Below are 60,245 nucleotides of genomic sequence, written 5' to 3' on the forward strand. Positions count from 1 at the left end.
CCCCTCAGATTAAATGGGGATGCATGTAACTGAGGACATAGGTAAGCTCAGCTGTCCTCAAGGGTGAAAAGTGAGTGCATGCAACTCAATGAGAAAAAAAGATGACCTGTGACACTGAGAGGGGGCATCTCACCACCTATGTCCACCTCCCTGCATTTCTTTCTCCTCAGCTTTTCTCTAAGCAAGTGCAGTAGGAGACCTTATGATTACTACAGAGAAGGACAAGATCCACAGTAGGTGAGAGGTGACAGGACAGTAGATGGAGGTGGCTCCTGTTCTCAGGTGCATTTGCTGCTGGCTTTTTGGGGATGTGGGGTTCTGGGGATTACTCAACCATTGAGCCACATCCCCAGCCCTATTTTGTATTTTATTTAGAGACAGGATCTCACCAAGATGCTTAGTGCCTCGCTGTTGCTGAGGCTGCTTTCAACTGACAATCCACCTGCCTCAGCCTCCCGAGCCACTGGGTTTACAAGTGTGCACCACCGTATACCTGGCTGCTGCTGGATTTTTGTTTCTTCTCCCCATATTTAATGTTGCCCTACTTTAAGCAACATCTTAGAGTAGAAGCATGAACCAAAGTTTGAATCCATTCTTGGAAGGACCCACAGGATACTACAGGATGCTGGGATGCTCTGAGAAGTTATATTATTTTGCCTAGAGTTTAGTGTGTTCTTACTGTAGCCTATACTTCCAGGAAGAGAAAAGAATTACAGCATATTGGAGAATGATGCACAGGCCTACTGCTTTCCAGGCACTGAGTGTTGAGTGGAGCTTAAGAAACTCACAAAGTGACCAAGAATTGACTTAACCCTTCAACTGGGTCTATCTTTCTCTGTGCAAACACATACATACACACACACACACACACACACACACACACAGGCATACTTGCACTAACACACTCCCTCCTACCCATTCCCACTCTGCTATCTATCACCTCCACTTCTTACTTAATTTCCAGGGTGAATAATTAGGAGTCCCTAGTGCTCAGGTAGAGAGGGAGAGATCTATGCACAGGATAACTCATAGGCCCTAGTCTCCCCACTTTCATAGAAAGCACTGTGCTTCTTGGTCTAACTTCCCACTTCTACCCCCCCCACACAACCTCCACCCCACCCTAAGGGATAAAGCACAGAGGGGACCTAGAATCACAAAGCATGATACAAGACACCTGCTCCTAATAGGACTGAAGCCTGCCATCCTGGCTATCCATGCCTAAGCCTTGGGGCACCTAGGGAACATGTAAGAATGTGTTATATTAACAAACAAAATCATGAAACCCACCACAGGGGACACAACCACCTGAGGCACAGAGGAGTGCCTGGGGTCCTATCAGGGAGGTACCCTGAGGGCAGAGGGAATCTCTTCTAACCATCCTGACCTGAGAGGTTTTGTGGCAAGTTGTAATCACTTCCACACCCCTTCCTGGACTTAACAGCTTTGGCCCTAGATCCCTGTTCCTTTGGTTACAGGGAGTTTCTACCCAGGGAGAAGTGAAGTGCATATGAAAGAAAAGGAGGCCCAGGTTCCTGTACAGGTGGGACATGTAGCTTCCTAAGGGAATGTTAATGCTCACACCCCCAACACACACACACACACACACACACACACATATCCCCCAACCACCCTGGCACCTCCAGGAGCCAGTGGAGGACATTTGGAAAATACATGGAAAAAAGGGACCCCTACCAAGGGGTGAATCCAGAGGGAAGGAAAAAGGGGACAGCCTTGTTAAGCCCCAAATGGGCCAAACTGCAGGACATCAGCAACCCTGATGAAGGGGGGGGGGGGGCAAAGGGGGGGTGCTGTGTGTCTGGTGCTTTTTAAGCTACGAATGGAGGAGAGGAGCAACGATGGGAAGTAAGGTAAGTAGTGACTGTCATTTGTAGAACCACGGTTCCATCTAGCAGAAATGGTTTCTGAAAAGCCCATGCACAAGGGACACTTACCTGTGCCAGCAGCCTGGCACCAAGTTGGTGTGAGATGGGAATTTGAGAGCAAGGACGGTCTGGGAAGGCTAGACTTAGGCCTAGCAAAGTCTACTTGACCAGGGGTCCAAAATATAGGGAGAAGACTGCATGCCCTCGGGACCCTACCCAGGGAAAGCAGCAGGTCCAGGAGCCCTGGGACCCTGCAGGCAGCAGCGCTACACCAACCAGCCCAGGGGGCGGAGCTTCCCGCAGCGCCATTTTAGGGAGGGCCCAGGAGAAGCCGCTGGCTGCTGACTGAGCTCAGGTCTGGCCTTGGGGTCTGGGGTCTATTTGAGGAGTTGCAGGTGCCCCCGCCTGGGGTAGCCGTGACGCTGAGGCCCCTTTCCTCGTCGGGAAGACAGCAGCCTTTGGCAGCCATGGCGGGCCGCCTACTGCCAGACTGTGTACCCTGGTGGAGGAGCCAGGGTTCCCTTCGACCTCGGAAGGAGCTCTAGACAATTGCCAGCCAGGGCGTAACCGTCCACCTTCACTCTGGATGACTAATGAGTGATGGCGGTGGCTATATCAGTACCTTAACGTTTGCCCACTGCTGGGCTCTAATCACCAGAAACATATTCCGCTTGATGGCGGTATGACTCCATGAATCTCAAATATAACTCTATCCTTCCCTCCCACACTACCCCGCCCTTTGTGTCTTAAAAAAAAAAAAAAAAAGCCTAAAGCCTAGGAACAGAAATACTCATCAAGAAATGGGCCAACAAGCCCCATCCTGAACCTCCAGTTTCAGACTAACTACTGACCATGAACCAGAGAGGTGGAGACCCTGCAGGAATTATTTTCCAGCAGCTTGGCAGCCACTTGCATTTCCCCCTTTCTTGGGAGGAAAGTATTTGGTTTAACTCCTGCTGTTGCAAGAAGGCAAAGGGCAGGGACACATCCTGGGACTCACTGTGACTCCACTTCAGGATCAAATGGTAGGCTGGCTCCCACATTGCCAGATGTTTGTCTTGGTGTCCTGGGCAAAGGGCAGATAGCTGATTATCAAAGAAAAGGAAATGGGTAGATTGTGCTTCCCATCAACCAGTTGCTAACACCTCCAGGGGATAGGAAGGATCATATTTCCCAACAGGAGCAATTACCCCCTGAGTAGCTCTTTTGGGGCAGTGTGCTGAAAAGAGAGGGTGGGGGTCTATAAGAAGACAAGACTCCCCCACTCCTGGGGGCACCAGCTCTGGGTCCTGGCTTCTTTCCAGAGAAGTCTTCTGTTCTCTCTCTTAAATAAAACTTGCTTTCTATGCTTACCTCCACATTTCTCGGGTTTTTAATCATCAAGGGGGGGTGGGGGGCAACACTACTGGACAACAGTGCTACCTGGCTTATGGTTTTGCTGCAGCTCTGCAACTCTGGATTTTTTTCACCAAGACCTGGGGCTAGCCCAGCCAAAGCATCCATAAAAGACCACTGCAAACCTCTAGGTACAGGGTGAGAGATAGGAGTTACCCTGGGAGCAGGCAGCTAGCAACTTACTCCAGTCTGACTCCTGTAAAGTTGGCCTGACTTTCACCAGGGGACCTGCATTAGGCTAGGGAACTAGGCTAGGGAACTAGGGAACAGAGGCTAATGAAGAGGATTCTTTCTGTCCTTACTACATGTGGGAGAGGTTGGGGGTGGGCTGTTTACCCAGGACTACAGAATAAGCCCCCCTTTCACACCTTCTCCTCAGGCCTGGGTGATAACTTCATTTGTACTAGGAAAACAGAGTAGCTCCATAAATGACATATGTTAGAAATAATGAGGACCATAAGAAAACAAACACACGATCAAAAGTGGGTAGATCAGGCAAAGTGATTTCTGCAGAATGGTGCGCTCTCAAAGGGAATCCTGCAAGCAAGCACACCTGGGTGGGCAGTCCACTAACATTTATCCCCAATCAGGTACTGCCTCTCAATCCTGATAGGAAGAACTCAAAGGTACAATCTACTTGATTAGCTAATAATAGAATTAGGGCAGACAAAAGGGAAGTCTACAATTGAATCCAATTTAGGCTAAATAGTACATTTGGAAAATGAACCACCAGACTATTTCTCACAAATCCCGTTTTTCTTTTTTATACCTTTTGGTTTCATTTTCATTGCACCAAAAGTATTGTCATCTATCCTGGACATAAACTTTTAGAGTTGGAAATCACACCTGGTAATAAGTTTTCCCCTTTTTAGCAGTTCAGATATCCATCCCAGTGATCAGGAGCACTTGGTAATATCCTTTCCAGCTTGATTGCAGACTATCTCTTCTCCAAGTCTTGATTAAAATCAAGTTGTCAACTCCATATATGTATGATATGTCAAAATACACTCTACAGTCATGTATATCTAAAAAGAACAAATAAAAAATAAATATTAAGTCGCCAGGATGGAAGTGAGGAAATGCAAATTTGAGAAAGGAAGTCTGAGAAGCAGTTTATAATAATCAGAGGAGGTTCGGAAGACTTTCTTAAACTGAGTCAGAATAAACACATCCATCAGGCATTCCTGTATAAAGAAAAAAAAACCAACTTTCTTTATATCTTCCAGGTTTACTTACTCTTGGGAGGTCTGACATAAATGTACATCTCCAGTTACATTAAAAGAATTATTGCCCTTTATTAAATATTTGTTCTTAAGTTTTAGGTGGACACAATATCTTTATTTTACATTTATGTAGTGCTGAGGATGGAACCCAGTGCGTCGTCCATGCTAGGTGAGCACTCTACCACTGAACCACAAACCCAGCCCCATGCCCTTTCTTTTAAATGTCCATGTAGGACTGTAATTTTGGTTATATTGTCCTACCACATATTTAAAATCAAATTGGTCAAAACAGACCTTGTTTCTATCTACTGTTAAGAGTCAGCTAAGATTTCTTAAAGATCAATCTCGGGAATGTGTGCAAAGCCTCTTGATTTCTTTTGTCTTCCTCTACCAGCTGTGCCATCTCCTAGGATGGATCAGAGTCCTACTGACCATGTGTGACTTCCCCTGGAAGGATTAGAGACATTTCCCTATCCAATTACCCTCCTTTTTGCAGAATGTGCACTGGTTGGCTTCCTGTTCTCTAGGGTCCTCTCCATCTCTCTGATCCACAGATTGGGTGACTCACCAGAGTTGCAGGGCCCAGAGAGGGCCCATCATTCTCTGGGTCCTGACTGACCTTAGAGGGCAAGGCCCAAAATGTTGGCTGCTTTTTCCTTGGCCCTAGTTTTTGTTTCAGTCTTAAAGTTGGAGTCCTATTTGTGATGACTTATTTCAAAATATACTTTAAATATATACTTTTAAAATATACTTTTTAAAAACACTAACAGGAAAAAGTTATAAAGTTCTACAAGGAAAATACAAAATGAAATTAACAAAAACATTCAGTTTATATAGCAGCTTTGAACAAAGAAACATAATTTTATTTATTTATTTTTTAAAATATTTTTTTTGTTATTGGTGGACCTTTATTTTATTTCTTTGTATGTGGTACTGAGACTTAAACCTGGTGCCTCACACATGTGAGGCAAGCGCTCTTCCACTGAGCTACAACCCCAGCCCAAGAAACACAATTTTATAGTAACACTAATATAGATCTTTGGTATCTATTTTGCCTCCACAAATATCTATAAATTTCTCAACTCAATTACATGAGATGAAATGCATTCTGCTGTAGTGTATAACTAATTAGAACAAATTTTAAAAATTACTTAGACCCCTTACAAATTTTACTTTTTAAAAATCTCTTACAGGTCTGGAGATATAGCTCAGTTGACAAGAGTGCTTGCCTTGCCTGCACAAGGCCCTGGGTTCTGATCCCCAGCACCACAAAGACAAATAAACAAAAAAAAATCTCTTATAATGTTATAGTCTTTTATAATTTACAAAAACCTTTATGTAGCTTTGCATTATATCTCCAGGTTATTTTGAGATCATAGTAATGTTACAATAAAAATCCATCTTTTGAACACAACTTTAAATAAGCTTAAATTTGGCCTACTTTAGAGCCATCCTAACATTGAGTAGTGTGAGAGGCGAACTTATCTCAAGTAAGATGGGGCTCTTGACACAATAAAGATTATATCTGAAACATGGATCAAACAAAAACTAGAGCTTTTATCTTTCTTTTTGTGAAAAAATTTTAAAAGTGGCAAAATGTTTTCATGTTCCATATTGTTAATCTTTAAATTAATTAGGCTCTCCTTTTTGCCCTCCAAAAATACATTTAAATTTTCATCCCAGTGTAAAGAGAAACACAAAATTTTATATATTTTATATATTTTATTGATGACAGGTCATTTTTATCCAATTACAACATATTAAATAACATAAATAAGTCCTCAATTAAGTTTGTTATTTCTATATATGGCTGAAAGAGACTACTGATATAGACAGTTTTAGTTTGGAGAACACCAGTGTAACAGTGGTCCACTTTATGCTTTGTCCCTTGCAGCTCTGTCACTGCAACTTATTTTCAAAACAGACATTTTTCTTTCTCTTTCTCTTTCTCTCTCCCTGCTCCTCCCTAATCTCTCCCCCTCTCTAATCTCAAGGGAAACAGGATTACCTTTCTTCCCCATTTTAGGCAGATTTATCTGTCCTTGAGTACAGGCCCACCTTTAGAACAAAGTAATCCAGACTTTGGGGATGGTAAGAGAAGATCTCAGAAATGACTAATTCCCAAATTAATAAGTGAATTACAACTCCAACAGAGAACACAGAGAACACATAGAATGTAGCCTTTGAATCATCTCTTTAAAAGCTTGGGGTCCCACTGGGCATGGAAGGCTGAGGCAGGAGTATCATAAGTTTAAAGCTAGCCTCAGCAAAAGTGAGGCGCTAAGCAACTCAGTAAGACCCTGTCTCTAAATCAAATTCAAAAGGGCTGGAGATGTGGGTCAGTGGTGAGTGCCCCTGAGCTCAATCCCCAGTACCACAAAAAAAAAAAAAAAAAAAAAAAAATCCCCCTTTTCCTGCTGATGGGCAGAATCACAGCCTCTGGATAGGAGTCCTCTGTGTTTCTCCTTTGTTAGCAAAGCAATAAAACTTCCTTTTCTTTTTTCTCAAAACTATGTTCTCATTCTTGGATTGGCATCAGGGACAAAAGTGATAAGCTTTCAATAATACTATCACAGATTTTTACAGTATGACCCAGACATGAAAAAGGACTATGAAGTTGGTAACATTAGAAGCAGAATCTGGGGCTGGAGATGTGTCTCAAGCGGTAGCGCGCTCGCCTGGCATGCTTGTGGCCCGGGTTCGATTCTCAGCACCACATACCAACAAAGATGTTGTGTCCGCTGAGAACTAAAAAAAAATAAATAAATATTAAAAAAAAAAAAAAAAGAAGTAGAATCTGCCAGCCATGGTGGACACAGAAATCAAAGGTTCAGGTAGCTATTCTTCCTTCATAGGGCAGATTTACTCCCATTATCATTGTTATGGGAAACAGACCAGTTTAGATGCAGCAAGCAGCATTCACTCAAAGAGAAGAACTCCAAACTTTTATTTTATACTGGCAGGCCCAGAGAACAAACTCCAAATTCTGAGCCCTGATCCACAGTTTCTCACAACATTTATAGTTTATTTGGTGTCATCTTAGACCTGTCCTATCATTTTTGTTGTTGTTGTTGTTGTTGTTTATTTGTTTGTTTGTTTAAATTCCTAATCTAAGTGACTGAAGACCTTGTGTGGGATCTCTAACATAAAGCATGCTTACAGAAACAGATAAGAAGAAAAGTCTCTTTTTACAGGCTTCTGTTAAATCTCTAACCTTCCAGAGGAGTGTTTATATTTCAAGTATGTAGTCAGACTCCCAGAGATGGTTATTTACAATCCAAAAGGCAGGTTTGCTGAAGAAAGGAGACAGGCAGGGAGGGGAACTAACCCTTTCCCTGGGGATAACACTCTTGTAATTTCATTTTACAACTGGGTCTAGCTTTGCCATCTCATCACCACTGTTTATTTCCTTGGTCAAATTTCATATTAAAGGAAAAGATTTGTACATATGGGCTCTTTCTGTAAGAGTGGTCCACTTCACCTTTTGAACATAGCACTTCCTGCTTATTTTAAAAGGGACAAGATTTTTCTTTTTCTCTTCTCCCTTCCCCCCTCCCTAACCTGGAGGCCGAACCAATAGCTAAAGTAACCTGTCCCAGGAATTGTCCCTCCTTGCCAGGGAGTTGTTTTAAAAATTGTTAATTAATGCCTCCTGGGCTGCTGCAGGGAACAAGATTACCTTGAGTTATCTGTCCTCCACAGGAAGGAGATGTCAGATTAACAAGTAAATTTCAACACACCATCTGGACATCTGGAACACCCCCAACCCCCACCTTCTCACCCCCCCACCTTCTCACCACCCCCATATCACACCCCTCACTCCACCCCCCACCTGGAATGTAGCCTTTGGATAGCTTCTTTAAAAGTCCTGTTTTGGGCTGGGGATGTGGCTCAAGTGGTAGCGCGCTCGCCTGGCATGCGTGCGGCCCGGGTTCGATCCTCAGCACCACATACCAACAAAGATGTTGTGTCCGCCAAAAACTAAAAAATAAATATTAAAAAATTCTCAAAAAAAAAAAAAAAAGTCCTGTTTTCCCTGATGGTCAGAACCACAGCCTCTGAGACTGGAGTCCCCTGTGTTTCTCCTTTGCTAGCAAAGCAATAAACCTTTTTTGTTTTTTTTTTTTCAAAACCATGTCTTCATTATTAAAATTGACATGAATTGACATCAGCAGGGACAAGGTGATGAACCCAGCCTAATTCCACCTTAAGATTGGGAGCCATCTCATCAAAGTCATGAAAAGTTAATTTCTGTTTTACTATAAATTACTGAAATTTCTAAATTTGTTTGGAATTCCTGCCCGTGACTTGAACTCACCCATGCCTGGCTTTCCCTGCCCAGATAACAACCCTCTCTAATAACTTAGTGGTGCCTCATAAATCCTGGCTCCCCCTGACCCTCTCTGAAACTTCAGTGGCACCTCATAAATTCTGATGTTGGGATCTAAATTCCCTACCTTGAAATGTTAAGCCATGTAGATCATTAACCTACTATCTGCCTTTGTATGTTATCTGTAAGTTCTCCAGTCCCTTTGCAACTTTTTGTGCTATAAAACTATGCTCCTAGAGAGCTGGGGTACTGTTCTCTAGCCCAGGGTTTTTGGGAGTGACAGTGCTGGGCACAATTACAAGCTTGCTTTAATTTGATTTAAAATTGGAGTCGGTGGTCTTTTCTTTCTGTCTTGGTTTAACACAAGGACTGAGCTTTCAGTAACAATTCCATTGTTCTTAACCATCCCTAGCCCTAGAATTTTTATTCCCCATTTTTAGTAGTTCCCTATAATTGAATTTTCCCTTGTGTATTTAATTCCTCCCCACACACACACACACCCTGTATTCAATCCCTGTTTTGGAGGATTTCTTGCACACACTGGGGCTTTACCATATGTCCTACCCGCCTTTTGGGGGATTTATTGCATATCTTAGGTCCCTGTATGCTCAATCCCATTAATAGGGATTTCTTACATACCCCATCCAGTTTTCCTAGCCCTAGTGAAGCAAGTATTAAAGACAGGCAGTTAGTGTAGATAGGTAATTGGTTCAGATGGAGGCTGAACCCGTTGCTAAGGTAACCTGTCCCAGGAATTGTCCCTCCTTGCCAGGGAGTTGTTGTAAAAATTGTTAATTAATGCCTCCTGGGCTGCTGCCTGCATCAATCACTCCATTTGGCCCTTCCCCCTGCCTACCTGCTTCTCACCTTTTGGCCATCCCACTGGCATCCCCTGGGCCTAGTCAGGTACATTAGGAGAGAGATAAGGGGGAAGAGAGCAGGAGAACAAATAAAACCTAAAATGTATAAAAGGGGCAGGATGTTCCCACTTCTTAGGATACCAGGACACCAGCTATGGCCCCCTTCTCCCTCTGAGAGAAGTCTGTATTGCTATTTTTAAAATAAAACCTGCTTTCTACACTTGCCTTGGTGTACTTCTCCAATGTTCAAACTTCAACATTTGAGGAAACAGAACTCATCACTGATAACCAGTGGTATCACTTGGGATGGCCCAATCAGCCAAAGTAGTACTTCTTCCTCAAGCTAGAGAATAGATTTTCCTACCTCGGACTGTGCATAGTGTTTCCCTGGTTGCCTTGGTATTTGCCTGGGCCCTTTGCCTGCATTTAGTGGCCTTGCCTTCAAGGCCACTAAAACAAGTTAATGGGACATGTCTCCTCTGAGGGGGAGGGTCCCTGTGATCCCTAAGTGACATGGAGCCCCACAATGGGCACCAAAATTGTTAGATACAATAAGGTGAAGCAAGAAATCCAACACATGCTCCAAAATAGGTGGGCAAAGCAAACCTTTACTTCTGCAGAAGGATGTGCTCCCAAAGGGAATCCTGTGAGCAAGCATACCTGGGTGGGCAGTCCTCCAACATTTATCCCTAAAGAGGGGTACACAGGGGTATAACCTATGTGATTAACTAATGTTAGAATTAAGATGGGCAAAAGGGAAGTGTTGTAATTGAATCCAATTATGGCTGAATAGTAGATTTTGAAAATTAACCACCTGACTTTCTATTTCTCACACAAGTTGTTAAGGTTGGAGCAGAGAATGGTAACCTGACTTTTTCTCAGAAAACTAATGAGATGGATGTGTATGTCTATTCCTGGGGGTGGGAGATAGGTATACAAGAGCAGGAGATGATCTACATCTTAGGCTTCAGTACTCCAGTGTGTGTTTGGGTATCTGCACCACTGCAGATGCTCAAGTCTATAGGAGCATGATTGTGTGGGGGTATATCCAGGGATGTGTGTGTCTAGGTGCCTGCCTGTGTGAATGGGAGTGTTCCTGGACATGGCAGAGGTGGAGTTACTTTGAAGAGAGACATTTGTGCCCTTTTCCACAGACCAGATGCCAGAAGATAAGAATAATTCTTCCTAACTATAAAACCTGTAAAAATGATTAAGAATCCAACTAGAACCAGTCAGCATGGGCCAAGGTAACACAGAGTTGGCATGGCAATGAGAACTTGAAAGTCTGCCATCCTGCTGTCAGTCAAGTCAATAGGTAGACCTAGGTGAGAATTTCTGGGATCCCCAATAAAACTGAAATACAGGAGAGGCACATTGTCCCTCTTCTCTCTGAGAGAACCCACCGACCCTCTCCTTTAAGAGTATCCCTTTTGGGGGGCTGGGGTTGTGGCTCAGTGATAGAGCACTTGCCTAGCATGTGTGAGGCACTGGGTTTGATCCTCAGCACCACATATAATAAAAAATAAAGGTACATCCACAACTAAAATATATATATATAAAAGGAGTATCCCTTTTTCCTTTCCCTACCCCTTCAATAAACTTATCCTTGTTACTCTGAGCATCATGTCTAAAATCTTCCGACTTGATCACAAGAATTGGGATTTGAAGAGGGGGTCTTCACATTGCCTCAGTTTCCAGTTTCGCAGAAGTCCCGGCTCTGTAACACCACCTTCTCCCAAGTCCCTATCCCAAGGTTCCTATCAGAACCCAATCTCCACAAAGCAACAATTGGAAAACCACAAGTGATAGGAAGGGAAAGCCAAGGGGAGAAACAGGTGGAAAATAAAGGGAGAATTGTAGTGAAGCAGAAGGTAGGAGAGTAAACCTGATTACCTTTAGTCTCAAGTGGACAAGTGTCCCATGGAGTCGCATCCCTTGTCCTCATAGGGGAAGAGCACCACCAGCCAGGACAGCATTGTTAGCCCTCATGGGGCTACAGTGTGAACCTTGTTCAGACACAGGCCTCTTGTGCAATTATGCTGCTGCCTCCTCCTTGCAGTCCCCCAGGCTGAAGTGGGAAAATACCTCCACTTCTCACTTAATTTCCAGGGAGAATAATCAGTAGGCCCCAAAGCTGGGTTTCTGAGGGGAGATGTCTATGTAATGGGAATAACTTCTGTCCCCACAGCATCTCTAAATTGCACATGGCTTCCTGTATCCAACCTCTCACCTCCCCTCCTCCACATCCTACACCCTGCCTGAAAGGATAAAACACAGAGGGGTCCTAGAACCACTGAGTGTGATATAGGTACCTGCTTCTGGTGGCTGAATCCTTCTAGCCTGGCTACTAATGTCTGTATCCAGAGATACCATAATTCTAATAATAAGCCAATGCATTGTCCTGAGCACACCAATGGCCTTACATGTAGAACCACCTGTGAAACCCATTTCAGGGGGCCCAACCATCTGGAGCACAGAGGAGTACAGTGGGGTCCTGTGACAGAGGTAACCAGAGGCAGAGGGAGTCCCACCTCATCTCCCTGTCTGCCAAGTTCTGTGATGAGGTGTAACTATTTCAATAGCCTTTCTTGTATCTGATAGCTTTGAATCCAGTGGGTCACCCCTAGGCCACAACAGAGTTAGACCAGAGACAAAATGAAATTTATACAAACAGAAGGGTCAGGTTACTGTTCAGAGGGACATACACCTTCCCCGAGGAATGTGTGTATCCATTCTGTCTGCCTCCCATAGCCCCAGAGAACCTACAGAGGGGCATTTGAAGAAGGCTCACAGGACAGGCCATCACAGCAAAAGGGGTATTGGGTAACACACTAAGACAGGAAGTCTATTTCCTTAGGGACCCAATGAGTAAATCCAAAAGAAAGGAGAGCCTGATTTGCCTCCAAAACTGGCCAAGTGGACTTTCATGCCCTATGTTTGGTGTTTATCACTCCACAAAGGTAGAGAAATGAATGTAAGGGGGGCAGGGAAAGGCGTGACTGTCATTTGTGGAACCACAGTGCCATCTAGCGGAAACAGTTTCTGAAAACCCCAGGCAGAGGGACACTTGCTCCAGTAGTCAGGTGCCCAGGGTGGTGTGCAATGGGGATGTGAGAATGGAGTGAATGTAATCCAGTCAAGGACAACCTCCCCACCAGGGGTCCAAAGCACAGGGGGAAGCCTGCCTGCCCTCGCGACCCTACCCAGAGAAAACAGCCCTCCAGGGGCCCTAGGACCCTCCAGGCAGTAGAGCTGCACCAACCAGCACAGGGGGCGGAGCTGCCTGTGGCGCCATTTTAGGACTGGCCCAGGAGAAGCCCCTGGCCACTGACTGAGCTGGGTTCTGGCCTTGGGGTCTGGGGTCTTAGGTCAAGAGTTGCAGGTGCTCCCTGTCTCCCTGCCTGAGGTCACCACACGCTGAGGCCAGGAGGCCCCTTTCCTCGCCGGGAAGATAAGAGTCTGTGGCAGCTATGGAGGGCCGCCCACTGTCAGCCTTTTCTTCCGCCCTGATCCCTGGTGGAGGAGTCAGGGTGTCCCTTGTGCTTGGAATGAGCTGGGGCAAGTGCCAGCCAGGGCGTAACCGTCCACCTAGGTTCGCGGTGGCCATGGCGGTGGTGGATCGCGGCCCGGTCATGATTCCTGCACGGAGCTCGGCTGGACTGGGCTCTGGTGCCCAATCGGCTCCACTCATCAGAAACTCATTCCACTTGATGGCGGTAGAGCACTACACGTCTCAAAGTTGACGCCACCTGCCTCTCCACTCCACTCTGCCCCCGCCTTTTGCGTCTTAAAAAAAGCAGTCTAAAACCTCGGAATGAAAAGGAAAAAACAAGAAAGAATCACTGTACCCCAACCTGGATCTGCAAACCTACTAAAGCAACTGACCAAGAACCAAGGAGATGCAGAAGCTACAGAAATCCTGAGCCACCAGTCAGGCAGCCCTCTGTTTTCCCCCCTTTCTTGGGACCTCTCCATTTGCCTTAACTCCTGTGCTTGCAAGAAGGAAAAGGGAAGTGACACATTCTGGGGTTCACTGTGACTCCACTCCAGGATTCAAATGTCTGCTGGCTTCCAGCAGTACCAGGTGCAGGTCAGTGCTGCCTGGCTCATATTCATATATATATATATATATATATATATATATTTTTTTTTTTTTTTTTTGAAATTCCAGGTTTTGTTTATTTCGTTTTCCCCAGTGGTAACATCTCACAAAATTGCAGTTCAATATCACAGTTAAGCTACTGACATTAAAGTAGTGGAGCCAATCTGTAATCCCAGTGGCTCTGGAGGCTGAGACAGGAGGCCCCAAGCAACTTAGTGAGACCCTGTCTCCAAATAAAATGTAAAAAAAAAAATGGGGGGGGGGCTGGGTATGTGGCTCACTGGTTAAGCACCCCTGTATACAGTACCCTGTACCAAAAAGAAAAAAAAAAAAAGAATTGACGTTAATAAAATCAAGATATAAAATAAAGAACATCACCATAGAGATCCCACCAATTGCCTTTATTTATTTATTTATTTTTTAATGTTGGTGGTGGTGGTGGTGGTTGGGGTACCGGGGATTAAACTCAGGGGCACTCAACCACTGAGCCACATCCCCAGCTCTATTTTGCATTTTTCTGGCTCATATTTTTAACAAAACCCTGGTTTATTTTATTTATTTATTTTTTCACCAAGACTTGGAAATTGAGGTATTGACCACTCTGTCTTAGGGTGGTCCAGCCAATGCAACCAGGAAAGGCCAAGTACAACCTACAGCCACAGGTTGGGAGGCAGGAGCTTCCATGGGAGGAGTATCTAGCAATTCACCCCAGTCTGACTGGATAGGCTGGCCTGGCTTTCACTAGAATTCACTATGGGACCAGCAGAAGAGGCCCTCTCAAGAGAGAACTCCCTCTGTCTCTACAGCCATTAGGAGCAGTTGGAGGGTAGCTGGTTAAGCAGGACTACTGAGTACACTTCCCTTTCACTCCAGCTCCTTGAGCCTAGGTGTAGTAAGAGGAGGCCCAGAGTTGTCCCATGAGTTACATTGTTGCCAAGACTTGGTGCACAAAATGGTGGCTTGACCATTTTTCAGATACCAGCTGGGTCATGGGAGTGTGTGTGTGTGTGTGTGTGTGTGTGTGTGTGTGAGAGAGAGAGAGAGAGAGAGAGACTAGGCGAACCAGGCCCTAGATTTCTGGGCTCCTGTGCAACTTTGGGTACGTGTGCCAGTGGGGACAGTTGAGTCTATGGGAGGGTAAGTCCATATGTGAGCAAGTTTGTCCATGCATGTCTGTGCCTGTATGGGCCTGCCTAGCAGAATGTAGGAAAATGGCAGTTCGTGTGGAAAATGGCAGAGACACCATGCAGGTACAAACTGAATTCCTTACTGTTATATGCATAGGATTGGACTGGAGGCAAAGGCCACATGCACCCCCTGAAGTGGAGTGGTGAGTCCTGGCCAGACTTTGCAACTTTCCAGCTTCCACAAGAAGACTTGCAAGGAGATCAAAGCCTTGAGGTCTTTGCTGGCAGGGTGTCCAGGGTCCTCTATCATTCACATGTAACATATGGGCGGATTTTTCTTTGCAAGACAAGAGGGATGCCTCTTGTATCCTTCAACCCTGCTCAATTTCAAGACAAGGTGGAGTGTACCACATGGGCTAGGATGGTGCATCCCTCCATATCCAACAAGCACAGAATGGACACTTGCCTTTTTCCACTGAACACTGGTCTGGGCCTGGCTAGCAATAAAACACATCACCTGCAATGCTGTTGTCCATGAGATGTCCCATGAGTGTGCATGTAGGAACTTTGCAAAGACACAGTGGGAACCATGAGCTGGCTAAGTCATCAGCACATTCCAGCTGCCCAATACACCAAAGAGTGACCCTCTTAACTGCACCTGCATCTTCCACAGGGCAAGGACATGGTTATACTCAGGAATACAAGAGGGCATGAAGTGGGGACAAACTGGACACAAGGGGTACAAGATCCTCCTGGAGGGTAATCAAGGGCAGCTAGAAGGGAGGAGGGCCCTCCCTCCCCCATTCCACAAGGGTCATCGTAATTTCCACAGAAGTCATTCAATTCTATATCCGGATCCTTTCTCCCATGGCCTCTTCCTGCCAGAACCCAATCTCTACAAAGCAAGAATTGGAAAATCAGAAGTGACACAAAGGAAAAGCCTGGGGAAGAACAGGTGAAAAATGGAGAATAGTAGTGAAGCAGAAGACAGGAGAATGACCTGGAATACCTTGAGTCATAAGTGGACAGGTGGTACTCCTAGGGGCATCCAGTGGCTTCCCAGTTGAACTTTATCCATACAAGGGCCTGTTGTGCTATGATGATGGTGCCTCCTCTTCTTGAAGTTTTCCAGGCTGAAGTGGGAAAGGCAGCCAGTGGCAAGGGAGGGTACAACAGATGCAACAGGTACACAGAATGTCTGGCCCACCGAGCCTTGCTTGTGGATCACATGTGAGTGCACAGACCTGCACATCTCTACTTAAACAGGGATGTGTGTAACTGAGGCCATACACAAACTTGACTGTGCCCAAGGGTGAGAAGTGAGTGCAGCTCGATGTGAAACAAACACCTGGGACCCAGAGAGGGGGTATCCCATCACTGGTAATCAAGGTTAGTGCATTTCTCTCTCCCCAGCTTTTCTCTAAACAGGTGTGAGAGGCAGCCTTCTGATTACGACAGAACAGGACAAAGTCCGCAGTAGTTGAGAGCTGACAGAACCTTGTATAAATGTGGCTGCTGTTCTCAGGCGTGTTTGCTGCGGGCTTTTTGGTTCTTTTCCCATATATAAATGTTGCTATAGTTCCAGCAGCATCCTACAGTAAAAGCATGGACAAAAATTTGAATTCATGGGCTGGGGATGTGGCTCAAGCGGTAGCGCGCTCACCTGGAATGCATTTGGCCCGGGTTTGATCCCCAGCACCACATACAAACAAAGATGTTGTGTCCACTGAAACACTGAAAATAAATATTAAAATATTCTCTCTCTCTCTGTTTAAAAAAAAATTTTTTGAATACACACTTGGAAGTGTCTGCAGGATATGCTGGGCACTCTGATGTTTTGGGATGTCAAGCTTACTTTGATCACTACTTTCCCACTGTGACTTACACTTCCAGGAAGAGAGCAGATCCTTGGCACACTGGGGAATGATGAGCATTGAAGTTAGTTGAAGAAACTCTGAGAACAAGGTGACCAAGGTCTGTCATTCAAACCAGCCCTTCGTTCAGTTCCTACGCTTGAGCTGGCCTGTCTACACGAAAATCCTTGAACTGGTCGTCTAACTTCTCTACAGAAACACACAAGTAGTACACAGAGGTACACAGGCACACTTGCACAAAGATAACTCACCCTATTCCCACCCTCTTGCCACTTTCACTTCTCACTTAATTTACATGTTGAATAATCAGCAGTCCTCACATCTCAGGTTCAAAGGGGAGAGGACTGTTTGTTGGGGTAATTCACAGGCCTCCTGCCTACCACACTTTCACTTAAGGTACCCTGTTCCCTGTATCCAGCCTCCTATCTCCCCTTTTTACAACTTGCATCCCACCCCAGAGTTACATCACTGAGTAATCCTAGAACCTAGAAGGTGGGTAAAGGGAAGGCCTCCTAACCTCTGCCCTGCCAGGTTTTGCCACATGGTGAGCAGTCCTTGGATCTGAAAGTTTTGTTCCCAGACCCATAGCCCCCTTGGCTGCAAGGGAATTTACTACTCCAGGACAACTAAAGTGCATACAAATGGGAGGACCAGGTTCCTGTGCAGGAAGGACATGCAGCTTTCCTGGGGAATGTGTATGTCCCCTCACCCTGACCTCTACATTCTGCAGAACCTGGGGGTGGGTGGGGGAGGTGATGCATACAGGCAGGAGAGAGCAGAAGAGTTGGGGCAGGGGTGATACACACGGGGATAGATGGTCAAGTGTTCATAGGTACCCTTACTAAAAGGTGAATTCAGAGAGAGGAAGAAGGGGAGAGCCTCCTTTGCCCACAAAGTGGCTTCAAAAAGGCGAGCAGCCTGAATGAAAATGACCTTACAAAAGGAGTGAGAGGAAGCCTAGATGGGGGCAGGGAAAGGAGTAACTGTCATTTGTGGTACCACAGTGCCATCTAGCGGAAACAGTTTCTGAAAACCCCAGGCAGAAGGGACACTTGCTCCAGTAGTCAGGTGCCCAGGGTGGTCTGCAATGGGGATGTGAAAACAAGGACTAGAGTAAACATACTTGGGGAAACAAGGGTCTCCCTACCAGGGGTGCAAAGCACCTGATGGAGGGTGTGGGGAATGGTCTGAGAAGCTACAGGCAGCAGAGCTGCACCAGCCAGCCCAGGCGGTGGAGCTGCCATTTTAGGGCGCCATTTTAAGGCGCCATTTTAGGGCTGGCCCAGGAGAACCTGCTGGCTGCTGACTGAGCTGGGTTCTGGCCTTGGGGTCTGACATCTGAGGAGCTCAGGTGCCCCTGCCTCGGGTAGCCACTTTCCTGACTGAGAACATAGTAACCTGAAGGTTTTGGGGACAGGACCGTGTGGTTTATGCTAAACTGTAAACCTGTCCACTGCCTGTAGCAGCCATGGTGGGTCTTCCACTGCCAGCCTTTTCTTCCTGTGTGTTCCCTGGCAGAGGAATCAGGACGCCTTGGATGGGTCCAGGGCAAGTGCCGGCCAGAGAATAACTGTCCACATTCGGCTCCTAGTCTCCTGTATGTTGGGTGTGTGGACCCAGCTCTGCTGCCCTGGTGGACTCCAAGCTCTAGAAACATTCCGCTTGATGGTGGTATAGCTCCACAAATCTGAAATAAAATGCTCCCCCCGCCCTTTGGGTCTTAAAAAAAGAAATCTAAAGCCTGTGAAGGAGAAAGAGAAAGCAGGAAACTGGCCAATGAGCTCTACCCCTATCTCCAAACTGAAACCAGGGGGCTGGAAATCCTGAGAGAATCCCGTTCCAGCAGTCTTCCCTACCCTCTACATATACACACCCCTGTCTGAGGCAACCCTGCCTTTCCCCCTTCCTTGGGACCTCTTCATTTGCCTTAACTCCTATGCTTGCAAGAAAGGAAGGGAAAGTGACATCCTGGGGCTCACTGTGACTCCACTCCAGGATTCAAATGCCAAGCTGGCTCCCACAGTGCCAAGTGCTGGTCACAGTGCTGCCTAGCTCATGTTTTTAGAGCAACCCTGTTTTGTTTTTCCACCAAGGCCTGAGGAGGATTCAGGTGGAGGCCATACCACTTTGTATGTTGAGAGAGAAAGAGAAAGAGAGATGTGTGTGCAGGGAAGGGGGTGCCCCAGGCTCTGGGCTTCTGTGCTACAGTGTGTCTTTGGGTCTGTTCACCTGTGGAGATTGTGGAGTCTGTGGGAGGGGAAGCCAGTATGAGTACAGGTGTATCTATGGGTGTCTGTTTGTGGGTGCCTGCCTGTCTGAGTGGGAATGTTCATGTGAAAATAGCAGAAACAGTGTGCAGATGCAAACTGAATTCCATGTTGTTGTATATGCAGGATTGGAAGGAAGAAAAGGCCAGGGGGCACACTTTGAAGTGGTGCCTCCTAGCTGGGCTTTGCAATTTTCCAGCTTTCCTGGGGAGGAGACTTGAAAGAAAAATAAAGCTCTGAGGTCTTTTGCTGGCCCTGTGTGCAGGGAACTGCTTTGTTTAATAAAAGTACCATGGAAGAAATGTTTTTGGCAGGGTAGGAGGCTCTCTACTGGTGACTCTTAACCCTGCTCCATTTCAAGAAAGGGTCCAGTGTCGCAGTCAGGCTATGATGGTGCATCTTCCATAAGCAACAAGCAGAGGGGGCCAAGGTGTGAACCTTGTCCAGTTAAAGGCCAGTTGTGCCATTATGCTGCTGCCTCCTCCTTGCAGTCCCCAAGACTGAACTGGGAAAACAGGCAGACTGTGGCAAGTGAGGGAGCAGTCAAGTTGAGTGGTCCAGCCCACTGAGCCCTGGCTTGTGGAATGCCTGTATGTGAATGAGGGCGTATGGGTGCACAGACCTGCTCACCTCAGCTTAAATGAGGATGTGTGTAACTGAGGACATGGACAAGTTCAGCTATCTCCAAGTGTGAGAAGTGAATGCAGCTCAGTGTGAAAAAAATAAAAAGATGACCTGTGACATAGAGAGGGAGAATTCTATCACCTGCATGTCCACCTCCCTGCATTTCTTTCTCCATAGCTTTTCTCTATAAACAGGTGCTATAGGTGACCTTGACCTTGTGGTTACTACAGAGCAGGACAGATCCACAGTAGGACAAAGGATGGAGGTGGCTCCTGTTCACAAGTGTGTATGCTGCTGGCTTTTTGTTTCTTTTTCCACATTTAAATGTTGCTTTAGGTCCAGTAAAGTAGTAGTAGTATGCATGGACAGAAGTTTGAATTCACAATTGGTAGTGTTTTCAGGGTATTCTTGGGTGCTGCAATGTTCTGTGAAGTCAAGGTGACTTTACTCATGAATTTGTGAGTTCCCACTATTAGCTATACTTCCAGAAAGAGGAAATATTTGGCATAACGGATAATGATATACCAGGCTGCTCTTCAAGCACTGAACATTGAGAGGAGCCTAAGGAACCCTCACAACACGGTAGCCAGAGCTTAACTTCAAACAGACCATGCATAAAGGCTATACTAGTGGAGCTGTCCTGTCTGCACAGAAACCCTTCTACTGGTGGTCTAACTTCACACACACACACACACACACACACAAACAGAGATACACTTGCACCGAAACACACCCCTGCTGCTCATTCCTACCCTGCTCAATTTCAAGGCAGAGTAATCTGTAAGCTCAGAGATCTAGTTCAGAGAGAAGGTCCATGTATGGGCAGAGACCTATTGTGCCATTATGCTGCTGTCTCCTCCTTGCAGTCCCCCAGGTTGAAGTGGACAAACAGTAGGCAGTGGCAAGTGACGGGGGGCAATGGAGGGAAAAGGCAAATCAAGTGGTTATGAGGGATAACTCATAGGCCTTCTGACCCCCCACCCATGTTCACTGAAGATAACTGAGTCCCTGCAGCCATCCTCCCACCTCTACTCCCCCACAACCTCTAACCCATCTAAAGGATAAAACACAGGGGACCTAGAAACACTGAGCATGATACAGCATGATATAGGCACCTTCTCAAGTGTGAAACTGGAACCTGCTATTGGGGCTTCCCATTCCTATGACCAGGGCCATGTAGATCCTAAACATTGAGACAATGCATTCTACTGACCACACTAGTGGACTTCCAAGGAAAGTCACAAAGAAAACTCATCTCTGGAGGTGGAAGGAAATGGTGACTTACAAAATCCTCAGGGAAAAAGGGAGCTCAGAAATCTGACCTGTTGCAATCTCCCTTATCTGTCAAAATCCCCCTGCCCACTGAAAGTAAGCCCACCAAAACTAACTGACCTACTCCTCCCATGACTTGGCCCTATAAAACTCAGACCCTTCTTATAGCATGTTGCCACTTTCCCCTTGAAAATGTGCCCCTCCATTGCTTAATAAAGCACTACTGATCCGTTGAGGTCTGTCTCCTTCTCTTTCTTTTTGTATTCTCTTTCATATGCTTTCATTTGGTGCTGAAGCCCAGGTCGGGGCAGATGAACCCCCACTAAAAGTAAGTAAACCTGGAGGTTATAAAGGAAAGTTTCATAGAAGGGAATGCCTGATAATTATCAAAGGAGACTGTCAGAGTCACAAGCTTTTTTTCTGAGTCAGTTTGAGACCTAAAAATCTTCCTAACCTCCTAAATAGTCAGGCTTTATCTATGTCTCTGTGTTTGCTAATACAATTATCTAGCCCCAATATTTATTCCTAATATTGGTCTAAAAGATGTAATGTGGCACATAAAAGTCCTAACAAACTTAGGAAAGTCCTAACTAACTTAACTAAGAAAGCCCTAACTGACACAGATAAAGGGATCTCTACTTAACAGAGAGGTAATGTCAAAGGAAAAGTATTTTACAAAAATCAAATGGCATTAGACATCGTAACTACAGCTCTTGAGGATATTTGTGACATTATAAAAGCTAAATGTTGTGTATAATCATTCTATCAAATGGGCCCACTGTGCTGACTCCCACAGCCTTTTCAAGAAGATTTTCCAAGAAGCAATTTACCTGCAGTCCTGCCTGGCCTCTGTGTATATATGTCACATTCCTTAGCAAACTACTTGTTCACTGCAGAAGAAATGCAGGCCCAAAGAAGAACCCAAGTTTCCCTGAAGGAGGAGAGCTTTGTGACCAGATCCTAAAACTTTGGGAGAGAAAGCCTGTAAGAATGTATGGTTAGAAATACCAAATGTCTTCTTTGATATAATGAGAGCAACTATGAACAGAGCAGGGAGGAAGAGCAGGAAGAAAAGATTAACATTAAACAGAGACATGAGGTGGGAGGGAAAGGGAGAGAAAAGGGAAATTGCATGGTAATGGAGGGAGACCCTCATTGTTATACAAAATTACATATAAGAGGTTGTGAGGGGAATGGGAAAATAAACAAGGAGAGAAATGAATTATAGTAGATGGGGTAGAGAGAGAAGATGTGAGGTAAGGGGAGGGGGGATAGTAGGGGATAGGAAAGGTAGCAGAATACAACAATTACTAATAGGGCATTATGTAAAATTGTGGATGTGTAACCGACGTGATTCTGCAATCTGCATTTGGGGTAAAATTGGGAGTTCATAACCCACTTCAATCTAATGTATGAAATATGATATGTCAAGAGCTTTGTAATGTTGTGAACAACCAATAAAAAAAAAAAAAGAAATCCAATTAGAACTGGCCAGCATAGGCCAAGGTGACTTAGAGTTGCCATGACAGTGGGGACTTGAAAATCTTATGTCACCCTGCTGTCAGTCAAAAGTCAAGAGGTATGTTAGATCCCCCTTCATCCAGGTATTGGGAATGTCAGTCCTGACTTGCTTCAGTTCCTTTTCTGTATGAGAATGCATGGGATGGAGAAAGGCTTGAGACAATTGAAGGCAGTTGGCTGGGGCCACTCTCTGGTACTGCATGAAGGTCTCATGTCCTGAATCTAATCTGACAGCCCTTAGGGGTACCAAATATCAACCTCTGTCTCTCTGTTTCTGACTGACTTGATCCAGTGGTGGAGGGCACCTCGCTCAATAAATTTTGGATCCTTAGATAAAATCTTGGTCTGATTTGAGGTCTTTGGGAAAGAGGTAACCCATTTATCTCCAGAATATGAGCCAAGCAATCTCTTCCTCTTCAGAAATGCTTCTACCTGAGCTAGGGTTGTGGCTCAGTGGTAGGGCACTTGCCTAACATGTATGAGGACCTGGGTTTGATCCTCAGCACCACATAAAAATAAATAAATAAAATAAAGGTATTGTATCCAATTACAACTAAAAAAATAAATATTAAAAAAAGGAAATGCTTCTACACAATTCTGTCCATACTGTCTGCCTCTTAAACAGAGATTCTCAAGATAGAGCTCCCGTAGCTTTAAAATCAGACTACCTTCTCTAGACTCTCATAAGACACATTTTGTTCTGAACTCCCCTTATCTGGCAAGAAAAGGACCAGAAAATTTGTCATCATTAGTTAAAAGTTAAACTACCCCTCACCTGTCCTAGTTCAGGAGTCCAAATTATTTATTTTCTCTAGTGGAGACATCACCAAGATTACTAACAGGCTTGCCTACCACTTCAAATTGAGGAGCATAATATGAAATCATAGTCCTGTAAGTATGAGGGCCCAAAAGGACAAAGGGAGCATGTAAGAAATTTTAAGGGTACAACTAGCTGGCAAATATGCTCCCTTAAATTAAAATAGTTATCAAGAAGTTAGTATTCTCCATTCTGAGTGAGGCTCCAGCCAAAAGTCATGGAAGAAAAAACAGAAATTGCTGACCCCTAGAGGCTCAAGGATCGGGGAGATGTCCCCTACCCAAAGAGACAGTATTCTAGGCACAGGCACCCATGTTCTATTTTATTTTATTTGTCCTCAAAAGTAATAGCAGGGGTTGACCTAATCACAGTTGAGATAAAGGAGATGCCTAAAAATTTTCTGCATCCAATCTGGTCTGATTACCAACTGAGGATATTAAAAAGGATCTCTGGAGGAAACATAAATTATAGGACCACACCCTAAGAGACTAATTTTACAAAAGAAAAAATGGTTAAAATGCCCTATGTATGAAGTTTTGCCTCTCTAGTTCAAGACAGCAGCTTCTCTTACTTCTTAGCTTCTGCCAGATCTCTATCTCCCCAAGGCTTACAAAGCTTGCAGATTGCCCAAAACCAGTTTGACACCAAAAGAAAATAAAGTGTCACTTTTAAATGCAAGCCTAAATGGCTGGCTATCTTATCTACTCTTGTATTCTATCACCTGCTTTCTTAACAAGTTACTCCCTAAACACTAGAGCAGGGAGGGAAAATGGAATGATCAAGTCTGCTTTGAGAATTTTTTTTTAATATTTTTTTAGTTGTCAATGGACCTTTATGATATTTATTGATACATGGTGCTGAGAATCGAACCCATTGCCTCACAAATGCTAGGCAAATGCTCTGCAACTGAGCCACAACCCCAGCCCTACTTTGAGAATATTTACCTAAGAATTTCAGGACTTTCTCATTCTTTCAATTCTAAACTGACTATAATCTGACCCAAAAGTGCATTCTGATCTGATAAAGATGTTCTGCATGCTCCTTTACTAATTACAGCCATGATTTATTTATTTATTTATTTATTTATTTATTTATTTATTTATTAGATTCCTGGGTTTTTTTAATGCTATATTTTTGAGCTCATGTTTTTATGGTGATTTCACATTTGATCCTGTGTGCCTAAATCAATATCTTTTCTGATCAGTCTTATTTTCTCTAACTATAGAGGTTTTTACACTCTGTTTTTGTTCAGAGGCCAATTTTCAAGGGTTAGCTTTCAAACATGTTGAGAAAATTTCCTCTTACAAAAATCCTATAAAAAGCTACAAGATCTTTCTTTCTTGTCTGTTTTGTGTATTTGTGTACCCTTGTGTACTATATTGTTATGTCTACATATGTGCTTGTGTCCATATGTCATGTACATGATATGAAAATTGGCAGATATAAATGAGCACTCATGAATTAGAATTTAAATGAGAAATACATCCAAATACCTTTTTGTTCACATGACTTAAAAAGTTCAATTTAAATTAGGTAAACAGATGAGAGTAAAGATATCTTTAAATTACTAACTCACAAGTTTTTCTAGGTGGTCAGACAATTAACAGAGTATTAGTTTCCATAAAATGTCTAGAAGTATTCATTGTTTCTAGGATTTTTCTTCAATAGGGAAGAGAGAGCTAGTACTGTTTACTGTGCTAGTATCTTGGTTTTTACAGTTAAAAATGAGTAAATTAGATTTAACATAAATATCAATGGGATTAATCATAAATGTGTTTGTTAGAGGAGACGTGATTAATTTACAAAGTTAAAATGCTAAACATCGACTGATTCTTAAATTCCATAAGGTGATATATTTAAACATTAATGTGTGTTTGTAGATTGATAAATTTTAAAAAAAAGTCAAAGATTGCTTTGTTTCTGGGTCTTCACTAAAGCAAGGCTACTAAGAGTTAAAGTTCTAACAGGTGTAATTCTATATGCAAAGAATCCAAAAGTTTCAGCTGTGTTTCAATTAAAGTACTATAAATAGCATAAAATAGTTCATCTTATTAAGAGGAGTAATTGGAAAAATTCAGAAATTTCATAGAATTGTTGCAGAATGTGAATTTTAAAAGTGAACAACGGCTAGAAAAGAGATGTTCTAGGTATGGAAATATGTTTTAGTATGAAAATAGAAAGAAAAAGAAAAAGTTGTAGAATGTCTAAGTAAGCTACAGAAAGTTTGTGGAAGGTAAATTTCGATAAGTTTGTGTGTAACTAAATTGGTTATGTATAATTAGAACAATCAGTTAAAATTATTCAAGGTTTTTCCCTAAGGTCAAATATTAATGTACTGATAGAAACCAAAGTTTAATACTCTATGGATTGAACAACAAGTATTTCTTAAAACAATAATATGTTCTTATCTATCAAGATAATTTCTTCTGTCAAGTTTTATTCCTTAGAGACTAGTTTTAAAGGAATTAGGTTTTGTACAATTCTGGTTAAACAACAACTGTTATTTTATAGTAATTACACTTCATTAAAAATTCTGAACTTCATCAGTGTAATCATGGGACTGTCACTGGCTTCTTTGTCATATCCTCCAAGTATATAAGTCTTTAAAGTATAAAGTTTAGAAGAACATTTTATCAAACTGATGTTCTTCAAACTAAAGTTTAAAGTAAAGGTTTGGGATTATAAAAATTATGTTTCTTGGTTCTTAGCTATTATACAAACCAAGTATGTTTTTATTCTTGTTAATTTAATTTTGTATTTTCCTTGTAAACCTTAACTATTATCTGTTAGTGCCTTACAGAAGTATAACTTCTAATCTAACAACCTAAGTTAATTTTAGATAATAGGCCATAACCTACAGGATTATGTAAGGCTAACTTCCAGTACTAATACTGACCCCAATTAAATAGAAGGGGTAAATATCTATAAAGCTATAAACATTAAAGTTAAAAACCAGTACTCTTACTTTAAGACTGATGAAACTGGCTTACTGGATGTTTAGGACAAAAGCTTGGATGTTGTGAGCAGTAAATAAATCATTTCTTTGAACTATATAAGCCTGGACATTGAGACACTGCTTCTGGGAAATTTTCCATGCAAGAGTGCCTAGGGGAACACCCATTTGCAAGGTGACTCCTGTTGATAGGGAGAATTCCATGCTTATCCAGTTCAAAAGCCTTGAACTCAAATCCCAGCTGCCTGAAGGTAAAAAAGATAGTCATAAACTGATAAGCCCCAAACAAGGTGCTTTGTTCAACTTCATCCTGTTTACCTCAAGAAGAAGCCCTTTTCACGGTGAAGCCTGTTCACAGTGGGTCCCTTTGATGTTCATACCTATATAAATAAACACACAGACTCCCATTCATTGTTAGAGCTACCCCATCAGAGTTGGTTCACCCACTGAGTCTTGTTTTCACTTTGTCTTTCTATAATTTATAATTTTCTCAATCCGATTCACAGCCTGCATTCAGTGAACTGTTCATTCGCTGCATGGGCCATGGCAGACACTTAGAAACTAAAGTTAAGGAAATAAAAGGGCCAAAAAAAGAGAAAATAGCCAATATTTGGCTTTTGCCCTCTGAGTCAGCTTGAACCCAGGGAACAAGGAAACTTCTCTAAGGGCTTTGCAACTCTGGACCATATGACCTCCCAATCAGGGAAATCAATGAGACCCTGAAGAACAAAAAGCCAACCAGTGCACATGCTTCAAAGAGGAGGGTCATTGGAGAAGGAGACATCCCTGATGCTTCCAAAGGAAGCCACATGGTCAAGAAGACCTTAACCCATTCTGACAGATGGCACTAAAGGAGCTAAGAGGCTTCTCTCAAGTTCCCAAAAGTGGTCCCCTGAGGAAACTCAGTTAACTTTTAGCAATAAATAGGAACAAGGTCAATTTGACCAGCTCGGTTTTAAACACCTAGCAAAAAAGTTATAACTAAAGTACAACCATACTTGAGCATTTAAAAGAAAAGAGAATAGTTCTTTTGATGGAACTTAAAACGTACACTTGTATCAGCCACATAGTCCTGGTGCCCCCTAAAATTCTGAGGCATTTTCCTTTGCAAGGCTCATATTTACCCCTGTCTACCAAAAAAATTGGACTGGCCACTCTACCTTGGTCTTCTGTACTCCTCAAACTGATGTTTTACCTAACAACCAAAGTTTGCCTATCCCAATAATGGTGTGTACGAGATGCAAGGGAGCCCTTCACAGTGCTAGAGATATCTGCCAGGATGGGCACAAGAGCAGTGATATTAGAAATCTCTATTCACTACTATTTAAAAAATTGTCAGAGTTGGGCACGGTGGTGTATTCCTATAATCCCAGTGGCTTGGGAGGCTGAGACAGGAGGGTCTTGAGTTCAAAGTCAGCCTCAGCAAAAGCAAGGTGCTAAGCAACTCAATGATACCCTGTCTCTAAATAAAATACCAAGTAAGGCTAGGGATGTGGTTCAGTGGTCAAGTGCCCCTGAGTTCAATCCCCGGTACAAAAAAAAAAAAAAAAATTGTCAGTACAGGTTACTGAAAAATCCAATAGGTCACTGATTCAGTACTGACTTTACAAAATCAATTGGATTCCCTGGTATCTGTCATCCTGCAAAATCATCAGGGTCTAGATATTGAAGCCAGATTTAAAGTTAGGTAGTCAGTGTAGTTAGGTAAATCGGGTCTAATACCGAGTGAAATCTAAAATGGAGGCCATGCTGGGAATGACTCAGGGAAAACAGGACAACTCATGGAATGTTAATGAAGTCCTGAAGAGGCCCTAGGCCAAAGTCCACCTGGAAGAAGTATTAATGAATAGCCCCCAGCAGATTTGGAGATAGCCCATCACAAAGAAGTGATAATGAAGTCCTTCCTGCTCAGACCACTTCTTTGGCCCACCTGTGTCCACCCCTCGGGCCTTCCAACCTACATTCCATCACTGGAAGAACTATAAAAAGGGGAGACAACCGCACTTCCACGGATTCCACCTTCTGGGTCCCCTTCTTCCTCGGGGAGAAGTCTTTTCTTCTGTCCTTTAATAAATTTCTAATCTCTACTCTGGCCTTGCCTCGGCGTGCTTCTTTGGTGTTATTCTTCAACATCGGGGAGCAAGAACTCGTCACCGGTCAACAACGGTAACAATATCCTTACTGCAGAATGAGGTGGCCTCTGTCTCTTCCTCAGGGAAGAATGTTGCTACTCTGTTAATAAGTCAGGAATAGTAAGGGATAAGATGAGCAAGCTAAAGGAATAAGCCACTAACCTAGCAACCATTTCCTCCACCCCTGGGTGGTGGGGAGGACTCCCTACCTGGATTTAGCCCTTTTGACCCCCATCCTCCTGATTATCTTATTTCTCTCTCCTCTTCCATGTTTCACTAATCTTTTTTTTTTTTTTTGAGAGAGAGAGAGAGAGAGAGAAAAATTTTTAATATTTAGTTTTCAGTGGACACAACATCTTTATTTTAGTTTTTTATGTGGTGCTGAGGATCAAACTCAGCGCCCCGCACATGCTAGGCGAGCACACTACAGCTTGAGCCACATCCCCAGCCCATGTTTCACTAATCTTTTCAGAGGTTTCTATCAGAATGTGTCTCTGTCATCTCCAAGGCCACCACCCAAGAACATGTGAAAGCTCTGTTCTTCCTTCAGACTCCAAAACATGTCCCAGTGATGCCCCTTCTCAGCAGGAAGTAGCAGATATGATGATGTCACCCAACTCATTATACCCACTTGAGAGTCTGGAATAAAGGAAATAGAGATTTACAAAACCCTCAGGGGAAAAGGGAGCTCAGGAATCTGACCTGTAGCAATCTCCTTTAACTGCCCGAATCCCCCTGCCCATGGAAAGTAAGCCCACCAAGGATAACTAACCAACTCCTCCTATGACCTGACCCTGCTAAACCCTATAAAACTTAGACCAGGGCCTGGGGTTATGGCTCAGAGGCACAGCACTCGCCTCGCCTGTGCAAAGCCCTGGGTTTGATCCTCAGCACCACATAAAAATAAATAAATAAAGAAAGAAAGTTGTTGTGTCCGACTACAACTACAAAAAATAAATACTAAAAAAGATCATATTTCTAGCCAGTTGCCATATTCCCCTTGAAAATATGTCTCTCCATTGCTTAATAAAGCATTGTTAAGCCACTGGGGTCTGTCTCCCTTTCTTTTTCTTTTTGTATTCTTTCATTTGCTTTCAGGGTTCTAACCACCAAGGGTACAGAGGAGTTCTTGGGGTCATGTGAAGGAGAAGGCCTGAGGTGTCGGTGATAGGGGACAGATGAATGTGAATGGTGAGAGCATAAGGTTTAGGGAATAATTCAATAAAATGGGCCCATTATGCTGATCCCCACATGCTTCCTTTGCCAAGAAACAATTTAACTGAAGTCCTACCTGGCTTAAGTGGACAGGATATGTCATATTCCTTGGCAAACTACCTGCTATCTGCCAGAGAAATGCAGGCCCAAAATAATGTTCATAAGTGGAATCTAAATTACCTCAAAGGGGGAGACTTTTGTGACCCTTTTCACAGACCAGACCCCAAAACTCAGGGAGATAAGGATAATTCCTCCTAACCATAAAATCTAAGAATTTGTGGTTAAGAATCCAACTAGAACCAGTCAGCATGAGCCAAAGTGACATACAGAATTGTTATGGCAGTGGGGACTTGACAGCGTGATATCCTACCAGTCGAAAATCAAGAGATGGATGGAACTGGGTGAGATTCTGGAAACTTTTCTGGTATTTCCCCAATAAAATTGGAGTGCAGGAGAGACATACTCATTCTCTCCCTTGAGAACATTCCTTTTCCCATCCCTTCTAATAAACTGATGCCTGTTACTCTGAGCAACATGTCTGATATCTTTCTGATTTGATTGCAAGAATTGAGGTTTGAAGGAGGGGTGTCTTCAGACTGTCTCAGTTTCCCAGAAGGCCCCAGTCCTGGGAGCCCCTCCTGACCTCCCTGTATGCTAGGTTCTGTAGCATGGTGTAACCATGTCTCAGCATCCCTTCTTAGACCTGATAGCTTTGTCCCCAATTCTTTGGTCCTTTGTCCACAAGGAAGTCTGCTACCCAAAGAGAAGTGAAGTTGCACACAAATGGCTGGGCCCTGGTCTCTGTCCAGACAGGACATGCACCTTCCTTGGGCAATACCCTTGTTCACCCTACCACCCCAACCCAGGCACCAGGAGTATGGTTTGGCAATGTACAAGAAAAAGGACAGTCCCAGTCCACAGGGACCCCTAACAAGATGTAACTTAAAAGGGAAGGAAGAACAAGAGAACCTGGTTTCCCTCCAAACTGGTTTCCTAAGGTAAGTCAGTAGTCTGGCCTAAAAGAACCCGAGTGTTTTTCAGATAACAAAGGGAGGGAGAGGAATGACTGTCATTTGTGGAAAGACAGTGCCATCTAGGGGAAATCAGTTCTGAAAAGCACAAGAAGCATAGACAGGCCAGAAGCCATCAGCCTGGTACTCCACAGTGTGGGACAGGGATGTGACAGTAAGGACAGACTGAGCCTAGAACACACTGGTCAAGCCAGGGTCCCTGCCCCCCCCCCCCTCCATCCCCAGAGTTCCAAACAACAGGGGGAAGCCTGCCAGCTCTCAGAACCTTACAGGCAGCAACCCTGTGCCAACCAATCCAGGGGGCGGAGCTACCCTTGGCGACATTTTGGGGCGGGCCCAGTGCTGGAAGTTGACTAATCTCAGGTCTGCCATTGGGTTCTGGTGACCTGCATGAGGAGTTGCGGGTGCCTTTGCCTGGGGTAGCCAAAATGCTGAGGCCGAGGCTGAGAGACCCCTTTCGTCACGGGGAGCACAGTAACCTGGAGGTTCTAGAGATGGCACGGTATACTCTAAGCTTTCCTTGGCCACTTCCTGTAGCAGCAATGGCGGGCCTTCCACTGCTAGCCTTTTCTTCCAGTTGTGTTCCCAGGCGGAGGAGCCAGGGCGCCTTGGATGACCCCAGGGCAAGTGCCAGCCAGGGCATAACCATCCCGTTCACTCTGGGTGGCGATAGATCAGCTCCTGGTCTCCTGCATGTTGCTGGTGTCCATCCAGCTTTAGTGCTCCTGATGGACTGCACTCTCCAGAAATACATTCCCTCTCCTGCGCAGTGCTGATTATAAACCTCACTCTAGTTTAAGTGGTTCCACTCACAAGAAAGAAATATTCCGCTTGGTGGCGGTATGGCTCCACAAATTTCAAATATGATGCTCCCCCGCCCTTTCTGTCTTAAAAAAATTCTGAAACCTGGGGAAAAGAGAGAGAAAGCAAGAAACTGGCCACCAACCTCTCCCCCCAGTCTCCAAATTTGCCAGGAACCAAGGAGCTGAAGATCCTGCAGGAATCCTATTCCAGCAGCCTGCCTTTCCCCGTTTTTTGGGGGGACCTCTCAGTTTGCCTTAACTCCTGTGCTTGCAAGAAGGAAAAGGGACTGTGATTCTACTCAAGAATTCAAATGCTAGGCGGCTTCCACAGTGCCAAGTGCTGGTAACAGTGCTGCTTGGCTCATGTTTTTACAGCAACCCTGGGTTTTTTCACTAAGGCTTGGAAATTGAGATATAGACCACACTATCTTGGTCTGGCCCAGCCTGCAACAAGGAAAAGCCAAGTGCAACCTGCAGCCACTGGTTGGGAGGTAGGAGCTTCCCTGGGAGGAGGTATCTAGGAAATTACTCCAATCTGATTCTGGGCAGGCTGGCCTGGCTTTCACCAGGGGACCTGCATTAGGCCACTGAAAACATCAGGGGCTCACAGCCCCTTACTGCATGTTGGAGGAATTGTGGTGGGGTGGTGGGTCTTTACTCAAGGACCACACAATACACTCCATTTTCACAACTTGAAAGTAGGAGAGAAATTCATTTTCATTTATGAGAGAACAGAATTTCCCCATGAGTGACCTGGTTGTTAAAGCCTGAACTCTTCTAAGAAGCCAGATGGGAAATGGATGTGTAAGTCTACTTTAGTGTGTGCATGAAGGGTGATAGTGGGGGATTGAGATGTTTAAAGGTGTATGGATGACCTAGGCCCTGGGCTTCTGTGCTCCAGTGTGTCTTTGGGTGTGTACACCAGTGGGGATGATGAAGTCTGTGGGAGAAGGAGGAGTATGTGCAGATGTACCTGTTGGTGTCTGTGTCTCTGGATGTCTACCTGTGTGCATTGAAGTGTTCATGTGAAAAAGGACAGAAATGCACGGGTGCACTGAATTCCATGCTGTTGTAGTTGGAGGAAAGACCACAGGGAACACACTGAAGTGTTGCCTTCTGCCCAGAATTTCCAACTTTCCAGCTTTCATATGGAGAAGACTTGCAAGGAGTCAAAAAATTTGAACTCCTTTCCTGGCAATATGTCCAGGATCTGTTTGTTCACAGGAACCTCATGGATAGATATTTTTTTGCAGGATGAGAGTAATTCTACTATTGACCTTAATCCTGATCCATTTCAAGAAAGGGCCCAGTGTTCCTCATGGCCTTGGGCTAGGATGGTGCATCTACCCATTAACAATAAGCAGAGGAAAGATACTTTCCTTATACCACAGAACACTGTCCCTGGCCAGGGTACAGAAGAAAGTGAAGGGTAAAGAAAGTTTTACCATGAGAGGAGGAGGAGGAAGAGACTAAGTACTCTCATTCCAACCCAGGTACTCAAAGATCTAGCTCAGGAACTGTACACAGACTGGTACTTAACACAGAGTGGCAGGGTGACACAAGTAGCTTACTTCCCAGGGAAAGAATACACCACCCAGAATGCTAATGTCCATGGGATGCCAAATGAATGTGTAGGACCTTTCATTGGCAAAGACAGAGTGTGAACCATGAGCTGGCTGTCATCAGCACATTCTAGCTGCCCAATAGATCAGAGAGTGAACTTCTTAACTGCACTTGCATCTTCGGAAGAACAAGAACATGGTTATACTCACGAACACAAGAAGGCATGAAGTGGGGACAAACTGGACACAAGAGGTACAAGATCCTCCTGGAGGGTAATTAAGAGGAGATAGAATGGGGAGGCCCCTCCCTCCCCCATTCCACAAGGGTCATCGTAATTTCCACAGAAGTCATTCAATTCTATATCCGGATCCTTTCTCCCATGGCCTCTTCCTGCCAGAACCCAATCTCTACAAAGCAAGAATTGGAAAATCAGAAGTGACACAAAGGAAAAGCCTGGGGAAGAACAGGTGAAAAATGGAGAATAGTAGTGAAGCAGAAGACAGGAGAATGACCTGGAATACCTTGAGTCATAAGTGGACAGGTGGTACTCCTAGGGGCATCCAGTGGCTTCCCAGTTGAACTTTATCCATACAAGGGCCTGTTGTGCTATGATGATGGTGCCTCCTCTTCTTGAAGTTTTCCAGGCTGAAGTGGGAAAGGCAGCCAGTGGCAAGGGAGGGTACAACAGATGCAACAGGTACACAGAATGTCTGGCCCACCGAGCCTTGCTTGTGGATCACATGTGAGTGCACAGACCTGCACATCTCTACTTAAACAGGGATGTGTGTAACTGAGGCCATACACAAACTTGACTGTGCCCAAGGGTGAGAAGTGAGTGCAGCTCGATGTGAAACAAACACCTGGGACCCAGAGAGGGGGTATCCCATCACTGGTAATCAAGGTTAGTGCATTTCTCTCTCCCCAGCTTTTCTCTAAACAGGTGTGAGAGGCAGCCTTCTGATTACGACAGAACAGGACAAAGTCCGCAGTAGTTGAGAGCTGACAGAACCTTGTATAAATGTGGCTGCTGTTCTCAGGCGTGTTTGCTGCGGGCTTTTTGGTTCTTTTCCCATATATAAATGTTGCTATAGTTCCAGCAGCATCCTACAGTAAAAGCATGGACAAAAATTTGAATTCATGGGCTGGGGATGTGGCTCAAGCGGTAGCGCGCTCACCTGGAATGCATTTGGCCCGGGTTTGATCCCCAGCACCACATACAAACAAAGATGTTGTGTCCACTGAAACACTGAAAATAAATATTAAAATATTCTCTCTCTCTCTGTTTAAAAAAAAATTTTTTGAATACACACTTGGAAGTGTCTGCAGGATATGCTGGGCACTCTGATGTTTTGGGATGTCAAGCTTACTTTGATCACTACTTTCCCACTGTGACTTACACTTCCAGGAAGAGAGCAGATCCTTGGCACACTGGGGAATGATGAGCATTGAAGTTAGTTGAAGAAACTCTGAGAACAAGGTGACCAAGGTCTGTCATTCAAACCAGCCCTTCGTTCAGTTCCTACGCTTGAGCTGGCCTGTCTACACGAAAATCCTTGAACTGGTCGTCTAACTTCTCTACAGAAACACACAAGTAGTACACAGAGGTACACAGGCACACTTGCACAAAGATAACTCACCCTATTCCCACCCTCTTGCCACTTTCACTTCTCACTTAATTTACATGTTGAATAATCAGCAGTCCTCACATCTCAGGTTCAAAGGGGAGAGGACTGTTTGTTGGGGTAATTCACAGGCCTCCTGCCTACCACACTTTCACTTAAGGTACCCTGTTCCCTGTATCCAGCCTCCTATCTCCCCTTTTTACAACTTGCATCCCACCCCAGAGTTACATCACTGAGTAATCCTAGAACCTAGAAGGTGGGTAAAGGGAAGGCCTCCTAACCTCTGCCCTGCCAGGTTTTGCCACATGGTGAGCAGTCCTTGGATCTGAAAGTTTTGTTCCCAGACCCATAGCCCCCTTGGCTGCAAGGGAATTTACTACTCCAGGACAACTAAAGTGCATACAAATGGGAGGACCAGGTTCCTGTGCAGGAAGGACATGCAGCTTTCCTGGGGAATGTGTATGTCCCCTCACCCTGACCTCTACATTCTGCAGAACCTGGGGGTGGGTGGGGGAGGTGATGCATACAGGCAGGAGAGAGCAGAAGAGTTGGGGCAGGGGTGATACACACGGGGATAGATGGTCAAGTGTTCATAGGTACCCTTACTAAAAGATGAATTCAGAGAGAGGAAGAAGGAGAGGACAGGCAAGCAGCCTGAGAGAAAGCATAGATGGGGGCAGGGAAAAGAGTAACTGTCATTTGTGGAACCACAGTGCCATCTAGCGGAAACAGTTTCTGAAAACCCCAGGCCGAAGGGACACTTGCTCCAGTAGTCAGGTTCCCAGGGTGGTGTGCAATGGGGATGTGAGAATGGAGTGAGTGTACCCCAGTCAAGGACAATCTCCCCACCAGGGGTCCAAAGCACAAGGGGAAGCCTGCCTGCCCTCGGGACCCTACCCAGGGGCCCTAGGACCCTCCAGGCAGTAGAGCAGCACCAACCAGCACAGGGGGTGGAGCTGCCTGTGGCGCCATTTTAGGACAGGCCCAGGAGAAGCCCCTGGCCACTGACTGAGCTGGGTTCTGGGGTCTTAGGTCAAGAGTTGCAGGTGCTCCCTGTCTCCCTGCCTGAGGTCACCACACGCTGAGGCCAGGAGGCCCCTTTCCTCGCCGGGAAGATAAGAGTCTGTGGCAGCTATGGAGGGCCGCCCACTGTCAGCCTTTTCTTCCGCCCTGATCCCTGGTGGAGGAGTCAGGGTGTCCCTTGTGCTTGGAATGAGCTGGGGCAAGTGCCAGCCAGGGCGTAACCGTCCACCTAGGTTCGCGGTGGCCATGGCGGTGGTGGATCGCGGCCCGGTCATGATTCCTGCACGGAGCTCGGCTGGACTGGGCTCTGGTGCCCAATCGGCTCCACTCATCAGAAACTCATTCCACTTGATGGCGGTAGAGCACTACACGTCTCAAAGTTGACGCCACCTGCCTCTCCACTCCACTCTGCCCCCGCCTTTTGCGTCTTAAAAAAAGCAGTCTAAAACCTCGGAATGAAAAGGAAAAAACAAGAAAGAATCACTGTACCCCAACCTGGATCTGCAAACCTACTAAAGCAACTGACCAAGAACCAAGGAGATGCAGAAGCTACAGAAATCCTGAGCCACCAGTCAGGCAGCCCTCTGTTTTCCCCCCTTTCTTGGGACCTCTCCATTTGCCTTAACTCCTGTGCTTGCAAGAAGGAAAAGGGAAGTGACACATTCTGGGGTTCACTGTGACTCCACTCCAGGATTCAAATGTCTGCTGGCTTCCAGCAGTACCAGGTGCAGGTCAGTGCTGCCTGGCTCATATTCATATATATATATATATTTTTTTTTTTTTTTTTTGAGATTCCAGGTTTTGTTTATTTCGTTTTCCCCAGTGGTAACATCTCACAAAATTGCAGTTCAATATCACAGTTAAGCTACTGACATTAAAGTAGTGGAGCCAATCTGTAATCCCAGTGGCTCTGGAGGCTGAGACAGGAGGCCCCAAGCAACTTAGTGAGACCCTGTCTCCAAATAAAATGTAAAAAAAAAATGGGGGGGGGGCTGGGTATGTGGCTCACTGGTTAAGCACCCCTGTATACAGTACCCTGTACCAAAAAGAAAAAAAAAAAAAGAATTGACGTTAATAAAATCAAGATATAAAATAAAGAACATCACCATAGAGATCCCACCAATTGCCTTTATTTATTTATTTATTTTTTAATGTTGGTGGTGGTGGTGGTGGTTGGGGTACCGGGGATTAAACTCAGGGGCACTCAACCACTGAGCCACATCCCCAGCTCTATTTTGCATTTTTCTGGCTCATATTTTTAACAAAACCCTGGTTTATTTTATTTATTTATTTTTTCACCAAGACTTGGAAATTGAGGTATTGACCACTCTGTCTTAGGGTGGTCCAGCCAATGCAACCAGGAAAGGCCAAGTACAACCTACAGCCACAGGTTGGGAGGCAGGAGCTTCCATGGGAGGAGTATCTAGCAATTCACCCCAGTCTGACTGGACAGGCTGGCCTGGCTTTCACTAGAATTCACTATGGGACCAGCAGAAGAGGCCCTCTCAAGAGAGAACTCCCTCTGTCTCTACAGCCATTAGGAGCAGTTGGAGGGTAGCTGGTTAAGCAGGACTACTGAGTACACTTCCCTTTCACTCCAGCTCCTTGAGCCTAGGTGTAGTAAGAGGAGGCCCAGAGTTGTCCCATGAGTTACATTGTTGCCAAGACTTGGTGCACAAAATGGTGGCTTGACCATTTTTCAGATACCAGCTGGGTCATGGGAGTGTGTGTGTGTGTGTGTGTGTGTGTGTGTGTGAGAGAGAGAGAGAGAGAGAGAGAGAGAGAGAGAGAGAGAGAGAGAGAGAGTAGGCGAACCAGGCCCTAGATTTCTGGGCTCCTGTGCAACTTTGGGTACGTGTGCCAGTGGGGACAGTTGAGTCTATGGGAGGGTAAGTCCATATGTGAGCAAGTTTGTCCATGCATGTCTGTGCCTGTATGGGCCTGCCTAGCAGAATGTAGGAAAATGGCAGTTCGTGTGGAAAATGGCAGAGACACCATGCAGGTACAAACTGAATTCCTTACTGTTATATGCATAGGATTGGACTGGAGGCAAAGGCCACATGCACCCCCTGAAGTGGAGTGGTGAGTCCTGGCCAGACTTTGCAACTTTCCAGCTTCCACAAGAAGACTTGCAAGGAGATCAAAGCCTTGAGGTCTTTGCTGGCAGGGTGTCCAGGGTCCTCTATCATTCACATGTAACATATGGGCGGATTTTTCTTTGCAAGACAAGAGGGATGCCTCTTGTATCCTTCAACCCTGCTCAATTTCAAGACAAGGTGGAGTGTACCACATGGGCTAGGATGGTGCATCCCTCCATATCCAACAAGCACAGAATGGACACTTGCCTTTTTCCACTGAACACTGGTCTGGGCCTGGCTAGCAATAAAACACATCACCTGCAATGCTGTTGTCCATGAGATGTCCCATGAGTGTGCATGTAGGAACTTTGCAAAGACACAGTGGGAACCATGAGCTGGCTAAGTCATCAGCACATTCCAGCTGCCCAATACACCAAAGAGTGACCCTCTTAACTGCACCTGCATCTTCCACAGGGCAAGGACATGGTTATACTCAGGAATACAAGAGGGCATGAAGTGGGGACAAACTGGACACAAGGGGTACAAGATCCTCCTGGAGGGTAATCAAGGGCAGCTAGAAGGGAGGAGGGCCCTCCCTCCCCCATTCCACAAGGGTCATCGTAATTTCCACAGAAGTCATTCAATTCTATATCCGGATCCTTTCTCCCATGGCCTCTTCCTGCCAGAACCCAATCTCTCCAAACAAGAATTAGAAAATCAGAAGTGACACAAGGGAAAAGCCTGGGGAGGAACAGGTGAAAAATGGAGAATAGTAGTGAAGCAGAAGGCAGGAGAATGACCTGGAATACCTTGAGTCATAAGTGGACAGGTGGTACTCTTAGGGGCTTGCAGTGGCTTCACAGGTGAAGAAAGCCACTAGACAGGGCTGAGTAGTCAGCCCTGGGTTCGCCAGGGTATGAACCCTGTCCAGATAGAGGCCTGTTGTCCCATGATGTTGTTGTCTACTCTACATATTTCCCCAAATTGAAGTATAAAACAAGCAGTCCGTGGCAAGTAAGGGCGGCAATAGAAGGAACAGACAAGTCAAGTGGTCCATTGGTGAAAATCCTATGATTGAGTATGGGAACATGGGTACATGGACCTGCTCTCCTCAGCTTAAACGTGCATGCATAAAGAGAGGACATAGACATGCTTAGGTGTCCCCAAGGGTGAGAAGTAAGTGCAGCTCAATGTGAAACAAAGACCTGTGACCCTGAGAGGGGGTATCCCATCACTGGTGTGTTTAGGTTCCTGCATTTCTCTCTCCCCAGCTTTTCTCTAAGCAAGTATGAGAGGCAGCCTTCTGATTATTATAGAACAGGACAAGGTCCGCAGTAGTTGAGAGCTGACAGAACCTTGTTTAAATGTGGCTGCTGTTTCAGATGTGTTTGCTGCTGGCTTTTTGGTTCTTTTCCTATATATAAATGTTGCTATAGTTCCAGCAGCATCTTAGAGTAGAAGCATGGACAAAAATTTGAATACACACTTGGAAGTGTTTGCAGGATACTCCGGGCACTCTAATGTTCTGGGATGTCTAGCTTACTTTGTTGAGATCACTGCCTTCCCTCTGTGGTCTACACCTCTAAGAATGGAGCAAATATTTGGCATGCTGGGGAATGATGCACCAGGCACACTTATCTTCAGGAACTGAGCATTGATGTTAGTTGAAGGAACTCTCAGAACAAGATGATCAGGGCCTGTCTTTCAAACCAGCCCTTCATACATGTCCTACTACTTGAGGTGGCCTATCTATATGAAAATCTTTGAACTAGTGGTCTGACTTCCTCTACACACACACACACACAGAGGCATACAGGCATAGTTGCATAAACACACCCACCCACTCCCATCCCTACTCTATTATCTACCACCTTCTCTTTTCATTCATTTAATTTACAGGGTGAATAATCAGCAGGCCCTACATCTCAGGTTCAAAGAGGAGAGGTCTGTGTAATGGGGATAACTCACAGGCCTCTAGAACACCACCACTTCTAAAGACACAGGGCTTCTTGTATCTAGCCTACCACCCTACCTCTTCCACCACCTACATCTTACCCCAAAGATAAATCAGAGTAGATCTAGAACCACTGAGCACAAATCAAGTATCTGCTCCTGGTGTGGAATTGAAGCAGGCCAGCAAGGCTACCCATGCCTGTGTCTAGGAATGCTTTTATCCCAGTCAGTTAAAGAATGCATTGTACTGAGCATACGGGTAGCCTTCCATGAAGTGCCACCCATCCCAGGAGTCCAACCTCCCCAGGAGTACAAAGGAGTGCCTGGGGTCCTATGAGGGAGGTGAATTGAGGCACAGGGAGAGTGCCCCTTCTGACCTTCTTGTCCCATCAGGTTCCCTGGCATGGTGTATTTATTCTTGGCAGCCCTTCTTGCACCTGACAGCCTTGGCTTAAGGCTCACGGTCCCTGGACCAAAATGAGTTTCCTATCCAGAAGGGAAATGCAACACAAACAAGATGCTCTGGTTCCTGTACAGGAGGGACATGCAGCTTCCTAGAGGAATGTATAGATCTATTTTCTCTTACCTCCACATCCTGCAGAACCAGTAGAGGGGGTTTGGTGCATGCAGGTAGGACAGATCAGGCCAATGGAAGAGGTGTTTGGCCATCCACACAAACTCCACCAAGACTACATACCAAGCTAGTTATCAAAGAGGAAAGGCTGGTTTACTCCAAAAATAGCCTAGAGTGACAGGGCCGAAAGCCTGGCTGAAAGTGACCTTAGTCCCATGTTTGGTGTTCTTCAGGTTACAAAGGTAGAAAGATGAAGGTAAGGTGGGGTATGGAAAGGTGAGACTTAGTTGTGTTAATACAGTACCATTTCTGGGAAATAGTTTCTGAAAAGCCCAGGCACAAAGGACACTTGCCTTGTGCCAACAGCCTGGCACCTGAATGGTGTGGATAGGGCATTTAGAGCCAGGACGGGAGCGAGCATACTCTGGCCAAGCAAGGGTCTCCCCACCAGGGGTCCAAAACAAGGGGAAGCCTGCCTGCCCTCGGGGATGTAGCCAGGAAAAGCAGCAGGTCCAGGGGCCCTGGGACCCTGCATGCAGCAGCGCTGCACCAACCAGCCCAGGGGGCGGAGCTTCCTTCAGCGCCATTTTAGGGCAGGTCCAGGAGAAGCTTCTGGCTGCTGTGCGAGCTTGAGTCTGGCCGTGGGCTCTGGCGTCTGAGGAGTTGCAGGTGCGCCTGCACTGACTTCAGGAAGCCCCTTTCCTTGCTGGGTACACAGCAACCTGGAGGTTTTGGGGACCCCGTGGTTTACGCTAAGCTGTCCCTGGCCACTGCCTGTAGCAGCCATGGTGGGCCTTCCACTGCCAGCCTTTTCTTCCTGTGTGTTCCTTGGCAGAGGAGCCAGGGCGCCCTTACTCCTGGGAATGAGCACAGAGCAAGTTCGCCCTCGGTGGAGGTGGGTCAGCTCTTGGTCTCCTGCGTGTTGCTGGTGTCCATCCAGCTTTAATGTTCCTGGTAGCTCCCTTTCCAGAAACACATTCCGCTTGATGGCAGTATGGCTCCACAAATTTCAAATATTATGCTCCCCCGCCCTTTCTATTTAAAAAAAAAAAGTAGTCTAAAACCCCGGGGAAGGAGAAAGAAAAAACTGGCCATCAAGCTCTCCCACCCATTCCCCAAATTCAGAACCAAAACCAACTCACCACAAACCAGATGCTGGAGACACTGCAGGAATCCCCACCCCCACCCCGGCCCCGCCCACGCCCACCTTTCCATCTTCCTTAAATCCTGTGCTTGCAAGAAGGAAAAGAGAATTAACACATCCTGGGGCTCACTGTGACTCCACTCCAGGATTCAAATGCTAGGCCGGCTCCCACTGTGCCGAGTTCTGGTCACAGTGCTGCCTGGCTCAAGGTTTCCCTACTGTTCTGGATTCCTTGATAAGGTCTGAAGGCAACTTGAGCTGGCTAGGCCAATGCAGGCAGGAAAGGCCACTGCAACCTGAAGCCACAGGTTGTGAGGGAGGAACTTCCTTAGGATGAGGAAACTAACAACTGAATCCAGTCTGACTGGGCAGGCTGACCTGAGCTGGAGATGGTCACATCAAAGCAACAGGGCCTCGGCAGAGGACTCCTTAGGGTCCTTACTGGAGGTGGGGAGGGAGTGCTGTTTAACTTTTTACATTTTCCACCCGTTCTTTAGGCCTAGTTGATAACTTCCTTTTTTTCATTTGTAAGAAGAGACCAAGAGTTGCCACATGGTAGCCCAGGGTTCAACTAGAGAATGGTTGCCTGACCTTTACTCAGACACCAAATAGGTGATGGGAGTGTGTGTCTAGATATATAAGCAGGGGGAAGGGGTGTTCCAGGCCATGCCCCAGTGTGTCTTTAGGTGTGCCAGTAGGGATGGTTTAGTTTGTGGGAGGGGAAACCCATGTGCGTACAGGTGTATCTGTGGGTGTCTGGGAGCGTTCATGTGGAAATGACAAGAGTTCATGAGGAAATGGCAGAGACAGTATGCACGTACACACAATTTCAAACTGTTGTGTGCACAGGATTGGAAGACAAGAAAAAGATACAGGGCACACCTGGCAGGAATTTGAAAGCCTTCAGGTCTTTTGCTGGTAGTATGTCCAGGGACCTTCTACATTTGCAAGTAACATGGATGAATTTTTTGTAGGAAAAAAGTAGTCTCTACTGGTGACTCTTAACTCTGCTTTATTTCAAGAAAGGGTGGAAGCTCCACCTGTCCCCATCATGCTAGCATGGTGCATTTTCCCAAAAGAAACAAGCAGAGAAAGGATACTTGCTTTCTTCAACAGAACAGGAGCCATGAACTGGCTAACAGTAGGAAGTGAGAGGCAAAGCAAAAAGGAGGGTGTATGCGAGGAAGAGAAGGAGGACTAGGAGAATATATATCCTCACTCCACTTGGGCTGTTTTCAAGGATCTAGTGCAGGAATCCTTCACAGGGTGGTAACCAACACTTGGAGTTGCAGGGCAACACAAGCAGCCTCCTTCTCAGAGAAAGAACACACCACCCACAAAGCTCTTGTTGATGGGATGCCCCCCAGAGTGTGCCTGTAGGACCTACCCATAAGAAAGGGAAATTGTGAACCATGATCCTGCTATTATGTGCACACTTCCAATTATGAAAAAAGATATCCACATTCCCATGTACAACCACTGTGGTAAAAATTCAAAAATGGCCAGGTGTGGTGGCTTACGCCTATAATCCCAATGGGAAGCTGAGACAGGAGGATCACGAGTTCAAACCCAGCCTTAGCAATGGTGAGGCACTAAGCAACTCAGTGAAAACCTGTCTCTAAATAAAATACAAAATAGGGCTGGGGATGTGACTCAGTGGTCGAGGACCCCTGAGTTCAATCCCCAGTACTAAAAAGAAAAAAAAAAGCAGAAATGAAGAAACAAACCTACAATGTTCTATGAGCATTCTACTTCCCTTTCACATCTACAATTAGCAAGTTGGAATTAGGGTATTATTATTTGCATCCACCATTTTGTTACTTTCTCTGTGGAAACAGGTACAAATAATATGCACAGAAGTACCAAAGAGGAAGCTATTCTAGAATCAGAGGATATGATATCAAGGTATAATTTCCTGAAAGTATAATAGATGAGGAGGACTAAATAATTATGTGCATTTGGTATACTTGTGGGTAAAGATGTGAGGCACTGGTATCTCTATGAATAAATGAGAATGAAATAAGAGTAACTTCAATATATCCTCAGAGGCACTCATATTAAAAAGCTTACATACATTTGGGATGGAATTTGAGCTGTGCCATGAAGAATTTTTTTCAGGTATACTAAGACTTTTTCATAGAAAACAGGAAATCTTCAGGCTGGGGTTGTGGCTCAGCAGTAGAGCACTTGCCTAGCACATGCGAGGCCCTGGGTTCGATCCTCAGCACCACATAAAAATAAATAAATAAAATAAAGGTATTGTGTCTGACTATAACTAAAAAATTTTAAAAATATTTAAAAAAAGAAAACAGGAAATCTTCAAAGTATTTTAAGTAGGAAAATTATAGGGTTAGATATTTATTTTAAAGAATTAATTCTAGAGGTGGTACCAAGAGTCAATAGGCAGTAGTATAGGCAGGAAAGCAATTAACAAATTATTATTCACATTTAGGAAGAAATGGTGAGGGTCTAATCCAGTATTCGGGAAATGGAATAGAAATGACAAATTCATGAGAAAGTTTGAGGGAATATTCATTATAACCTGATGACAGATTAAATGGTGGCAGTAAGAGCAGAAACATGATATGTGTCCTAGTATCATGAATAAGGAAGAGGTGTATAGTCCTGCTGATATGGTGAAGAGTTCACTGTTTGTTGTCCATGTTCCATTGAGGTGCTGAGGAAGCATGTACAGAGTTTGCAATTTACATGAGTCTGAAGCTTGGTGTAAAGTCTTGTGTTAGAGATACAAATTTGGGGATTATCTGCATATATACATTTAATTTAACTCAAGACAGTGGGTGATACTGCCAAGCAGAAGTAAGTATTAAAACAGGGAGATTCAGGATCCACAAATCCAAGGATCCAAGCAGAGAAGAATTATTTAGGAAAGAAAATTGAGAAACAATGGCCAAATATGTAAAGACAGAGCTTAGAAGAGAAGGACGTTATAGAAAAGAGAAGAGAATTTTTAATGTTACAAAAGGGGTGATTGTGATTAGGACTGAAATGTATTTGGTGGGTTTGAGAATTAGTTACAGCAACCTCTAACACAAAGCCTGATATATAAGCCATTCTCATAAATCTCTGCATTTCTACTTAAAACTTACCAGAATTTTCATTCATTCTTTTGTCTGGGCCAATGTTTTTCAATCCTATCTCACTCCCTTTTTCAAATATTTTAATGCCTATTTTACTGTACTAAAGTAAAACTCAAAAAATAATTTTAAAATCTATATTTATAAAATGAAAAAGACATATAATTTATAATGAGATAAAATGTATTTCAATATATAAATTCAATGTCTGTAAAATGTGGCAGCTACAAATGTTGACTGACGTAGATGTATTGTTATTAATGTCTTAAATATCCAAGAGCAGCATTTTAGGTAGATTTTCAAAATGATCAAAATTCTTGGTAAGATATTGAACAAAACAAAGTAAGATCTTATTTTAGTTTATATTATAGTTGCACTCCTGGAAAAGTCAGTGTATATTAAAAATGTTTATAGATAAGATGACATTCAATTCAAGGCCTAATTTAATATAAATAGGATTTTCACCTACGTGAACATCAAACAGGATATTCAAAGGTTTTATGGGATGTAGAAAAATCTTTGTACAGGCTCTCTTGCATATTGCAGGCCGTTTAGCAATCTGATCCTACCCACAATATGCCAGAAAGCCTTCCAATCATTATGATGATCTTGAACACCTTTCACAAACTTTTAAACCATCCTCTCAGGATTATACCACCTTCATTCATTAAGAACAATTACTCTAATCTCATCCAAAGAAGAAATTAAGTTCTTCTCTTGTAACTGCATCTCCCTCTAACAACCAGGCCTATTTCTTCTTTCTCAGTTATGAATAGTTTTCTCTTGTATCATCACTCTCTTCCTCTTATTACTTTCAGCTAAAAAACCTGAGCAAGTTTCTACCATTATTTTTATATTCTCTTAATTATTTTAGTTATAATTCATATTTTTAAAAAAATTTTTAAATAGATACAAGACTTTTTTATAACTTTATTCATTTTTATGTGGTGCCAAGGATCGAACCCAGTGCCTCACACAGGCTAGGCAAGTGCTCTACTTCTGAGCCAGAACCACAGCCCCAATTCACTTTTTAAATCTCATCCAATTTTTATTTTTCCTTCTCCTCTAAATATTCTCCGAAGAGTGATCTACACCACCTAGCCTCAATTTGGCACCTCCTAATAATTCTTCAACCCACTGCAATTTGGCTTCTGTTCTCACAACAGCACTGAAATTATACACGCTTAATTCACCAATGAATTTAACTTACAAATTAATGAATATTCTTCAATACTGATTCTCTACCATTTACAACACTGTTATTCATTTTTTTTTAAATTCAGGCAGCAAACTTTCCCAGGTTCTCCCATTATCCTACTTCTCCTTTATCTAGTCATCTTTTTCTATATAATTTTTTGGGGGTACCAGGGACTGACCAAGGGGCACTTAATGACTGAGTCACATTTTTTTTGTTTTTTTTATTTACAGACATGGTATCCCTAACTTGCTGAGGCTGGCCTCAAACTTGTGATCCTCTTGCCTCTGCCTCCTGAGCCACTGGGATTACAGGAGTGTACCACCAAGCCCACCTTCTATATAATTTTTAAATGGTGGTGGTCACCAGAATTTTCTCCATAACTCATAATTTTGTTCTATATGCATATATCTTCTTTTAGAGTATCTAATTTACACTTCTGGTTTTAACTTTCATCTTTATACTGACTGCTTCTTAGCCTATTTATATGATCAAAACTCTTGATCTTTTACCTTTCTTATGACCTTTTACCTGCCTGCCAGGAATTTCGACCTAGCTATCTTATGGACCATATTGAAAGCCTGCTCCTTCTATTCTATTCTGTATTTCAGATAGTGATTTCAATTGATACTGATGCCAGAAACCTGAGAATCATTCCAGGTTTTGGCATGTCAATCTGGCTTGGCTAGAGTTCTCAGTTATTCAATCAAACTGATCTAGGTGTTGCTGTGAAGGTATTTTGTAGATGTGATTAACATCTATATCAGTTGACTCAAATGAGATTCTCCTAGATAACAGAGGTGGATCTGATTCAATCAGTTGGTAAGCTTTAAGAAAGGAGTTAAAGACTTCCCTGAAAAAGAAGAAATTCCATTTGTGAACTTCAGTTTCAGCCTTCACCTGAGTTCAGCCTAGGCCCTTCCTGAGAGCCTACTCTATGGATTTCAAACTCACCTAACCAAAGCCCAGAAGTCAATACATTGCAGGAAACTACATGATTAGTAGATTTAACTACCATCACCTCTACCAACCCTCCCCCACCAAAAGTACAGGCTATCTTGAGCTCTATATATTTGGTCATTATATTCTCAGTACTTAAAGTTCTATTTGCCCCTTTACCATTACTTATCCTTATTTAATACTTAGACCCCTTTCTTAGACTCAGCTGAGAAACTGATCTACACAAGAGGCTATCCTGGATACTTCTAATCTAGGTGGTATAGCCCTGTACACACTCTTATTGTTATGCTAATCTCTATCTGCAGAACTTAAGCGAACCATTTATGGACTTCTTGGGAGAATTAAATACATTATTTTTGGAACCTTGGCACCTATAACAATGCCTGAAATTTAAGAGATACTCAATTTAATAGATGTTCTTTCATATTTTTTGTTGATTGAATGAAAGAATGGATGGCTCAAACACTGGGTGTTAGGTTATGGCTAGCTGCTATAATGGAATCCATGGTAGACAGAATACTGGCTACCCAAAGATGTCCACATCATAATTCCCAGAAACTATGACTATGTTGTTTTAAGAGGGAAAAGCAACTTTGTTGATGTGATTAGGTTAAGGATTTTTTTTAGAGATTATTCTAGATTATATAGGTAGTATGATCTAATTCCATGGGTACAAATGACCTTTTCCTACCTGAGTCAGAGACAGATGATGAAAGAAGAAAATGGAGAAAGTCTAAGCATGAGAGGGACTCAACCTGTTATAGTTGGCTTTGAAGATGGTGAAAAGGGTCCATAAACCAAGGAATGCAGGTGGCCTCTAGAAGACAGGAACAGCCCTCAGCTGACAACCAGCAAAGAAACAGCATCCGGATCTATAGTTGCAAGGAACTGGGATCTGCCAACAACTGAATAGGCAGGATACAGATTCTCCCCTAGAGCTTCCAGAAAGGAACACAGCTGGTCAACACCTTGACTTCATTCTGATTAAACTTACACCAGACTTCTCACCTATTATAAGATAATAAATGTACTGTTTTGAGCTCCAAAATTTGTGATAAACTTGATATAATAGCAATAGAAAACTAATACAGAATACATACAAGAAAATATGGGAGGAATTAAAATGATATGCCAGCAGGTCAAAGAAGCAAGATTACTAGGAAAGGAACTTGATCATACTTGCCTCTTAAAAATTATCAACCTATGGGCTGGAGATATATCTCAGTCAATAGAGTGCTTACCTTGCCTGCACAAGGTCCTGGGTTCGATCCCCAGCACCACAGGAAAAAAAATAATATAAGTAGATTAGAAAATCACGAGTTCAAAGCCAGCCTCAGAAACTCAGTGAGGCCCTAAGCAACTCAGTGAAACCCTGTCTCTAAATAAAATATTAAAAAGGACTGGGGATGTGGCTTAGTGGTTAAGCACCCCTGGGTTCAATCCCCAGAATCAAAAAAAAAAAAAAAAAAAAGAAATGTTTAAATTGATGTTGTGGTAACAAATCAATCAGACAAGTTCATATTGTGGACATATATAGGATAACTGCCTGGACTCATCAGAAATGCCAATATCATGAAAAATTAAAAGCAAAACATTGAAGAATGCTATTCTAGATTTAAAAAGACTCAACAATCACAATAACTAAACAAAATGTATGATCCTTGACTATATCAGAACAAATGAAAAGCTATAAAAATATTACTAGGAAAATTTGGCATGGACAATGTATTAGATAGTAGCATTGTATCAGCGTTAAATTTCTTCAGGTGCAATAACAGAAATGCATGTTTTTATAAGAGACATGATGAAGTATTTAGGGATAAGTGTCATGATAACTGCAAGTTACTTCCAAAGGGTTCAGCAAAAAAGTGTGTGTGTGTGTATTCAGAAAGAGAAAACCCATACAGCAAAAAGCAAGTAACTGATGAATATACATTTGATGATATCTTTCCACTTTTCCATTGGGTTGAAATTTATATTATAAAGTAAAAAATTAGTGAAGAAAAGTATTATTTGGATACATAAACTTAACCTTAATGATAATTATAAATCTTACTAGTAAATTTAGAAACAAAGCAATGCATTGACATTTTTGGCAGAACATTTTCTGAAAAATACAAGAAAGACAAAAAAGTAAGTAAGAGAACTGAAAAAGAAGCAACCAATCAAAGGAAAGCTGGTGAAAGTATATTAGTAGCAAACAAACTGGATTTTAAATGCAAGAAGATAAAAGCATCACTTAAAAATAAATATTTGTCTATTCTAGACTTGTATGCACATAACAACAGAGCCTTAATTCCACAAAAAATTGACAGAACTACAAGAAGTTGACAAATTCACAATCACAGTGGGAGATTTTAAATCTACCTCTCTTGATAACTGATAGATTTAGCACAAAAATTAGTAGAGATATAGATTTAAACAACACAATTAACAAGTTTAATGAATATTTATATAACCCTACATATAACAGTTAGAATATACAAAATATTTTCAGGTACACATGAAACAACTGATCATGTTCTCAAGGACATAAGGCAAACATTTCAACAAATACTAAATAATGTTTGTACTCAGCGAAATTAAAATGAGAAACAATAACAAAATGTTAAGATAAAAAGATCCATATACCCATGCCTCAGTTTCTAAATACCATCTCTTAGTACCAGAGTCCCATAGAGAAATGGTCAATGGAGTAGAAAATACAAGATGAGCCTGAAAGTAAGGAAGAAAAGAAATGTTAAAGTAAGTTAAAATATCTATGAAATGATAGGACATGTCAAAAGGACAGAGGAAACAATTTGAATGGGCAGTCAATGACTTAATTTGGGCAATTGAGCATTAAAGTAAATAATGATAGCAACATTCTATTTGAGAAATAAACTAAATATCTGTGCTCAAAGAAATGAATAAATACATGGAGAAAAAAGCTCTTCCTTGAAGTAGTATTTAAACTAGTAATATAGTAAAAAAGATGGAGTTTGAAAATTATCATTTTTGTAGTCATCTTGGTAATAACTAATTCAGTCAAGAATTAGCAATGGATGCAAAAGCTAGTGGAAAATAGTTTGATGAGGAACAGGATATTCACACAGTCTCAAAGAATTCCCAGCAAAATTACTAACTACAAAAAGAAAAATGGCAACTTTAGAGTGGATTAATCTGGAAAACACCCAATACCTTAAATAATCAAAGTTAATATTACTCCTAAGGGGTCACACCAGCATCATATGCCACCAATATGATGGCCTGAGAACAACACAATATTACTTCTGTAGTATTCCTTCCAACAATGATTATTATCATATTATTAATATTACTATATTAAATAGATTACATATTAAATATTATGTCTATATTATTCATCTACCACTGATCTACATCCTCAGATCTCTCACAAGTTTTTAAACTGTTAAATTCAATCAAAAAGTTTAAAACATAAGAATCAAAATCAGCAATAATGCCATCAATAAATACCATACCCATGCTTTTTCTATGTACTTAAGGAAAATAAGAGTTATATATTAACAAATTATATTGGGATAAGAAGCCAGATATAATAATATGTAACAAACTTAAATTGAAGAACATTCTACCAAATGATTGCCCTGTATTTTAAAAATTGCCAGTATCATGAAAGAAAAAAAAATTGAAGGACTATTCCAGATTAAGAACTGGAAAGATTAAAACTAAATACGATATTATCATCCTAGATTGCAACTTCTACCAAGAAAAGAAAATAGTTATAAAAGACATTTTTTGAATAATTGTAAAATTAAAGTATGACATAGATAATAATACTGGAACAATGTAAAATTTCTTGTTTTTGACACATGTACCAAGGTTACATATAAGAAAGTCATCATTCTGAGAAAACACATAATGAAGTACTAACAGGTAAAGGGGAAGGATATCTGCAACTTACTATGAAAATGGGAGAGGGAATGAGGGAGAAAAAATAATGATAAAGCAAATGTGGCAAAATGTTAATTGGTGAACCTGGGTAAAGGGTATCTATGGGAGTTCTTTGGAATATTCTCTTGAACCCAGGGGCTCTTTACCACTGAGCTATATCCCCAGTCCTCCTTATTTTTTTGTTTTAAGACAGGGTCTCACTAAGATTGCTGAGAGTCTCACTAAACTGATAAGACCACTTGAAACCGTCCTGCCTTAGCCTTCCCAGTTGATGGGATTCTAAGTATGTGCCACCATACCCAGCCTCTGTAATATTCTCAGAGGCTTTATTTATTTATTTTTGCTGGGCTAGGGATTGAATTTAGAGCCTCACACATGTTACACAAGCACTCTACCACTGAGCTACATTCTCAGCTCTCTCATAGTTTTTAAAGTGTGGAATTAAATCAAAATAAAAAGTTTAAAACACAAGCATCAAAATCAGCAATAATGCCATTAGTAAATATCATGCCCATGCTTTTTCTATGTACTTAATGAAAATAAAAGTTATATACTGACAAATTCTATTGGATAAGCAGCCAGTGTATACTTTGTTATTGTAATCAACATTAAAAAACATTTTAAAGCAGAAAAATTGAGTTTAATGATTTCTTTAAATCATTAATAAAATTTATTAAAAAGGAGCCTATGTTTAGAAATTTTTAAAAAATACCTCATAGGTCAAAGAAGAAATCATTAGAGAACGTAGAAGGTAACAAATATTGAATGATTAAAAATACTACACATAGTTAACATGAAATTCTTCTAAAGTGGTAGACGAAAATTTAAAGTCCTAACTTCTTATTTTAGAAATTAAGAGAAAATTAATGAGCTATAGGTCAAACTTTTTAAATTAAAGAAAGAACAAATAAAAAGAAACTAGAAGAGAAATATAAAAAGCAAAAATTATTAAAATAGAAAACAAAATACTCAATGGTGAGTATTGTTTTAACCAAAAGCAGGAAATACATGAGAAAATTGATTATTGTAATTTATCACATTATTACATGATCATATTGATGGAGGAAAAAACATAATTATGGAAGTAGATACAGACAAAGCACATGGCTAAAAACTCCATAACCATTCATAATTAAAACTCAGTAAGCTAGGAATAGAAACTTTCTTAACACAAAAAAGAAAATCTACTGAAAAGGGTGAAACTTTCATAAAATTCTCAAGACCAAGGCAACAAAACTCTACACTGCTTTTATTTTTCCTTGTATTAAAGATCCTGGCTAGCATAGTAAATCAAGCTTAAAAAAATGGAATGGAAGAAACTGCCGTTATTCACATTATAGTTAAAAGATACTCTAAAAGTCTATAAATAATTAGTATAAATACAACTCAGAAAAGCTTCAGCATATAAAATCAATATATGAAAATATCAATCATGTTCCCATTTATAACAAATTTTAAAATATGGTTAAAATATTCATTTTGCAGCAACAACAGAAACTATAATTAGGAGTAAAACTAAAAGAAAAAAACCCTTGCAAACTACATTATTATTATTAGGTGTATATTGCTTCATATAATGTAGAAAATGGTTTAAATTTTATCCCTGGAGCCGGCTTTTTGGTTTTCAATTGGCTGGTTTTCGTTTTTTAGTACTGGGGATTGAACCCAGGAGCACCTAACCACTGAACCACATCCCCAGCCCCTTTTTATATTTTATTTAGAGACAGGGTCTCACTAAGTTGCTTAGGGCCTTGCTGAGTTGCTGAGGCTTACTTTGAATTTTCAATCCTCCTGCCTCAGCCTTCCAAACCACTGAGATTACAAGTGTGTGCCACACCCAGGTGGGTAGTTATTTTTAATGTGTCAAAATCAACTCTTTTTCCTCCTTTACTTAATAAATTTTTGGTAAAGAGATTACCTTAAAAATCACAACTGCCAGGTGCAGAACATCAGAAAAAGCAGGGTAGCAGTGTAAATAAACTTCATTGTCTTCATTGGGTGAACTATTTTACGAATGCACCAAGGAAATGGAGTCATACTGCAATCCTTCAAAGACTGAAAAATAGTAAAATTAAGGTGAAATCACTTCAATTACTGTCCACCTCTTTTTTTCTGTAGCCTCCTCGATTCTTAAGTTTCATTGTGGCCACATTTCAAAGATATATTCCTACAAAACAGTTTCTCTGCTGAGTATCAGAAGGCATATATTGCACAGCAGTTTAGGGCACAGACTAACCAAACATTCTGAGTTCAAATCCCAGCTCAGCTACTTAGTGCTATATAATATATAACTTCTGGCAAGTTACAAACTTCCTTTGACCTATACAAATCTCCTTAGTGGAGTTCTTGTGATTAAACAAATTAAAATATGCAAAGCCCTTATTTATGGCCCATTAAAAACTTCAGCAAATACTATTATTATAATTTTCAATAATTTGAATCACTAAGGAGGAATTATGTAGCTCCTGAACTTCTTGTCTACACATCTTCCTTTCTTTTCTAGCTGAGCACTGCTCTCCCTATAGCCTATTCTATGGTACCTCATTACTCCTCTGGACTGAGGTGAAAATGAGGGAAGTAAAACTCTATGGAATGACATCATATGCTGTCAAAAGTGAAACAGAGCTCATTCTTTTCTATGCTCTACAACCACACCTCATGTCTAGAGCCTCCATGGTTGTCAGTTATCCCCTTATTCATTGACTTATTTACTCAAATTTATCTTGTTTCACTCCAGCTATGCACCAGCCATTAGCCTTGGTCATCCATCCTCTTAAAATTCCCAGCACAGGGCCGGGATTGTGGCTCAGGGGTACAGTGTTTGTTGCACACGAGGGGACCCTGGGTTCGATCCTCAGCACCACGTAAAAAAATAAATGAGTGAAATAAAGGTATTGTGTCCAACTATAAAATAAATAATAAATAAATAAATTCCCAGCACAATACCTATGCAATGCAAATGTTCCACAAAGGTTTACTATATAGATGAGGAATGATGCCTCTCTCCTTTGGATTATAAGGACCTCTGAGACTTGGGTCAAAATTGGTTTTATATTTTGTATTCTACAAAACTCATTTAAATAGGAGACTGCTTTTCTGATAGTAAGAACTAAATTCCTAAAATACAAATCATAACACTTTCTTGAAAATATTCTGTGGTTTCCACTGTTTATGGAATAAACATACTTATTTCCTTAGCATGTTCAAGGCCCTAGGGCACTCTGTCTTCACCTGCTAGTCCTTCTTAGAGTCACAATTACAGCCAAGCTGTTCCCAGAACAAGCATACCTTGAGGCTTTTGTTCTGGAAACCCTAGGCCTAAAACGCATTCTATCTCCCTTCACATGGCAGATGTCACTCACCCTTTAAGGCCCACCCAAAGCTCACCCTTCCTCTTTGATGGCTCACTATTACTACCAGAAAGATTGACTTGACCCATCCTCCATACTTCCTGAATATCTTGAACAAGCAAACATTATGGCACTTGGGTTTGTACATCATGTTGTGACTTTTTTTTTCCTTATTAAACTCTCTCACCTTACACACAGAAAGACATACTTCTGAAGGCTCACCTTACAATCCCCTCTTTTTAGCACAGTGCTGGGCATAGGCATTAGGCCTTCAATACAGTCTTGTTATTTTATTTTGAACTAGGTTCTTTTTAAACGGAAAATTTTGAAAAAACATACATAAGCAGAGACAACAGTATAATAAATCCCCACATAGACATCATCCTGCTTAATTTATCAACTCATGAAAATTTTGTTCATCCTCCGCCCCCACACCTTAACCCCACTGAATTACTTTCAAGCAAATCAAAATATTCAAGTCTATTTCTTTAAAACATTACAATTATCACATCTAAAATATTAAAAATAGGACTGGGGTTGTAGTTCAATCTCGCAAGCGTGAGGCCGTGGGTTCGATCCTCAGCACCACATTAAAAATAAATAAATAAAGTTAAACATGTTGTGTCCATCTAAAACTTAAATAAATAAATAAAATATTAAAAATATCTACTAAATGCCATCAAATATCCATCACTTCATATAAACATATCTTGTGAAAGGGCTTTTTAGTGCCTGCATGTTCTTTCTTCTATTTGGAAATTGCGGAAAGAACATGGAAATACGTAATTAAGCTTCGGAGAGCCTGGGTGACCCAGATGAAAACGAAAGACTCTGACCTGGTTTCGGGTGGGAAATGTATATCTCACTACTTCTCCGGAGGAAGAGGGTGCGACTTCAGGCCGGCAGATGCGGGAGGAGGTGCGGAGGGAAGATCGGTACTACCGCTGTTGGGAGTTCCTTCCGGATAATCCCACCGCGGAGCAAGAAGGCAGCGCTTTTTGGGAGGCTTGGCTTCCCGCGTGTTCCCGGGTGGGAGTGTGGATCTCCCGGAGGCACAAGGTTGGTCCCCCATAAGTGTTATAGGACCCGAGCGACAGTTTTCTCCGATGGGCCCAGGCAAAGCTGAGAGACCTGAGATGGCGGCGGATCCCCTTCAGGAACCAGCTGGCTTCCTCCCGGTTTTTCCTCTTACCGTATTTCCTGTATCCTGAGACGTATATCCCTTCTCCGCCTCCGCACCTCCACCCCGCTACGTACCCCACCCCACTTTAACGTTTCTACCAGGAAGAGACTTAAAAAACTGCGTATTTTTTAATATAATGTTTTACCCTAGCGCCTCCAGATGTAACTATACAATCTATGCGAGAAGCTCAAAATTGCCTCTAAGTGGAAAATTCTGCCTGGTTTATCGATGTCTGTGTGTGGGAGCTTGACGCAGATTTACTTTAGAGCTTTACAATCCAGCTGCGGATGCACATCACAGAGCCATAAAATTACAACCATTTAAAAAGCAGTGTACATACATGTTGACTGGCTGACTAGAGTGCAAAACAGCACATTGATCATGGAAAATGGATATATAAAATAAAGTCACCATATCACAGAATCCAAAATCGCTTTTTCTTTATATTTTAACAAATGTGTAATCTTTGAAGGCTTACTATATTGTTTTCCACGTTTCACTATCTGGGAACTCTCTTGAGACTTGACAATTGATAGCATTCCATACTTTAATTGGCAATATTTTTTCTTTCTTAAAGCCATGGAAAATAATGACTGTCTTACTATAGGTGGTACGCCATATATATGATAAGTCTTAACTAAAAGAAGGTACAGTGTGTCTTAAAAGAAAAGGCTTCTGGACTTAGACCTCATCATTCAAATAGCCCAGTTCCGAGTCCACTTTTTTAGACCATACTTTTCCAGCACCACCTTTGATGTTTTTTAATGACAGATTTCAATACTCAATATCAAAAGAGAACTGGAAATGAAATTGTGCCATTTACAAGCTCTGTGGTCTTTAAGTAATTAATTAAATTCTTCAAGTTTTGGTTTCCAGAGCATAATATTCTCTTCTTGCAAATCTGTTGCCATAATTAGGGATGATACATTAAAATCACTCACTATCATAACTACCTCCCATTTCCATCGTTGCTACCTTCATTCGAGTAGCACCACAGCCCTTTACACAAATTAGGTACTCAGTAAATGTTTGGGAAATAATTAACCCTATTGTTTTGTATCAGATGCTACTAATAAAGACACGAAAATCAGGTATAGCAGTAGCCTAATGAAAAGATGTGAAGGAATACTGAGAGAGTGATTGCTAGAAGAGTAGTTGGTACAACACATAATGTTATGGGAGTCAGCAATGTAGAGGTGGTAGTTGAAGTCATGGTTATGGATGATATCCCTAAGAGAAAAGAGAAATGGGCTAAAAACAGAATCCTTTTTTTCCAAAAATTTTATTGACACTTTTCAGTTATACATAACATTAGGATTCATTTTGATATAATTATCAAAGCATAGAATACAATTTGCTCTAATTCAGTCCTTAGTACTTCCCCTTTCCTTCTCCTCCTCCCCCCACCTGTTCCCTTTCCTCCACTCTACTGATCTTTCTTCTATTTATGTTGTTTTTAAAGTAGTGCCTTGTGAATATACACAATGGGGAAATTTACTGTGGTATATTCATATATGTACACAGGAAAGTTAGGTCAGATTCATTCCACTGTTCTTCCCTTATCCCATCCCTCACCCCCCAACCTCAAACCCCTTCCTCTACTCCACTGGTCTTCTATTTTGATGAAACTTTCCATCCCCCTTTCTTTTCATTTATTTGAAAAACAGAATCTTGAATAGCTAATGACAGAAGAAGAGAAGGCTGTAGCAAAGGTTGAGTAAGAGTGGCCAAAGTTAGAGATAAGAACTCAAATCCAGGAATTCTCAACCTTGGTGCTATTGACATTTGAGAATAGATCATTCTTTCTAATGGTGACCTGTCCAGTGCATTGTAAGATGGTTAGCAGTATCCTAAACCAAGGCTCTACCCATACCATATGCTAGTTTCTTTCCCTACACCTCCCAGTTGTGATGACCAAAAATATCTTCAGAAGTTAGCAAATTTCTTCTGGAAGGACAAGCCCCACCTTGGGAATAATTGGTCTATCTCTAATCCTCCACATCTGTTCCTTTTCTAATTCTCATCTCAGGAAATTTGATGCTCTCCACTTAGTTGTATTTGTAAAAATGAAATTATGTAGTCTATTTTTTGAAGAACATTTTCACAATATTTTTGCATCGATCTCTAACTATGCAAAACCAATGATATTAAAAGTTGAAATTAAGTTGTTCTACAGCTATGGTTTTAGTAAATTAAGAGACATGTGCTCGCTGTGGGAAGTGACAGGAATTAAAGTTTATATCAAATCCACTGGGTCTGATTTATGATAAACATTTGACTTGAGGTAAAAATGGTCTCAAATCTGTTGCCACTAACCTGGACTATTTACACTGCAACTAGATTTATGTAATTATTTTTATTGTGGTAAAATGTTCTTAGCAAAAATTTTAGTATTTTAACCATTTCTGAATATACAGGTTAGTAATGTTATGTACATTCATATGATTGTATAACCAATCTCCAGAACTTTTTCATACTTATTAAACTCAAGTCTTCATCCCACCCAGCTTCTGGTAATAATCATCATACTCACAACTATTTTTTTTTTATTTTTTAGTTGCAGTTGGACACAATACCTTTATTTTATTTATTTTTATGTGATGCTGAGGATCAAACCCAGGGCCTCACATGTGCTAGGCGAGCGTTCTACCTCTGAGCCACAACTCCAGCCCCCACTCACAACTATTTTTTAATTTGTTTCTTTCTGTTATATTAGAAAGGTGTACTAAAGGGCTGGGGCAGCACGAAAGAAAGAAAGAAAGAGAGAGAGAGAGAGAGAGAGAGAGAGAGAGAGAGAGAGAGAGAGAAGAAAGAGGGAGGGAGGGAGGGAGGGAGGGAGGGAGGGAGGGAGGGAGAGAGAAAGATATTGCCTCCATCTGCAACCAAAAAAAAATTTTTTTTTTTTAAAAAGAAAGTTGAGGGCTGGGATTGTGGCTTAGAAGTAGAGCGCTCGCCTAGCATGTGCGGGGCCCTGGGTTCGATCCTTAGCACCACATATAAAGAAATTAATGGAATAAAGGTATTGTGTCCAACTACAACTAAAAAAATAAATATTAAAAAAGAAAGGTGAACTAAAGCCTTTTCCTTCCACATTTCAAAATGAATATTTTCCCATCATCTTCTCCAAGTTAAGCTTTCTTCCAACATCAATGAACAGATGAATGTGAATCATGGGACCAGAAGAGGCACTGTTAGATTGAAGAAATGTCAAGCCAGATGTGAGAAATGGTATGGACCAAATTCCTTTCATAATTTATGGTGCTCAAAGGATGACAACAAAGGGCAAAATTAAACTCACTTCTAGGTAATAGTCACCTGTTTTCATTTAGTATTTTTTTAAATGAGAAATTGGCTACTTCACTATGATTTCTTTTGAAAATTAGCTTTTTGGGCTGGGGATGTGGCTCAAGCGGTAGCACGCTCGCCTGGCATGCGTGCGGCCCGGGTTCGATCCTCAGCACCACATACAAACAAAGATGTTGTGTCCACCAAAAACTAAAAAATAAATATTAAAAAATTCTCTCTCTCTCTCTCTCTCTCTCTCTCACACACACACACTCTCTCTCTCTTTCAAAAAAAATTTAAAAAAAAAGAAAATTAGCTTTTTATTTCAAGTGAATGGAGTTTTTTCTTATATATAAAAGATTTCTGTTTCTGTTCATTGATTTTAAGTACAAATTTAAGGACAAGAATCATCAAGTTCCTGTAAAATTTTTCTAAAATGAAAAATAAGAATGCTTTGGAGGAAGACTGTATACAGTTTTTGTTTTATTTTATTAAACCAAATTTCACTAGGAATATTTGAGAATACAAAGATATACAAAGAAGATAACAAAAGGCCCATGTTTCTCTGCCTGGATAACCTCTAAAAACATTCAAGAAAATAAATAAATAAAAGATATAAGGTTAGGAAAAAATAAATCTCTAAAGCTGATCATTATGATTGCTTTTTAAAAATAAAAGTATGAGGGGTGTATGTGTGCATGCACATACACACTAATGTGAACTTCATCTACCTGTATATGTATTGCTTTTTATTTCTCAAATCATAACAAATGTTGTTTTTAACTTAATGAAATAGCTTGGCATTTTTCCCTCACTTCTCAATATTTCTTTAATGGCTATATATGATCCCATTGTGTGAATTTATCATATTTTAAAATTTAATTTTCCATGGACATCTGTGGACATTTAGGTTATTTCCAGGTTTTTTTTTAACTGAAAATCAATTCATGTACCATAAATTTCATCTTTATTATAGTACACAACTGAGTATTTTATTTATTTTTCATTTCTTTGAATATTTTCTTTTTAAAATTTTTAACTGTTGTATATTGATTATACAGAATAATGGGTTTCATTGTGACATATTCAATTCATACATGAAACATCATTTGATCAATTTAACACTCCAATACCTCCCCTTGCCCATCCCTCCCCGACCTCCTTATTTACCCTATTGAGGATCTAATTTCATGGGCTCCCATTTTCCCCATTTTTTCTGTCTAGCTTCCACATATGAAAGAAAACATGGCACTTATCTTTCTGAGTGACTTATTTCACTGAACATAATTCCATCCAAATTTTCCTGAAAATGACATAATTTTATCCTTCTTTATGGCTGAGTAAAACTCCGTTGTGTATATACACCACATTTTCCTTATTCATATCTGCTGATGAACACCTACCCTTGTTCCATAACTTGGCTATTATGAATTGTACTATTGTAAATGTGGGAGTGCATGTATCTCTAAAGCATGCTGTCTCTAATTCTTTTGGGTAGATGATCAGGATGGTATAACTGTATCACATGATAGTTCCATTTATAGTTGGTTTGTGGTTGTTGTTTTGTCTCTGGTACTGGAAATTGAACAAAGGGTCACTTTAGTACTGAGCTCAATCCCCAGCCCCCGCCCCTTTTTTTTGTGTGGTGCTGGGGATTGAACTCAGGGCATTGTGCATGTGGGGCAAGCACTCTACCAACTGAGCTAATATCCCCAGATCCCCAGTATCTTTTATTTTGATACAGAGTCTCATAAGGTGTTTAGTGAGTCTCACAAAGTTGCTGAGTCTGGCCTCAAACTTGAGGTTCTCCTGCCCAGTCACTGGGATTACAGGCATGTACCACCAGCCATTTTTTAGGTGGGGTTTTTGTTGT

General features: G+C 42.3%; 1 protein-coding gene across 2 annotated transcripts; it reads right to left on the reverse strand.

The window, feature by feature from the left end:
* Nucleotides 1-3,973: 3,973 nt before the first annotated feature.
* Nucleotides 3,974-55,448, reverse strand: Nbdy (negative regulator of P-body association). Of its 2 annotated transcripts, none has more exons than XM_077793958.1 (3): nucleotides 54,741-55,448; nucleotides 52,473-52,609; nucleotides 3,974-4,303 (listed from the first exon to the last, which is right to left on the reverse strand). In XM_077793958.1, exon 1 carries the CDS (start codon nucleotides 54,974-54,976, stop codon nucleotides 54,770-54,772), a length of 207 nt encoding a protein of 68 aa, XP_077650084.1. In that variant the 5' UTR covers nucleotides 54,977-55,448; the 3' UTR covers nucleotides 3,974-4,303; nucleotides 52,473-52,609; nucleotides 54,741-54,769. The 2 variants fall into 2 exon arrangements, with proteins under 2 accessions (XP_077650084.1, XP_026269397.1); XM_026413612.2 differs by lacking the exon at nucleotides 3,974-4,303 and adding an exon at nucleotides 48,729-49,354.
* Between the last annotated feature and the right edge of the window lie 4,797 nt (nucleotides 55,449-60,245).

The sequence above is a fragment of the Urocitellus parryii genome, chromosome X (assembly GCF_045843805.1).
Source record: "Urocitellus parryii isolate mUroPar1 chromosome X, mUroPar1.hap1, whole genome shotgun sequence".
NCBI lineage: Eukaryota > Metazoa > Chordata > Mammalia > Rodentia > Sciuridae > Urocitellus > Urocitellus parryii.

Bases quoted from the DNA above. Each gene is read 5' to 3' on its own strand.
- Nbdy (XM_077793958.1), bottom strand. From the start codon at position 54,976: ATGGGGGACCAACCTTGTGCCTCCGGGAGATCCACACTCCCACCCGGG.